Source organism: Oryza brachyantha, chromosome 2 (assembly GCF_000231095.2).
Source record: "Oryza brachyantha chromosome 2, ObraRS2, whole genome shotgun sequence".
NCBI lineage: Eukaryota > Viridiplantae > Streptophyta > Magnoliopsida > Poales > Poaceae > Oryza > Oryza brachyantha.
This window is the reverse complement of record NC_023164.2, coordinates 795,343-860,528: the sequence shown is the minus strand read 5'-3', so window position 1 is coordinate 860,528 and position 65,186 is coordinate 795,343. Positions and strand designations below refer to the sequence as shown.

The 65,186-nt window shown below is 41.9% G+C and overlaps 14 protein-coding genes across 18 annotated transcripts in view; 8 read left to right on the top strand and 6 right to left on the bottom strand.

Moving 5' to 3' along the window:
* Positions 1–3,703, bottom strand: part of LOC102712422 (cyclin-dependent kinase A-2-like) — a 5,770-nt gene extending 2,067 nt beyond the window's left edge. For all 3 annotated transcript variants that reach the window (XM_015833778.1, XM_015833777.1, XM_006648193.3), the window contains exons 1-6: positions 3,627–3,703; positions 3,326–3,510; positions 3,133–3,250; positions 2,804–2,977; positions 1,728–1,891; positions 1,536–1,623 (exon numbers count right to left, since the gene is read on the bottom strand). In XM_015833778.1, the coding sequence (XP_015689264.1) occupies positions 1,536–1,623; positions 1,728–1,891; positions 2,804–2,977; positions 3,133–3,250; positions 3,326–3,510; positions 3,627–3,635 (738 nt within the window). In that variant the 5' untranslated portion in view covers positions 3,636–3,703. The remainder of the gene's footprint in view (positions 1–1,535; positions 1,624–1,727; positions 1,892–2,803; positions 2,978–3,132; positions 3,251–3,325; positions 3,511–3,626) is intronic.
* A 1,073-nt stretch (positions 3,704–4,776) lies between these two features.
* On the top strand, positions 4,777–8,216 carry LOC102714258 (ribosomal RNA small subunit methyltransferase, chloroplastic). The gene is made up of 10 exons (XM_040521385.1): positions 4,777–5,029; positions 5,115–5,264; positions 5,387–5,443; positions 6,207–6,299; positions 6,416–6,511; positions 6,853–6,937; positions 7,523–7,575; positions 7,691–7,774; positions 7,861–7,971; positions 8,065–8,216. Exons 1-10 carry the CDS (start codon positions 4,799–4,801, stop codon positions 8,128–8,130), a joined length of 1,026 nt encoding a protein of 341 aa, XP_040377319.1. The 5' UTR covers positions 4,777–4,798; the 3' UTR covers positions 8,131–8,216.
* A 3,150-nt stretch (positions 8,217–11,366) lies between these two features.
* Positions 11,367–14,640, top strand: LOC102713596 (serine/arginine-rich splicing factor RS41). 3 transcript variants are annotated; one of them, XM_006646745.3, is made up of 6 exons: positions 11,367–11,490; positions 12,275–12,406; positions 13,307–13,419; positions 13,515–13,750; positions 13,879–14,238; positions 14,336–14,640. In XM_006646745.3, exons 2-6 carry the CDS (start codon positions 12,301–12,303, stop codon positions 14,364–14,366), a joined length of 846 nt encoding a protein of 281 aa, XP_006646808.1. In that variant the 5' UTR covers positions 11,367–11,490; positions 12,275–12,300; the 3' UTR covers positions 14,367–14,640. The 3 variants fall into 3 exon arrangements, with proteins under 3 accessions (XP_006646808.1, XP_015689550.1, XP_006646809.1); XM_015834064.1 differs by lacking the exon at positions 11,367–11,490 and adding an exon at positions 12,783–13,137; XM_006646746.2 differs by lacking the exon at positions 11,367–11,490 and having other exon boundaries at positions 12,783–13,419.
* Positions 14,641–15,365: 725 nt separating this feature from the next.
* Positions 15,366–17,251, bottom strand: LOC102712144 (histone-lysine N-methyltransferase ATXR6-like). Its single transcript, XM_040521346.1, has 4 exons — positions 16,975–17,251; positions 16,573–16,883; positions 16,174–16,487; positions 15,366–15,783 (listed from the first exon to the last, which is right to left on the bottom strand). The coding sequence occupies exons 1-4, from the start codon at positions 17,240–17,242 to the stop codon at positions 15,624–15,626; spliced, it is 1,053 nt and encodes a 350-aa protein (XP_040377280.1). The 5' UTR covers positions 17,243–17,251; the 3' UTR covers positions 15,366–15,623.
* Positions 17,252–20,629: 3,378 nt separating this feature from the next.
* LOC121053600 (calcium-binding protein KIC-like) lies at positions 20,630–21,406 on the top strand. Its single transcript, XM_040521190.1, has one exon. The coding sequence runs from the start codon at positions 20,799–20,801 to the stop codon at positions 21,219–21,221; it is 423 nt and encodes a 140-aa protein (XP_040377124.1). The 5' UTR covers positions 20,630–20,798; the 3' UTR covers positions 21,222–21,406.
* Positions 21,407–23,491: 2,085 nt separating this feature from the next.
* LOC107303494 lies at positions 23,492–24,765 on the top strand. Its single transcript, XM_015832950.2, has 2 exons — positions 23,492–24,127; positions 24,212–24,765. The coding sequence occupies exons 1-2, from the start codon at positions 23,609–23,611 to the stop codon at positions 24,548–24,550; spliced, it is 858 nt and encodes a 285-aa protein (XP_015688436.2). The 5' UTR covers positions 23,492–23,608; the 3' UTR covers positions 24,551–24,765.
* A 2,892-nt stretch (positions 24,766–27,657) lies between these two features.
* LOC102713324 (protein ACCUMULATION AND REPLICATION OF CHLOROPLASTS 6, chloroplastic) lies at positions 27,658–31,556 on the top strand. The gene is made up of 7 exons (XM_006646744.3): positions 27,658–28,009; positions 28,423–28,653; positions 28,751–28,975; positions 29,145–29,405; positions 29,501–30,374; positions 30,605–30,738; positions 31,032–31,556. The coding sequence occupies exons 1-7, from the start codon at positions 27,740–27,742 to the stop codon at positions 31,323–31,325; spliced, it is 2,289 nt and encodes a 762-aa protein (XP_006646807.2). The 5' UTR covers positions 27,658–27,739; the 3' UTR covers positions 31,326–31,556.
* Positions 31,557–32,872: 1,316 nt separating this feature from the next.
* Positions 32,873–36,001, top strand: LOC102713044 (eukaryotic translation initiation factor 3 subunit J-A-like). The gene is made up of 6 exons (XM_006646743.3): positions 32,873–33,121; positions 34,102–34,223; positions 34,712–34,863; positions 35,054–35,204; positions 35,295–35,454; positions 35,562–36,001. Exons 1-6 carry the CDS (start codon positions 33,109–33,111, stop codon positions 35,657–35,659), a joined length of 696 nt encoding a protein of 231 aa, XP_006646806.1. The 5' UTR covers positions 32,873–33,108; the 3' UTR covers positions 35,660–36,001.
* A 1,121-nt stretch (positions 36,002–37,122) lies between these two features.
* On the top strand, positions 37,123–43,838 carry LOC102711862 (protein DETOXIFICATION 46, chloroplastic). The gene is made up of 14 exons (XM_006648191.3): positions 37,123–37,507; positions 37,751–37,845; positions 38,286–38,394; positions 38,721–38,776; positions 39,338–39,393; positions 39,732–39,870; positions 40,358–40,495; positions 40,571–40,639; positions 40,743–40,853; positions 41,656–41,784; positions 42,499–42,576; positions 42,879–42,950; positions 43,199–43,261; positions 43,417–43,838. Exons 1-14 carry the CDS (start codon positions 37,150–37,152, stop codon positions 43,525–43,527), a joined length of 1,584 nt encoding a protein of 527 aa, XP_006648254.2. The 5' UTR covers positions 37,123–37,149; the 3' UTR covers positions 43,528–43,838.
* Positions 43,839–43,895: 57 nt separating this feature from the next.
* LOC102711595 (UTP:RNA uridylyltransferase 1) lies at positions 43,896–47,206 on the bottom strand. The gene is made up of 6 exons (XM_015832949.2): positions 46,508–47,206; positions 46,086–46,412; positions 45,616–45,839; positions 45,454–45,517; positions 44,706–44,902; positions 43,896–44,582 (listed from the first exon to the last, which is right to left on the bottom strand). Exons 1-6 carry the CDS (start codon positions 47,204–47,206, stop codon positions 44,363–44,365), a joined length of 1,731 nt encoding a protein of 576 aa, XP_015688435.2. The 3' UTR covers positions 43,896–44,362.
* Positions 47,207–47,451: 245 nt separating this feature from the next.
* Positions 47,452–49,772, top strand: LOC102712776 (histone deacetylase complex subunit SAP18). The gene is made up of 7 exons (XM_006646742.2): positions 47,452–47,518; positions 47,622–47,744; positions 47,877–47,909; positions 48,339–48,449; positions 48,656–48,751; positions 49,212–49,283; positions 49,367–49,772. Exons 2-7 carry the CDS (start codon positions 47,631–47,633, stop codon positions 49,397–49,399), a joined length of 459 nt encoding a protein of 152 aa, XP_006646805.1. The 5' UTR covers positions 47,452–47,518; positions 47,622–47,630; the 3' UTR covers positions 49,400–49,772.
* A 93-nt stretch (positions 49,773–49,865) lies between these two features.
* Positions 49,866–52,723, bottom strand: LOC102711323 (pentatricopeptide repeat-containing protein At1g02060, chloroplastic). The gene is made up of 2 exons (XM_040521280.1): positions 50,413–52,723; positions 49,866–50,192 (listed from the first exon to the last, which is right to left on the bottom strand). The coding sequence occupies exon 1, from the start codon at positions 52,706–52,708 to the stop codon at positions 50,834–50,836; it is 1,875 nt and encodes a 624-aa protein (XP_040377214.1). The 5' UTR covers positions 52,709–52,723; the 3' UTR covers positions 49,866–50,192; positions 50,413–50,833.
* Positions 52,724–53,319: 596 nt separating this feature from the next.
* Positions 53,320–55,783, bottom strand: LOC102712499 (succinate dehydrogenase subunit 3-1, mitochondrial). Its single transcript, XM_006646741.3, has 3 exons — positions 55,615–55,783; positions 54,468–54,533; positions 53,320–53,845 (listed from the first exon to the last, which is right to left on the bottom strand). The coding sequence occupies exons 2-3, from the start codon at positions 54,529–54,531 to the stop codon at positions 53,520–53,522; spliced, it is 390 nt and encodes a 129-aa protein (XP_006646804.1). The 5' UTR covers positions 54,532–54,533; positions 55,615–55,783; the 3' UTR covers positions 53,320–53,519.
* Positions 55,784–56,288: 505 nt separating this feature from the next.
* On the bottom strand, positions 56,289–60,551 carry LOC102711045 (S-(+)-linalool synthase, chloroplastic-like). Its single transcript, XM_006648188.2, is given in 8 exon segments — positions 56,289–56,748; positions 57,164–57,412; positions 57,515–57,653; positions 57,762–57,980; positions 58,131–58,506; positions 59,007–59,286; positions 60,352–60,399; positions 60,402–60,551. Coding segments are annotated over 8 exon segments (1,746 nt in total). The 3' UTR covers positions 56,289–56,463.
* Positions 60,552–65,186: the final 4,635 nt, after the last annotated feature.

The window sequence follows — 65,186 nt, the reverse complement described above, 5'->3', positions numbered from 1 at the left end:
ATAAAAATAAATGAATTCTATTAGAGGGAAATTTTACTGGGTTGGCATTAGTGAGAAAAGGAAGTATCATATGATCAAGTGGAGTGATCTGACTCTACCTAAAGAGTTTGGAGGCTTGGGTTTACTAACACTAGAAGTATGAATATTGCTTTGTTATCCAAATGGATTTTTGATATTATGTCTGAGGAGTCCTTGTCTGAACCTCCTAAGGAGGAAATATCTTATGGTTCTTGTTTCTTCCAAAGTGATGGATCTGGTGCTTCTCAATTTTGGAAAGGTTTGTTACAAATTAAGAGGTGATTTAAGATAGATAGCAAGTGGTCACTAGGATATGGAAACCAGGTCAATTTTTGGAATGATGTTTGGCTTTATGATGTATCACTAAAAGTAATGTATAGTAATATTTTTAACATTTGTAATCAACAAGAGGCAATGGTTGAAGAGGTGGTGGATGGTAATTTTCATAATCTAACTTTTAGAAGATCTTTTATTGATTTTGACTTTAAGATGTTGGCATGAGCTAGAAGCAAAAATTAGAGATGTTCAACTAGTAGGAGATGTTGACAAAATCTAATGGGAGCTAGAAAACACTAAGAGTTTTACTGTTAGATCTATGTACAGAACTCTAAGGCTTAGATGTGTAAAGGATGCTAGAATGGAGGATATCTGGAACACCTCTTGCCCTCTGAAATTTAAACATTTTCTTTGGCTAGCAGAAAAAGATAGAATACAATTGCCAGTGCAATCAAAAGAGAGAGGTTGGGGTGGCTCTGAATTCTGTTGCAGATGCAGCCTAATAGAGAATACTCAACATATTATTTTTGATTGCCCTACGGATGTTTTTGTGTGGTGCATTTGCAGAGATGCTTTGGGTTGGAGTATGATTCCTACTAATTTTGAACATTTTCATTGGTTAATGCTAGGGAGAGCTGGTAACAAACAAGTGCGAATTAGAGTTGCCTTGCTTGTGGCTGTTAGCTGGAATCTTTGGATTGTTAGAAATGATATGATCTTTAGAAAGAAACCGATTACTTCCCCTTTAACAATTATTTTTCATCTCATTTTGCTTCTTAGGCACTGGAAGACGTTGCTGAAGCAAAACGAAGAAGATGGCATGGAACAAATGATTCGGGAGATCCAGGGAGTGGCTAGTAATCTGAATCATATCAGATGGAGAACTGGAGTGGGATAGACTGTTTTCTTTCTTTTGGTCTTTGGAAGATATTTGGTGGGATGATTGTATTGTGAGTAAGGGTTTGTTTAGTGTTAGTCTGTTTTGGCTGTGGCTAGTTAAACTGAGTTTTAGTTTCTGTGTTCTGAACCTGGATTGTGAGCTGGTAACCCCAGCACCCGTAATTTGTTTATGATCTGCTTTCAGTAAAAGGCTTTAAACCAGGGCTCAAGGACTTTTATCTAAAAAAAGTGGTGCATTGATAAATTTTTGTCCTCTATCCACAAAATTCAAACTATGTTAATTATTCACTCCTTTTGTTTCGTGTTAAAATGTGAAAAAAAAAGGTAGTGCATGCTTTTACCACAGGTGGCCACTTTGGGAAAGCTGATTTGTAGTCAGGCAGTGAAGCAACACCTGGCCAAGTTTCTTCACTTGGAGTGCCCAAAATTCTTCATTGATATGAACATGAAAATGTATAGATCATGTTAGGACGCTTTGTTCAAAAGCAAGGAAGAACATGAAACAAGACTTAACAACATTTGAAAATTAAGACCTGAAAATCTTAAAGAGCTCATCAATCTCAGAATCTCCAGGAAATAGTGGCTTCTGATTCACCATTTCAGCAAAAATGCAACCAACTGACCACATGTCAACAGGGGTGGAATAATGCCTTGCACCAAGAAGAATTTCAGGTGCTCTGTACCACAATGTCACCACCTAACAAACAACAGTGGGTTATGTTAAGATGAAACAAAGTAAAAATGGAAGGGCAAAATGTGTACATCACAAGATCTTGCTAATACTGTGCCTGCTACAGTGCAAACTTGGCGCTAGGCTTGCCTCAATACAGAATGATTCTCATTGTGTTATCCATTATTCTAGATTAGGATAATTTAAGCTACAGGTGTGCAGCAATCCAGATTAAGAACATGTGGAAATTGCTCTATACCTATTCTGGGTAACTTTCAGTTTTTTTTTTTACAAAAGCCTATGTTCGATGTATGTCAGTATGCATGTACTTTAGCCCTTTCTGTGTTCACCATTCAAGTTTAGAAATTGTATTGTTCTTTTCCAGGAGTTGTCATAAAGTTTGAAATAGATGGCGCACACTAAAGAAAAAGGTCCAGGTATTTATGCTGGCTTTGTAAGTTTCACTAGATATTGCCACGAAGTAGAGTAAAATGCAATGTGAGGAAAAATGCACTACGAAAGCAGGGTAGCACAAGTGTCTACCATTGATTCTTCAAACAGTTGATAAAAGTGATGAGTGAAGGGAGACACAAGCAGCCTCAAGATGTACCACAAAAACAGTGAGCACTAATGAGTGATATCAATCTGCTGTTGGCAGTCATGACATAGTCCTTAATTTTCATATCTACATGACTACAGTCATTATATTCAATGAATCAGACAGTACAACACGTAGCAAAGGAGTACACATGTTGCCTACTTAATAGAACACCTCCCATCCGAATGCATTGTAGTGAAGGATGCAAAGTTATTTTTAGAGGAACTCATAAAAGGTAGCTCCACTTCTTCACCATTACACAATTTCCCTCTTCTGTAGTGTGATGCGCAAGGACTGTAAATCAAAAAAAAAAAAAAAACTTAGGCTGAAGAAAAATGTACCTCGTGAGTAAATGTCCGAACAGGAATGCCAAATGCCCTAGCCAATCCAAAGTCGGCAAGCTTCAATGAGTTGGTGCGCCGATCTATCAGTAGGTTCTGAGGCTTCAAATCTCGGTGGAGAACACCGTGCGAGTGGCAGTACGCAATGCCCCGGAGAATCTGGTAGAGGAAAGACTGCACGCGAAGCACGGGATAGCATCAGATTCCCCGTTTCAGTACATCCCCAACCAATGCATAACAATGTTAACGCATTCCACATTTTCAGTGGAACTGCTACTACTGACAGTGAGACAAACAAAGAAAAGAGGATGGTAGTGTCAACATTTTACTTTGACTATCCGGTGGTTCTTGAAATCCGGGGAGGAGTCCATGTGCTTCTTGAGGTCGAGGTCAAGGTACTCGAAGACTAGGTATATGCATTTCTCGTTGTGCACGACGTCCTGCAGCCTGCACGGCACAATCCAAAGCAGAAGCATTCACAACCCATTGACGCAACCAACCAGAGGGACATCGCCTGCTTACTTGACGATGTTCCGGTGCTGCATCTCCTTGAGCAGCGAGATCTCGCGGATGGCGGTGGAAGGGACGCCCTCGTCCTCCTGCTCGAGGCGGATCTTCTTGAGCGCGATCGTCTCGTTGGTCTGCCGGTCCTTCCCCTTGTACACCACGCCGTACGTCCCCTCCCCGATCTTCTCCACCTTCTCGTACTGCGCCGCCGGCCAAACCACACTCATCGTCAGCGCCATGGCCTCCCAGCTCCCACGCCATCCGGCGAGGATGGACTGGACACGACAGGAGTAGGGGAGCGGTCGGGTGGGCTCACCTGGTCCATTGTCGGGGCGATCCGGGAGGCGGCGGCGGCGTGGATGGGTGAGGGGAAGACGAGTGGACTTGTGAGGAGGGGGGGGGGGGGGGGGGGGGACTTGGTCGTGGCCGTCGTCGCTGTCCTAAATCGTATATACGGGGGTGTGCTTGTCGCGCGCGCGCACCTTAATAATTTCACACGAAATAATAGCGATGACATTGTGTGTTAATTAACTTGATTCTGTGGCTCTAGACTTGTGCACCATTTATTTTGACATATGCTATCAACTTTATATGCTATTTAATTCTTTGTTAGTTATTTAAAAATTATGGTGCATGTTAGTCTATAGATGTTTATAATATTATAAGATTGAGAGTTTTGTAGGCATTTAATGTCTGTTGACTTTTCTATCAGCATAACATATTTTATATGCCATATGTAATAGTTTTATGTATCTATAAATTATAGTCATAATAGTTTGTTTGAGAAACTCGTTCTCTTACAAAGTAATTAGAGTATTATGTTGCCTCGGACTCTGAATTGGGTAGAGTGTTATGGTTTATAAACACTCGTAAATCATGTCAAATTAAGGAGTATGTCAGGAAAGGACAATTCTAAGACTCTAGACTCGTTCACCTCTTTGCATAGTTTGAAGTTTATTGGTTTGAATATGATATGCCACTTTTTCGTTGGTGTGCATGGTGTGTTGAATACTCGTAAATCCTGTAGTTATAGCATGATGACGGAGCATATGTGTTATGTACGAAGCATAACGATGTTACAGACTTCTATAAAATTATTATAAAGAAGAGAGATACAATGTTTGGTAGGATACCAAGTTGAGCATTTCACCCAAATACACTGAAAGTACAATTCTGTGGGATACCTTTTATATCCTTTAACTTTTCAAATACAATGATTAGTTACGATGGAAAAAAAATTCATAACATAGCGCGGAGTGATATATATTATTAACTCGCAAAAATCAAGTATAAGCTCCATCTACGCAATTAGAAAATAACCATGCTTACACAAAATGGAGTTTTCTAAAATAATTATGAAAAAAAAAACACCTCTTGGTTTGGGCCTCGAGGCTAGCCTTTCAAGGCCCGGCCCGTTCGACTGAATGGGAAAAGAGGTGAAAAAGTGCAAAATAGGTAAAAAAAAAAGAAGCAAAAAAGATTTGGAAAATGGTGGCTCTCACTTCCTTATCCCCAGCCCCGCCGCGCCCTTCCCCGTCTCCGGCCACACCTCGCCGTCGGCCGCCGCCGCCGCCTCATGTTATCCCTTCACCGCACGTCCGAAGCCGGCCCGCCCCCACCGTCGTATCCGCCACCCCCGGTGCCACAGACGGCTACCACTCCACCATCCGCTCCCTCAACTCCCGCGGCCGCCACGTCCCTCGCAAGTCCCTCGGGCAGGTTGGTCCGGCCCTCCTCCGCCGCTCCTCCCGAAACTGCTGCTATACCCTCGTCTATGCCAACGCGACCCTTCGTGTCCGTGCAGAACTACATGCTGAACTCGAAGGTGAACGAGGAGCTGGTGGCGGCGGCGGGGGTCGAGGAGGGGGACGTCGTGCTTGAGATTGGCCCGGGGACTGGCTCTCTCACGGAAGCTCTCCTCGCTGCCGGCGCCACCGTCTTCGCCGTAGAGAAGGTCGGGGCCATTGGCTGTCATTGGTTTAATTGGGCTGAGAGCTGCTGATACCTTGTCATGGTTCCTTTCACTATTTTGGTCCATAATCTGCAATATCATATAGTATTTCTGCTTGGTGACAGGATAAGCATATGGCCACACTTGTGAACGATAGGTTTGGATCCACAGAACAATTGAAGGTAATTTCCTGTTCTTAGATGAGCATGTTGGATTGTTTCATCGATGCATTGACTACAGATGTTGCTAGAATTGGTTACAGGGGATTCCATGATGTTGTTTCTACATTCCTCTTAGTAACAACCATTAATCTATAACTCTGTTTTTTTCCCCAACTCCAAGTGCAGCACCACTCTTAATCGTGTTGTGCTCAGGTAAAAATGACTCGTATCTACCCATGCTGCATTATGGAACAGCTATGTAGCCTGAATTCCTCTATTTTCAATAATGTCACATCCATCATTTGCTGTACACAGTTTCCTTCTCCATGGCATAACGCGGTAGCGTTCTCTGTTCTCATTAGTTATGACTTAATTCTGAACATGGTTAATTGGTGATAAGATGCACATATCGTGGCTTATTGTGATTTACGGACAAAATAAACTTAAAGCGGGTCTTACTGCATGGTCTAGTTGTGTGTCAGGACTTGAGTATCTAAGTATATGTTGTAACATATGGCTGTAGTAAGACATAAAGTCTTAAGAAGTTTTTGTTGTGGTCAAGCATCCTTTATGTTTCTCTGTTTCTATAGTTCCTCTTCTCAACATCCAATATGATCAACGCTGCCATTCAAATTATTACCTTTCTAGCCACTGAAGATTGATAGTGTGGATAATCCTATTACATATCTTATGAAACCATAAATGTGAATATGGTATGGACAAATATGCTGTTGCTTTTACCAAAATCTAGTATCCGTGTACTGATTTTAAGAATACAATGCAGATCATCGAAGAAGATATCACAAAATTTAACGTCCGCTCCCATTTTGTTCCTTTCCTGGAGGAAAAATCCCATCATTCGAAAAAATATGCCAAGGTTACTATCTATGTTTAGAGTTGGTGCTTTTTCATTGAACTGTTTTCAGAATTGGGTAACCGTTGGACATAATGAACCTAGGTTTATGGTGAATATGACACTTTTGTACTTTGCAGGTGGTGTCAAATTTACCATTTAATATAAGCACTGACGTCGTCAAACTGCTTCTCCCAACGGGTGATGTCTTTTCTGATATGGTGCTTTTGCTTCAGGTGTGAACCTCTTATTTGCACATGTATTAGCAAACTGCCGTTCCCAATTAATTCTAGGTCAATGTTCGTTTCAAAGTTTTTTTGTAAAAAAAAAACTGGATCCTTGCTCTAGTATCAAGTGTTTAGGTATGGTTTGGTACCTTACAAGCACCATCAATTTATTCCATCTGTCATTCTGTTTCGGTACACGACTGTCTTTATTTATCTTCTGTGCCTTCTTCTATCACTTGTGATTTATTATTTTATTGGATGTATTATTCTTTAATCTTTAACATGGTCCGCAATTCACTAAACTATATGTGTACCACGAAAACTTACATCCATATAATTTTTATTTTCAGGATGAAACAGCATTGCGCCTTGCAGATGCTTCAATACAAACACCAGAGTACCGACCTATCAACGTGTTTGTGAATTTCTACTCAGGTAATCTGGCTATGATGTGCTCTGTGAAACTCAGTTGGCCAACTTCATATCACCCAAGAGACCAAGTCGGAGCTGCTTGCCCATTGTGATGAGCTTAGCAACAATGAATTGTGTGGAGTCTCACTAGTGGTACCGCCACAGGTTTTCTGTTTTATGCTCTCTGTTTGGGTTTTGCCGGCTTTCCTTTTAAGTTAGCCGTGCAGTGGTATGGTTTTAGGGTCTGGTTTCTCTTATAAACTGGGCCAATTCCTCCTTAATTTTAAAACAGAAACTCCCTGTCCGCTTTCTTGAGGTTTACCTTGAAAAAACTTGTAGAAGCGCATATGCATAGAAGTGGTTGTTAAATGATAAAAGCCATTATCTTATGATTCTATTAAAGGAGTATTATTGAAGTCTTTTTGGAATGTTTAATTAATATCCTTTGTACCATTGCAATTTTTGTAAGTCTATGCATCCATGCCATAGACAATCAAGACTGACCTTCAAAGTTCTGCTTATTTTCAGTAAATGTACCTAGTTAGTTGGACAGATCGTATTCCTAGCCATTATTTTACATCTAATCACTTGTGCACTTTTTATTTATAGAACCAGAGTACAAGTTCAAAGTTGAGAGAACAAATTTTTTCCCTCAACCAAAGGTAACCAGCTATGAGTTATCTGTAATCTGTTACACTCATGCTTAGCATCTGAACAAGCCATTGTCTTGGGTTCTGTAAACATTACGTGTGATCTCATAGTTGTTTTTATCTTCAGGTTGATGGTGCTGTTATAAGCTTTAAGCTAAAGAATGCAGGGGATTACCCACCAGTTGGTTCTCAAAAAAGCTTCTTTTCAATGGTAAGTCACATTGCCTATAAAAGTTGCTATATTTTTGCCTTCTAGGCTGGTGGATGCCCTGATGTGATACTGTCCTTCAATTTCAGGTGAACTCCGCTTTCAATGGAAAGCGCAAGATGCTTCGTAAATCACTCCAGCATCTGTGTTCTTCCTCTGAGATCGAGGCTGCTCTGACCAGCATTGGTCTTCCAGTTACAGTAATCTCTCTCTCTCTCTCTCTCTCTCTCTCTCACACACATACACACACACACACGAAGAAAAAAGTTGCGCCTAATTCTCCATCCTGGCAGGCTAGACCTTCCGATCTGGTGTTAGATGATTTCGTGAGGTTGCACAATCATTTGGCGAAAACATGAATATCCGGTGCCTTATAACTGCCTGTGGAACTGTGTTGGTTTGGCCGCTGCACTGAGCATATCGCTGAAGAAATTTTGTCCCCACAGTTATACCCTGCCTGCTGCAGGTAAACCATATCCTAAGAGATTGAAAGTTGATCGGCTGAAGAAATTTTGTCCCCACAGTTATACCCTACCTGTTTTTATCTTGCTGTCTTGCAGGGTTTTCAGGCTTCAGTCGCAACAAATAGTGCTGATGATACGGTACCTATCTGAAGTGCCCTTGCATGGATGACCTTGATGATTGTATTCCAACTTCAAAGCAAAATAGCAGACCTGCATGCCACGATTCAATCCATTTTTGCATGAGCATCATACTATATGGTATAGCATCGTTGGAAAAATGAAGACTCTGTAGCTGGCCGTATAATGACTGTATATACAAAATTTCCTGATATCCTCTTCTGATATCTTCACAAACTGTAGCCTGCAATCCGGGCAATGGAGATTGCAAAGACCACAGATGTTGGAAGGAACGGTGCGAAGACCGAACAAGTCAGCCAATCATAATAAATCGCAGATAGTATCTATCTAGATAATAGATAGAGGCATCGATGTTGTATTATATAGGTTTTGGTCTTGAACTTCGATCATAAACTTTAGTGAAGTTTTAAAATTGTAAATTTTACTCATTCAAACATGTATGTGCCTCACACACCGTAGCACGGGGATAAAGACATATAGCTATGTTTAGGGCCTCGTCGGTTTGGTGGAATTTCACGGGAAATTTATAGGAACTGAACTGTTTTTTTATGAAAATCTTGTAAAGTTTGTGCAATCCTAAACATTGTTTTGGTAGTGTTTTATTTTGCTGGTCACACCACAACAGTTCTGGTTCAAATTGGATGTATATGATTGGGCGATTACTTAAATGGAAATATTTGGCATCCATCTTCTTGGTCACTCAAATTTCATGTCACTAAAGTGTGTTGCTAAGGCCTTGGTTAGTTTGCAAAAAAATTTTAAAACATAACATAAAGTTTTTAGACACATATTTGAAGTATTAAACGTAGTCTAATTACAAAATAAATTTCAGATTCCGTCTAAAATTGCGAGACGAATCTTTTGAGTCTAATTAATCCGACATTAGCACATACCACTTATGGCTAATCACGTCATAATTAGGCTTAAAAGATTTGTCTCACGATTTTCCTCATTACGTTCACGTATATTTAATGCTTCATTTAGGCGTCCAAAGATTCGATGTGAAGTTTTTAGGAAAAGTTTTTAGAACTAAACATAGCCTAACTCTGTTCCGGATACAGCCCAAAACCGTTTGTCTGCTATACACTACAGTGGGATTCACAAAAGTACAAAACCGTTTGCTAATCGAATACTGCTCTTGAGCGGTTTTGTCGTTTTTCTAAAGAAAATGTTCAAAACAGATAAAGTTGGATACATTTGTCAAAAAAATAAAACCAAGTTTAAGTTTTTTTTAAAAAAAAAACGGCTGATTGAAAGAGTCAGTGGCGTAGCCAGAAAATTTTTACTGGGTAGTTCTGTCCGTCCGAACTTTAACGTTGTATGTTGACGCGATATAAAAAAATTTGAACACCACAATCACATGTATGGGTAAAAAGTTAGTTAAATATGATATAATATAGAATTAGCATCTTAGACATCAATAATCTATGATATCTCCTCTTCTCTTCATGTTTTACCCCAATAAAACTAGCAAATATAAATCCTATAATAACAATTAACAAGTAAACAAGGAGATGTTGTAATTTGTAAGTTTATAACAAGTAAATAATATACATTTATGCATTGTAGAACCATAATTTTCATTCTAACGACAGATTGAAATTTAATTAGTGACCTTATTACAAAGTAGTGCAGGCTACAGAGTAGTGAGTATTAGTTAGTGCTAACTACCGAGAGCTTGGTTAGATTTTTAGACACTAACTAGTAATCTAGCATACATACAGACTGAGAAAGAGAATCAGAGAGACAACGCTCATCCACTCACGATCACATGCTCACCACTCACAGCAAGCAGCGAGAGGTTGGCTGGCCGGGGCAGCGGCGGCGAGCGAGCAGGCTGGCCTGGGCGGGGCGCGGCTGACCGCAGCCGCAGGAGCAGGCGGGGCGGCGGAGACGGCGGGCATCAACGGGACAAGCGCAGGCATCACCGCATCGGCTGGCGGGGGCCAGGCTCGTAGACGCGAGCGCCGAGCGCTGGGCGGCTGTCCGCACTCCGCAGTCGCAGGCGACGGGGCAGGCGGAGTCGCGGGTGGCCGCCGCTCGGCGGTGGGCGGCACGGCGCAGATGGGCGAGGTAGGGAGCGGAGTGAGGGAGAGTTGGAGAGGCGCCGCAACTGAGCCGCTGCTTGCCTCGCTCGGTGGCTCCTCGCCTCCTCGCATGCGCACCGCCGAACCCTAGCTGGCTAGCTCTCTTCTGTTGGGCTGGGCTGTGGGCTGGGCTGTGGATCCTTGATCCTGGGCCGATTTCGGGTGTAGTTATAGGCCCACCTGGACTACCCCTAGCTACGCCCGTGTGTCAGCTCCATCCAGAGCAATACAACTGAAACCCCCCAAAAAATAAGGGCATATTTGGTTTAGAGAAAATTTCGTGAAAATATTTGGGAAATTGAGGAATCGTTTGGAACAAAGGAAATTTTAGGGATTTTTTGAGTGATTAGATTCCTATGAAAAAAATCCTATATAACCTTTTGGAACCAAGGAATACCTCTTCTAAATTCATATTAAATTTAAAATTTTAAAGTATTTTCAATATGAGGTCCAACCTCGATTCCCTGTGTATATCTTTCTTTTGATTTATGTGTTTTTTCATGCGTTTGATCCAAATGGTTATTCTTGTATTTTTTTTATCTTTTCAATCCTTAGAATGTGAGTTGATATGGCATTTCGAGCCTATATTGTTCTCATCCCTGTATTTTGAGAATTTTGTATTTAAAAAATAAATATTGAACTGTTATTTTTACAAAGGGTTTAGTGGGATTTTGAAGCTGCACAGTATCAAATCCAATCCGTGGCGAGAAGACGGTCCTTGTCAGAGTAACCATCACACGTCACCACCTATCACACACTAGGTTCCCCCATCCGTCACTGCAAGTGGGCCCTCACCATCCAACGGCAGGGACGGAAATATCTACTCCATCCACCTCATCCATCCCCCCTCTGTCCACGTCGTCGCCTATAAAATGCCCCCCTTGCGCCGCTCGGACCAATCCCCTTCTCCCTCCCTCCCTCCCTCTCTCTCTCCTTCTCCCCGACCTCTTCTCGCTCGCCTTCGCACGCACGGAGGAGGGCTAGGGTTTCGTCGCGCGCCTCCTCCTCGCTGCTCCATCTGCCTCCGGAGGTACGCGGGCGTATGCTACGGCGTTGGGGGTGGGGTGGGGGGGTGCGGTGCTGTGGGGGGTTGTGTTGTTTTGGATGGTGGTGGTGGGGAGGGGGGGAGGTAGATCTGGTGGTGCTGGGTGTGCGGTTAGGTCTCCCAGATCTGTCGCGCTCTGGGTTTTATAGGGTTCTAGCTGGGACGCTGGGGGTCGCTGAGGCTCTGCTGGTTGCTGGTTGGACGGGGTTTGGTTCTTGGTCGCGTGGATGCTGAAAGTTGTTGAGGGGAAATGGGAGCTGTTTTAGATTGGGTTTTTTATTTTAATTCCGAAACCTTTGTGCCATGGGAAGAGGGGGCGAGAGCGAACAAGCATAGAACTCGTATGCAACCCAAGTGTTAATATGGAGTGTATAAATGCTGGTTTCAATCTGATTTTGGCCGACTTAATGTTTGTCTATGTAATTACTGACCTAATGTTAGGATGAACTAACCGTAATAATTTGAGTTATTAATTTTAATTTTTAGGGAAAGAAGTAGGGTTTTTAGGATCGACTCTTGCCCCCTGTTATACTTAAAAGTTCTAAAGTACGGACTCTACTGAACTCACTTCATAGCCTTTTGGGGGAAAGTCGAACTAGCATTGGCTGTGTCCTATATGAACAAAAAAAAAACTGTGTTTATCTTTTACCAATCTACTAGTGTTGCCTACTTTACTTAACTTTTGTCCACCATTTTATGTTAGAATATTGACTTGATATCAATTTTACTCTTGTCTCTCTATAAGTTAACAGTTTGTTTTTGGGGATAGGTTTTAGACGAGTTACTTGTCCTAAAATGAGGCCAGTTTTCTGTGGGAACCTCGACTATGATGCTCGCAATTCTGAGATCGAGCGCCTTTTCGGCAAATATGGAAGGGTGGAACGTGTTGACATGAAGTCAGGTAAGGCTGCTGCTCTCGATTGTGTTCTTAAATTTAAGCTGCATTGTTTGCAAATTTGTCTGTCCATATCGCACCTATCTGTGTTTTGTCATCAAAAGAACTCGAGCCCGCAGTTCCTTAGGCACCAGAAGCTTCAAAATAGACTGTGACTTGTTTCGTTCAAGACCCTTCCTGGAGCATGGGCCAGGAGCTTGTTGTAAGATGTGATATGCATGAAGCTATTTTTGCATTCGCTGTGAAGAAAAAGAAGTTTCAGCAGGACCAGATTATCTTTATGTTATTTGTCAAGTCATTGGACAAGTGCACATCAGGGTACATTTAGAAAAGATTATTTCTTAAAGTTTAGGTCCAGTACTCAATTATTTCTTTGCCGCAGGATATCATGGAGCATCTCTGCTCTTCCTGGTTGATGGACTGGACTCTACCTTTCCTGCCTGAGCCCCGTTCATCTCCTGTCCATCTCCAGGAGCTCAGAGTCCATCCTGGCATCTTTTCACTTGGAAACAACCACCTTGTGAATGATGCCTTACTTTTACGATCAGCATTGCACCCTCCTCTGCGTTGCACTCTCCTCCCCCGTCCGATTACGATTTCCCCCGCCAATCCAACCATGCCGACCACACGGGCGGCTGGAGAAGAGTGGAGGTTGCCACCACCACCTCCACCTCTTTGATGTACCACGAACGTTTGGATTACTGTGCACTGACATCATTTAGTTCGGCATATGCAAGGTCTGTTCCTGTTTATTCTGGCGTATTAGTTTGTAGCTAGTGAGGTGATCTTAAAATCTTTTCTGTGCAGACATTTTTAATCATGGTTCCCGGTTCACAGTTTATCCGAGGGTTTGTACCATGAGATCCTTTTAACAAGCCAGCTGCTTTACCATGCTCGACATTGCAGGGTTTGCCTTTGTCTACATGGAAGATGAACATGATGCTGATGAAGCTATCCATAGGCTTGACAGAGTTGAATTTGGCAGAAAAGGGAGGAGACTTAGGGTTGAATGGACAAAGGTATGAGCCTGTATATGACATGTTTCCAGTATCCTAACAGTGACATATGACCTATTAATTATCAATTCTCATCTATTGTTCATTTGTTTGTGCAGGAGGATCGCAGTGGTGGTAGAAGAGGGAACTCAAAGAGATCTCCGAACAATACAAGGCCAACCAAAACCTTGTTCGTGATCAATTTTGATCCAATCAACACAAGAACAAGAGATCTGGAGAGGCACTTTGACCAATATGGCAAGATCTCAAATGTCAGAATCAGAAGGAACTTTGCTTTTGTCCAGTATGAATTACAGGAAGATGCAACTAAAGCACTGGAGGGTACAAATGGAAGGTAAATGCACTTGCTTCTTGTGACTTGCTTACTGGGAGTATTTAGTTGTGGCATTTTATTCACAACAAATTTGGTAACTATATGTGACTGTGTTACTCCTTTAACTGATTTCATCATTCTTGCGGCAGCACTCTTATGGACAGGGTTATCTCTGTTGAATATGCACTTCGTGATGATGATGAGAAAAGGAATGGGTACAGCCCAGACAGAAGAGGTCGTGATAGATCTCCGGACAGGAGGGACTATCGTGGGCGGTCTGTGAGTCCTTATGGCAGAGGGCGTGAGAGGGGCAGCCCTGACTACGGAAGAGGCAGGGAGAGGGGCAGCCCGGACTATGGCAGGGGTGGTGACAGAGGTAGCCCTGATTATGGCCGTGGCACAAGCCTGCAGAGGGGTAACAAAGGTGATGAGAGGGGCAGCCCTAACTATGACCGTGAACGCCGTCCTGCCTATCCCACGTCCAGCCCTGTCTATGATGGGCCGCGCAGGTTAGTATGCTGAAATTCCATGGCGCTATCTCATATTATTTCTATGAAACTGTGTAGAAACCTCATGCTGAAAACTTGTTTGCAACTCACCGTGCAGCCGTTCACCTGCGAGGGACGATAGGGAATGAAGGTGATCCATGCCTGCACTGCACCTGCCTGCTTCAGAAGTTCTGATCAATGTCACTATGTACTGATGTTGTCCCTCTAAAAGTTGTATTAGTTAATAGGCAGCAAAAAACTCGTGTACTAGTTAGCTCTAGAACAATGTTGTGGATCTCAACTTGTGTTGTTAGGTTAAAATCATTTTTTTCCCGCTTTGCTATGAAGTGCTTCTAGTATTGAGTATGTAGCTAACAATATGGTGCTAGATTGTTGTACCAATGAAATTTGCTCGTTCTGTCATTTCTGTTTCTTCAGCTTTGTTCCATGTGCTACCTGCTCTCTTCTTACACATCAACGATGGTGCTCTTACAGTGGCGGCGCCATCAATCAAAAGATTTCAAGGGCTCGGCGATCTCTCCTGCTCGACACTGTCGCCGGCGATGATGCGCTGCTGCTGCTGCTGCTGCTGCTGTAAACTGAAAGCAAGCTGCGCTGTGCACCACAATGGCGATTGCAACTGAGGGCTTGTTTGGTTTAGAGTAAACAAAATATTTGGATTCTGGATTAGATTCAAGTGTGATTCAAATTGTAGGAACGAACCGAAAAAAACAGAATTTTTTTCTTGACTACAAGAGAAAATACAGGAAATTCTATGTTCTCTCAATCATCTCAAAAAAAATCATATAGATTCATTTCTATTCATATGGATTAAAATTCCTGACCCGAAAATGCGGACTGTTGTCAACGCTTCCAAGTATTTGGAATTTCTGCAATCTTCATATTTGTACCCCCACCTCTCAGCACATGATGATGCGCCATGGAAGAAAAGGTAGACATCAGGTAACAATCCCAGACGAAATTAATTCTCCAGTCCTTTCTTATTGCTCACTGAGAAAATTGGTTGATAAAAAACAATTAAGAGATGAACAATAACACATTTGCCATTGCTTTCATCAGATTTTTAAAACAATTAAGGAAGATGATTCACATCTCCTAATCTAAAAATTGCTTTCCTCAGATACTGCTCCATTTAATGCACATTTCATTTCAACAACAGAAACAATACAATTCTAAATTATCTTTCTCCCCAGGTCAACATTCTGATTTCACAAACTAGATCACTAACTCTAGGAACATGTATCATGGATCTCCTCAATGCATTCCTTTTCCCTTTGTAACTACAAACATAAATAATCTGCAAAGCTAGACTGTTCTAGCTGCCTAATTAATCCCTTTCTTCCAACCAAAATAATACTCCGTGCCAATCAAAGAATTTTTAGTGCTCATACAAAATGGTGGGTTGGGTACTCATGCTCCGAGCCATTGTAATCGTAGTACAGCCTCTCCCCCTTGGAGATGTCCCTGTTCGCCACCAGGAGCACCCGGCACTCGCCGTCGACGTCGTAGCGCACGCACTTGAGATTCTGCTTCTTCCGGCCATCCCTGTGATCACAACCACAATAATCTCAATGCCAATGCTCGCTAAATTTGTCTAGAAAGTACTATTACAATGTATCTAGATACTAACGAATACAAATTATATATATTTATCAATGGGTGAATCTTCTCTTAATGCAATCGGTCAACCCGGTCTGGGTTTCCCGGCAAAAAAATCAATAGGTGAATCTAGATAAGATTAAAAAGTTTTACAATATGAAATCATTCCATATTATAAGACTTTTTTAACTTTAGATTCATACATATGTTAATGTATATATGTGTATGTGTTAGATTCATTCGCTCACTGATAAATTTAGATAAGAATAAAAATTTTATAATATGGAACAAAAATGTGGCAATTCTGTTACAGAAAGGAGCAAGAAAGATGCGTACGGCGTGTGGTTGTTGATGCCATTGATGAAGCGGGCGATGTTGCTCCGCTTGTCGGGGCAGATGACGAGGCTCCTCGACGGGGCGGCCGCCGACAGCAGCGTCATCATGCTGTCGCCGTCGTCGTGCTCCCGGCTGGCCAGGTAGTCGACGTCGCCGACGTACTCGGTGATGATCGTCAGGTCCTTGATGAACCTGTCCGCCTCGACGGTGAACCCCTCGACGGGGTCGTAGACGACGAGGAGAGGAGGCCACTCGCCTCTCTCCATCATCCTCTTGCACAGATTCAGCGTCTCCACGTCCTCCTTCGGTAGCAGCTGGTGGAAATGGCGGCGAGGTTTTAGCGGCGAGGCGAGGCGACCGACGAGATGGGTGATGAGATGGGGGGAAGAGGATGGTGACCTGCATTCCGCCGGACTCGAGGGCGGCGCGGTTGGCGGAGCGGGGCGCCATGCCGGGGACGTAGGTGAGCTCGTTGCTGAAGACGGCGCCGGTGGCCGTGAGCGCCGTGGCGAGCGACGCCATCTGACGGAGGCGCGTGGCCTGGTCGTCGCTGGGGTTGAAGGGCAGCAGCTTCCGCTTCTTCTTGGACGCCAGGCGGATGCCCCCCGGCTTCCGCTTCCTCTTCTTCCCCTCCGACAACTCCGCCGCCGCCGCCGGAACCCTCTGGATCTTGAAGAAATCCACGATCTTCGTCTGGACCAGCGGGAACTCTGCATGAAATTGAGAGAGGAGCCCCAAATTCAACGGAAATTCTTCCGAATCCGGCGAGAGGAAAACGGATCGAATGCATTGGCTACTCACGCTTGGGCGTCTTGGCCACCTGGGATTTCTTGGAGTGCGACGACGGCGAGGCGCAGGAGGGGCAGAACCAGTCGCCGGCGGGGACGCGCGGGAGGATGGGGCGGAGGCAGAAGATGTGCAGGCCACGGTCGCAGCCGTCGCACAGCAGCAGCTCCGCCGCCGACTCACCGGACCCGCACGCCTCGCAGCGGACGTCGTCGTCGTCGCCGTCGTCCACCCTGGCCGGCCGCGCCCGCGTCCGGCGGCGCAGCGGCGTGGCGGGCCCCATCAGAAGCTCCTTCTCGGCGGCACGCGTGGCAGCTAGAGGGTCAGAGAGACGGCGAAGGCGAGGAGGCGAAGCCACCGTGGAGGAGGAGGAGATGGTGGTGGCGCACTGGCGCGTGTAGAGACTAAAAAACCAGGAGGCGGCGGCGGGAGAGGGGCGGGGATTTGGCGCGAACAGCGATTTCGGCTTCGCGGGAAGCCGCTCCGAGCCGGACGCAGCGGCGCGCCAAGTTTTCGATTTTTTTTTTCCTTTTCTAGGTTCTAAATGGGAGTGTATTATGGGCCAAGACCAGATGGGCCTTTTTTTCGGGTTGAGTGGGCTGGGCTGTATACTTTCGTGGGCCTCTTTGCACCGTAGGAGTAGAATAGCAAAGGTAGGTACATGCCATCCTATGGAATGGAATCCATAGCCTTTTTTTAATCTTGAGGTTTGCACTAGCTTTAAACCATCGTTCAATCGTACTTAATCTTGAGGCCCTGAAAAATTGACTATCCGTCTTACTTAAAAGTTTTAAGAAATTTTTAAAAAATAGTTACATATAAAGCATTATTCAAGTTTTATCATCTAATAAAAATAAAAATATTAATCGTAAATTTTTAATAAGACGAAGAGTCAAACATTGTATCTAAAAACTAAAAAGTTGATTTGTTTTGGGACAGAGTGAGTAATTTTTTGTGCAGTCAAGTTGCTTTTTATCTACTCCACCGGCTAGAAAAAAGAAAATCGAATCCATGTTTTATTGAATCCCGCACAAGTGTTTACAAAGCTAAAATATAACTATTACTTTATTATCTGTCAACTTATGATTCCGAATATTTTAAAGCCAACCAGGTGTTCATAAAGAAATCCAACCTATTTAAAATTTAAAAATCACTTGTAGGACTAAAATTTAATTTTTCGATATAACATATATATTTACTACCGTCGTTCCATAATATAAAGAATAAAAGCATTTATAGTTTGTTTAATGTCAAGTTGCACACACCAGCCAGTTGCACCTAAAAGTTTAAGCTCACGCGAGACCATCTCAAGTGTGGAATATTGGAGTGGGCTGAGTCTCAAGTGTGGAATATGATACCATGTCAAGCTGCATGCGCCGATCAGTTGCACCTAAAAATCTAAGTTGATAGAGAAAACAAATAATTCGTTTTATACGCTTCAATATTTAACATAGATTTTGGTTGTAAGGAAAATACTATCATGCATATTAATAAGTAGATAATGAATGGGGTGAGAGCGTGGTGATATTGAGGACTTTAATTGAGAAGTGAGTGGTGATATTGATAGGCGTTACCTTGAGTAGTATAAAAAATTCTTATATTTTGATATAGGATGCAAATATCATGAATAATTATATTATAAAATACTAAATAGCTCAGAACTAGTTAGGTTGAGCTAATGCAGAGAAGACCATCTGTGCAAGTAGACAAAGGAATACTCCAACTCAGGATAAAACTGGCCGGTTGTGCCACTGTACACCGACCAAACCTAGCTACTCCAAAAAGGGCCAGAGGAATACTGTGAGCTACTCCTGCCATTGCCGGCTACCTTCTGGGAAGCTTCCTTTGACAAGGAGATCGACGGATGATGCCACAAATCGATCCATCACTGTTCGCCACTCGCCGGGCAAACCACCGTACTTCATTCATCCCAAACAAATTAATTTTCAGCTCTTGATATAATATTTGACTCTTCGTATTATTTTAAACAATTATGATTAATATTTTATTTTTACTAAATGATAAAACATGAATGATACTTTATATGTAACTTATTTTTTAAAATTTGTTTGAACATTTTTAAATAAGACGGATAATCAAACATTTAATACGAAAACAAAAAATTCAGGGACACAGAGAGTAGTACACATCTTCCCTTGTACAGTACTACCTGCAACACGCGAAAAATCTCTCTCTCTTGTTTTTCAGGTGTGAATATGACCACGTTTGGTTTACGGTAAGATATCTGAAGCAACAAATATAGTAATATATTAGTATATGATTAATTAATTATTAATTATAAAAATTATAAAATAGATTAATATAATTTTTAAAGTAACTTTTTTAGGAAAAAATCGTTAAAAACATCGTTTTGCAATTTGGAAGCCTCCGTGTAAAAAAGAGAATCTGGGTTAGGAGGAGCGGTAATGAACAAGCCTACATCTCGCTATGAAGAGAGGGGGGATTGAATTTGAATTTGACTTAATTTCAGTGTTAAAAATGTTTCATTGACTCAATTCTCCGTGTGCATGCGTGTGTGCTTAAAAAGAGAAAGCTCTTAAGTGGGGTTAGTACCATATTATTATTTTTACTTACGTCGTGATTCACAAGGTACACTTCTTTTGAAAATTAAACTATTTCTCTCCTTATTTGAACCAAACACTACTATTCTTTATTTAATTTATATACATATATAAATTTTTTTCAACCAATTATAACATATTTCTAATCATTTCGTTCTGTTTTGTCAAATACATGTGGTCACCTCAAGAAATGCTTGTAGCTTGGGGAGGGGCCGGCCGGCCGGTGGCGATCAGGATAGGGACGTGAGCTGCCATGCAGATATCGCCAGTCAGCTCAGCTGAAGCTTCCTGGAAGCTCTCCTTTGATGCGATCGTCCTAACGACGCTTCCACTGACCCCTCACGAGCACCCTCATCTCGTTAACCTGCTCTATCGAGATCGTCTTCTGTTCAATTAACCTTAATTTTCATGCATTGGGGACTCTTTGATTTGTCGGGAAAATATAAAACTTTTAAGGATTTCAATCGCATAGAAAAAGTTCTTACAAATGTTTTTTGAAAAAAATATCGAATATTTTTTCTTTCAAATTCCTATGGAATGGTCCTATAGAAATTTTTGAGAAAAGTCTGTAAGAATTACAACCTCATGGAATATTTCTTCTGAGTCTATCTCGCTCATTCAATTTATGAGTTTTTATTGTAATATATTCAAACAATTATTCATGCATTTTGTGTTCTACTATCATTACATTCTTTTTGCAGACGCAATCATTCAAAATCCAGTATTATTATATAATTTAATTTAGTCATCATTATTGTTGTATTATCCATCCTAGTGTATAGCTTACTGGGTTAGGCTTCTTCGTGGTGGAACCTGCTCAAAAGACCAAGATTAGATATATGTGCTCCTATCTACCACTATTTATTGTTTTAGAAGTAGGTGATGTATCCATTAATAACAAAACGACCATACTAAGATAGTAAGATATACATATGTGTATGTCCAAATATAATTGTAACATAGGGACGAGTGTGGACGCATTATGACCAAGTTGTGCTGGTACGTACCTGTGCTGCAAAAATAATACTACTACTGTAGTAGTGATAATTACTTAATTAGTGTTACTGTTAGGGGTGATGGTCCACTGAAAATGCGTGGGTGCAGCACACCACTGCCGCATTATCCCCGTGCCGTCCAAACGCTCCTTCCTCCGTTTTATACAAAGCTCAGCAGCAGCGGCAGCAGAAAATGTCAACAACCACACGAACAAATTAATTAAACCACTCGATCGTCTCCCTCGCCGCCGGCGACGACGACATGGACCACCACCACCACCAGCAGCAGCAGCAACAGATGCGGCGCCCGACGACGGCGGAGCAGCAGCAGCAGGAGGACGAGTACGAGGACCTGATGCCGGTGATGGCCGGGCGGCTGGGCACGGAGGGCCTGCTGTCGGAGCTCCGCGCGGGGTTCCGCCTCCTGGCCGACCCGGTGCGGGGCGCCATCACCGCCGAGAGCCTGCGGCGGAGCGCGGCGGGCGTGCTGGGCGGCGCCGGGATGACGGCGGAGGAGGCGGCGGCCATGGTGCGGGAGGGCGACCACGACGGCGACGGCGCGCTGAGCGAGGCGGAGTTCTGCGTGCTGATGGTGCGGCTCAGCCCCGGCATGATGGGCGACGCCGAGGGGTGGCTGGAGGAGGCCATCGCCGAGGAGCTCCTCCGCCGCTCGCCGCCGGCCTAGGCCGGCGGCCATCTCTTCCTTGCATATATACGTAGTGGGTACAAATTAATTAATCCTGCGCCGCGAGGTTAATTACGGTGTGATTAATTGCCGTGGCGATCGACGTATATGTATGTGCCCAGCAATACTGATGATGATCGCAGTGCATCGATGCATGTATTTGTAACGTTGTTTCGTTGGTAAAATAACTCTCCATGTCCAAACATATACTCTCTCCGATTTTTTTAACACCATTGACTTTTTAATCTATATTTAATCATTTATCTTATTTAAAAAATATAATTATTGAGTATTTTATTATAATTTAATTAATTACTAAAATAATTTTAAGTATGATTTATAATTTTATATATTTGAACGAAAATTTTAAATAAGACGAATGTTCAAACGTAAATTAAAAAATTAACGGTGTCAAGAGAAAAAACCAAAGGGAGTAGTATATATGAAGTTGGACAAATACTTCCATTTCCTAAGAATTCATGGATACGAATCTGGACAAGTATGATTTTCAGTAAACACACATGTCCATATTCATACCTGCTATGTTTTTATATTGTTTCAGGGAGAGAGTAACATGCGGCCCAACAATTACCAGCCTTCTGGGGAAAATTGCACTTTTGATCCCTTAACTACTATTATCCAAGTCTAACTTTGGTTCCTCAACGACCATAGCACACATTTTTGCTTCCCCGATTATTAAATCTAGTCCAAAGTTACTCCCTCGATGGTTTGATCGATTTTTTTCTGCTTACATGGCGGTTTGTCCTGGTCAAGATTGTTGAATCGGCATGGTTTGTGTGATGTGGATTTGTGTACTATAGCCCACATGGGCCAACGTCAACACCGAGCGCATTGAAAAATTATTATTTTTTAGTTAAAATTTATTTAAAAGATTTATATTCATTGTTAAGCCCTAGGGTTAATAAATTTTTGGTTTCGCCGAGCCATGAGCAGGCGGCGTTGCAGAGCATCTACGCCGTGAGGCCACCTCTAATAATAGAGATAGCATACTATCTCTAAGCTATCTAAAAGACAACTTGTTCTTTTAGCAACTAACTCATAGCACAAGTGACCCCACAATTTATTCTCACTTGACATTAAAATATATGCAAGAGACTATCTCTTAATTAAAAGATAGCTTTTATCTCTCTTCTATTAAAAAATTATATAGTGTACTAAATAGCTTATAAATACTCATTGGAGTAGGCCTGAGGAAGGCACGGATGAGGGTGTCGTCGGAGTTCCACCTCGACGATCAGACCGGCCGTCACCGCCGTGCAGGGCCACGCCATGGTCGGTGCCCTCTTGCAGTCGGGTCTCCTCGGTCTCCTCCACGACAAGCTGCCCGAGCACTTCAACCACACGCTCGACAGAATGCCTTTGCACGATGATGTGGGAGGCTCGTCGACATGCAGTTCCGATGGCTCGATTTCCTCGTCGACTTTGATGCCTTCGTTGCCATCCACGGCCCAGCGCCGCCCCATCGCCAGCGCCGTCCCTCTAGATGCAAGGGAAGAAAGAGAAAAGAGAGAGGAGAAATGGAGAGAAAAGAAGAAAAAAGAAAAAAAAAAGAAAAATCTAACATACGTGGCTTATTATACGTCTAGTTAGCAAAACCAGATAAATAATAAGTCAATACCGATAAAGGATTTTTTAACAGTTTTTATAAGTTTAGAGATATACATTTCTGGTTTTGGATTTAAAAGATTTTGGACAAACTTGACGTTAAGTTAAAGAACCTATAATAAACTTATAACTACATTTTGTACGGGTGAAAAAAAAACCCAGCCCGATAAAAGCCCATGAACAGCACAACGTGGCGCTGCGCCGAGAACCACCGAAGGAAGACAGTGGGACACCGCCAAAAACATGGCCGTCCTTTCGGCCGGGGAAAAAGCGCCATCCGCCCACGCGAAAAGGGAAACTTGGCGCCGCGCGTAACCGCCACGTCCACCGCCACGTCCTCTCGCTCGGCGGAGTGGATTTAAAAATGTTTTCTCACGTATTATATGCTATTTAAGCAGTTATAAAAAATTTATGAAGATAAATTAATATGAGCATACACAAACATGCAACTTAAAATATAACTTCTATAGTCCATAACAAAATTTTAATTTATTATTTTTATTATGGATCGTAAAGATTATATTTTAACTTGTATATTGGTGTAATGCTATATCTTATATTAATCTATTTTTTAAAAAAATAAATTTATTTATTTAAATAATATACAATATACAAGAAATAATATGTTCGAGAGTTTATAATATTTTTCCCCTCTCCCTCCCTCCACCACTCCGCTCTCTCCCGCCTCCTTATCCCGTCCCTCCTCACCAACCACACGTCCACACCTCGACCGATTGCGCGCGCGCGCACCGCAGCCAACCATGATGGCCGCGCCGCCGCTCACGGCCGTCCGCGCCACCCTCCACCCCGTCGTCGCCTGCTCCGCCTCCGCCTCCAAGAACCACCCCAGGCAGCAGCAGCAGCAGCAGACGCCACAGGCGGTGCTCGTCGTGCCACCGCAGCCGCCTGCTGCTGCTTCTGCTGCTGCTCTGCGGTCGCTGAGGACGACGGCGACCGTGGCGGTGGCGGCGGCGCTGGCGCTGCCGCCGGACGCGCTGGCCGTGGGCGGCGAGTTCGGCATCCTCGAGGGCCGGAGCGCGGCGCTGCTGCACCCGCTCGTCATGGGCGGCCTCTTCGCCTACACGCTCTGGGCGGGCTACCTCGGCTGGCAGTGGCGCAGGGTGCGCACCATCCAGGACGAGATCAACGAGCTCAAGAAGCAGCTCAAGCCGGCCGCCGCCGCCACGCCCGCCGCCGTCGGCGCCGGGGACTCCTCCTCCCCGCCTCCCCCTCCCGCCGCCAAGTCGCCCGTCGAGATCAAGATCGACGAGCTCACAGAGGTAACATAACAACTCCCTCTTTACAAATCAAGCTCGAGCTTGGCCATGGAGGAGCGGTGATCAGCTGATCAAATCTGCGTGCAGGAGAGGAAGAAGCTGATCAAGGGGTCGTTCCGGGACCGGCATTTCAACGCCGGCTCGATCCTGCTCGGCCTCGGCGTCCTCGAGTCCGTCGGCGGCGCGCTCAACACCTGGTTCCGCACCGGCAAGCTCTTCCCGGGGCCGCACCTCTTCGCCGGCGCGGCCATCACCGTGCTCTGGGCGGCCGCGGCGGCGCTGGTGCCGGCGATGCAGAAGGGCGACGACACGGCCCGGAGCCTGCACATCGCGCTCAACGCCATCAACGTCCTCCTCTTCATCTGGCAGATCCCCACCGGCCTCGAGATCGTCGGCAAGGTCTTCGAGTTCACGACATGGCCATGATCACCGTGCAAACCGACACGACTCGACGCGACACCGCCATTCTTCTAGCTCGATCGTCTCCTTCTTCATTAGGTTCTTCTTGACTCCATAGCCGATCTTGAATGTGTTCATCTGCGTCGCCTTCCATGCACAGTGTTCTTTGCTAATTCGTCTCACTGTTCAAATATACTCCCTGCGTACGAGAAGAAATGAATGCCATGGAAAAAGAGATGAGATGTGATTCGGCTGCGTTCGCAGCTGTCTATTGCAAAAGCTGATTAGCTGCACGAAAAACGATAAATATAATTAGTATATGATTAATTAAGTATTACTTATTAAAAATTTGAAAAATGAATTTATTTGATCTTCTAAAATAATTTTATATAGAAAATGTTCGCACGAAATATATCATTTAGTGGTTTGAAAAGCGTGCTAACAGAAAATGATGAGCAGTTCATTCTCAGTTTGAATTATCGATTGTTTGTACACTGCATTCCTCGTACTTGTGCCAAATTTTAAATAACAGAAATGGTCAAATGTGTGCAAAACAAATAACAATATCTCAACTATTAAAGTACAGGTAAAATATAGATGGAGCACTACATAACTCTATATTTATTATATAAATAATTTAGTGAGCCTAATTAGCATGGTTCTGCTGAAACAATGCATTGGTATAATATTGCTACGAGGTGGTCAACAATGTACTGCATAATGTTTTAACTTTGAACAAAACAACGTGTATCCTATGTTAATTTTGTTGCCCGGAACGCTATAGCTGCTAGGGCTTACAAAATAATAATTTGACAAAATTAGCTAGGAAATATTGAGATGCCTTCATCTAGCCGTAGAAAATAGTGAAGGGCAGAGATTATGCCAAATTCACCCGGTGGAGTTGCAGTCAACTCTAGGAGATCTGTACCCATCAATGCAATATCAAATTGTCATACATACTTAGGGATGGCAATGGGTAAATACCAATCGGGTATTGCTATCCCATACTCATACCTACTAGTAAAATTTTGTATCATTAAAATACACATGCCCGTCACGGGTAAGAAAATCTCCTCATACCCATACCCACTTGGGTAAACCTTACCCGTCGGGTCATCCATATACCCGCAAAAGTTCAAAACAATCTAAATATCACAGTTTTCATATAGTATATTGCATAGATGCTAGATACTTAGGACATCACACGTGGAAAATGTATAGATGGTTTAAATACCTATGGTTTTGATTAACTAGGCTATACTAATTTGATATTAGGCCATGACATACATTTAAACTTTGCAGGTATTTATTACCCATGGGTAAACGGATATGGGGATCATAAGAACATTTTCATACCCGCGTACCCATCGGGTGAAAATATTTGTCCAATTACTTATCCACGGGTAACATATATAGCTCATACTTATACCCTAATGGAGTAAATACCCACCGGGTCTCGGGTCGCGGTCCCGTTGCCATCTCTATACATGCCAGCGGACTGTACATTGATTCCTACCGGCATTTTGCAAGTTTTTAAACTGCGCGAAGCTCCAAATCCAAATTATAATGTTTTTCCAGCGGCATTTTATTTTTGTACGAGATGACCGTTCATGTAGCTGGTGTGGATCGTTTTAAATCAAATGCGTTACGTAAAGTCTATTGAATCATGTACGCAATAATATAATTTAACTATGGTCTCAAGGAGCAGAGGGATGAAATCATCGCTCCACCTACAGAGTACCTCCAGAAAGAAGAATTATCAAATGATTATTTATACCAAATTTTAGCAACTATATAAACAGTGATTTATAAGAGATTACTCGTATAACTTATCATATCATATGAATGGCTAAATTTATCTACTCAATGATCGAATCTGGCAAATCTCTCTTTCTATCTAGTTGAATAGCTATTTGTGGGTACTACGAGGATGAGCTCATATTTTTTAAGAGAAATATAGAGGGTAAGTACATCGAGTAGGTGTTAAGTTTCTAAATTTTAGACAGTGATAACTGTCCTTTAGGATTTGAATAGCGAGGACAAAAAAATCTATTGGAGTCCACATTATTTTGGAAATGCAATCTTTTTATATAATAGTTAAATTAAGATTTGGAGAGGCAAAATTTAGCCATGTTATTGAAAATGCTATTACGATTTAAATCTTAGCATTGGCATTATTTTAAATATTATTTTTTGTGATACCATAAATTTATTGATATGTTCATCCGTTGAGTAGGTTAAAAGTGGATGTTGGGCTACAGTATACATTTATAAGTACGGCAAACGTATACTTGTTTAGCGAATATAGTAGTTAAATAATGTAATACCCACGTCCTGTAATAAAAAATTATTTACAAGTACATAGCCAACATTATTTACATTGTAGGATAGAGATAGTACAAATTAAAAGAAACACCATCATTTCAACCAACTAATTTGATTAAAACTTATACCTCTCGAAAGTAGAGAGTGAGTTATCACCTCGTCCGAAGTGGCTTGTGTATGTCATCAGGGCTTAATCCGACCCTCCATTAGTTCACCTTCAATATCCTCGTCATCGTGCCATCCGATAAGTTTATAGGTATTTTTTTAATAGAACCTTTAAAGTTTTTATATAGTTGAGGGTTTGTCTTTTTACTTTTTCTATGTTTTTTAATTAAATCATCAAGATATAGGAACATCCATTGGTCTAATTTGCCAACAATCAAATTAACAAACTTAAGGGTTCATGCTCCAATTTTATGGGTATCCGGACTATAACAATTCGGATGAAAATCCACTTAATGCTATCGACTTATTCAAGGTCACTATTTGCTCCACTGTCAATAAAGATGATATTCGAATTTCATCTATATCTGCTTTTGCAGTTAATATCTATAGTTGCATATTTTTGTTGCCATCTCTTAATACACTCAAGGCGTGAAGACCGTTTGTTTCTCTTTATTGTAACGACATGGTTATTACCACTCTAATGATTTAAAATAATTTATTATATCCGGTGAATAAATGGCTATAGATCGAATGAAAATTTTCATATAACCCGTTAAATAATCTAAATCAAACATTAAAAGCCAGTAGTGAAAGAAACGAAGCAATCCCAATCATGCACCCAAATCACCCAACAAGAAGCCAAGAAGAAAACAAAGGAAGCCAGCTCCCTTCCTCCTAAAACCTCACTCCTCCGCGGCTGCGCCACCGCCGCCGCCGCCGCCGCCAATGGAGGGCTTCCACAACCTCCTCGCCCGCCCCAACTCCGCTCCATTCGCATTCTCCCTCCCGCGCCCGCGCCGCAGGTCGCCGCCCGACCCCTTCGCCTGCCGCGCCGCGAGCCGCTGGGCCGACCGCCTCTTCGCCGACTTCCACCTCCTCCCCACCGCCGCCGCGCCCTCCGACCTGCCGGCCGCGGGGCCCTCCGCCTCCCTCTTCGTCCCGCTCTTCCCCGACGCCGCCGAACGTTCCCTCCCGCTCCAGGTCGACTTCTACAAGGTTAGGTTTTCTGGCCGTGAATCTGCTGCGGTTTATTACGTTATTTTGGTCCTAGGAAATATCATCCTAGGTTAAAAGCGAATAATTATTGGTAGGTGATGATACATTGATACTGCTAAACCATAGAGATTGTAGCTTTGAGTAATGAGAGTATTATGCTCGTAGATTACACTCACGAGCCTTTCACTAGGTTATTGACCTCCCAATCGGATAAAATCCAATTTATTTTTCTGTTCCGTATGGTTTATTTCACTAGGTTATTAACTGAACACAATGTTGAATCCGTCGATTTCCCAATCCATTGCACGCCTTAAGATACAGTATGTTGTACATCCAGTGTGTGTTTATGGCTGGTGGGAGATCATGCCTTTGATTGTTTTCGGAAATGTTTTGTTCGACCTGGCTTTGCTCAGGTTCTAGGTGCAGAGCCACATTTCCTTGGCGACGGCATCAGGAGGGCATTTGAGGCACGGATAGCCAAACCACCACTGTATGGCTACAGCACAGATGCTCTTGTTGGCCGTCGACAAATGCTGCAGATTGCCCATGACACTCTCATGAACCAGAACTCCCGCACTCAGTATGATCGTGCGCTTTCTGAGAACCGTCAAGAAACTCTCACCATGGATGTTGCTTGGGACAAGGTGAGTTTTAGGGACAGCAAAAGGGTGTCCTTGGATCTTGTCTAATAGCACTAGTGTATAACTTGTCACTGCTTATATTGCGCGTCTTGCAAAGCAGGTTCCAGGTGTGTTATGTGCTCTTCAGGAGGCTGGGGAGGCACTTGCTGTGCTTGCAACAGGAGAACAGTTGCTGCTGGATAGGCCACCCAAGCACTTCAAGCAGGACGTGGTGCTAGCGATGGCTCTGGCTTATGTGGATTTATCCAGGGATGCAATGGCTTCAAACCCTCCAGATGTAATTAGCTGCTGCGAGGTTCTTGAGAGGGCTCTCAAGCTCTTGGAGGTGAACTATTTTCTTTTTAACGCCCAGCCTTTTCACTGGATTGATATTCGAATAAGATAAGATTAAATAAATTTGTTAAGATTGGTTTGAGAGACATGGAGTCATGGACTATAACTTTTATAAGAACGGTGATTCCTTGAAGCAACGTTAATAGAACTTCATTGTGTAGGAGGATGGAGCAAGCAATCTCGCACCTGAGCTGCTTTCACAGATTGATGAAACTCTCGAGGAGATAACACCTCGTTGCGTATTGGAGCTTCTTTCCCTTCCTATTGACGAAGAGCATCATAAGAAGCGCCAAGAAGGGATTCAAGGTGCAAAAAATATTTTGTGGAACGTTGGGAGAGGAGGTATTGCTACCGTTGGAGGAGGATTTTCTCGTGAAGCCTTCATGAACGAGGCTTTTTTGCGGATGACATCAGCTGAGCAGGTTCGTACATGTTTGTTTTTATGAATCTGCAGCCTATTCATGTTGCAGGAGCACAATTTTCAAAATGTGTTAACTCACTTTGTTACACCTTCCAGATGGATTTCTTTTCAAAAACACCGAATAGCATACCTCCTGAATGGTTTGAAATTTATAATGTAGCACTTGCACATGTTGCTCAAGCAATTATAAGTAAAAGGCCGCAATTCATTATGATGGCAGATGACCTTTTTGAACAACTCCAGAAGTTCAACATAGGTTCTCAGTATGCTTATGATAATGAGATGGACCTTGCACTGGAAAGGGCACTCTGCTCATTGCTAGTTGGAGATATTAGCAAGTGCAGAATGTGGCTTGGAATTGATAATGAGTCTTCACCATACAGAGACCCCAAAATTCTAGAGTTCATTGTGACCAACGCTAGCATCGACGAAGAGAATGATCTTCTTCCAGGGCTGTGCAAGCTTTTGGAGACTTGGCTTGTCCTAGAGGTTTTCCCTAGGAGCAGAGATACTCGGGGTATGCAGTTTAGTCTTGGAGACTACTATGATGATCTAAAAGTTTTGAGCTACCTAGAAAGGATGGAGGGTGGTGGCGCTTCTCATTTGGCTGCCGCTGCTGCTATAGCAAAACTTGGTGCTCAAGCTACCGCTGCACTTGGTACCGTGAAATCAAATGCTATCCAAGCATTCAACAAGGTTTTTCCATTGATAGAACAGTTAGACAAGTCAGCCATGGAAAATCCTAAAGATGGGCCTGAGGGATCTCTTCAAAATTTTGACCAGGAAAATGCCCTTGGACCTGTCACTCATGATTCGAGAAATGCTGCCTTGAAGATTCTCTCTGCTGGCGCACTGTTTGCACTGTTTGTAGTAATTGGGGCCAAATACTTACCTCGTAAGAGGCCCCTTCCTGCTATTAAGAGCGAGTATGGATCTGTGGCAGCTGCTAATAGTGTCGACTCTATTGATGGTGAGCAACTGCTTTCCATTTACCAAATTAGTCAAACAATCCTAATTTGCTGCTTGTGTTTTTACTTGGTATCCTTCTTGGCTAATAACATTATGTTCTTGATCTTGTACCTTTCCATTAACGTTTTAACAAAGTTATGCACCAAATGGTTTTGTCTCATACATACATAATACTACTAATTCTGTAATTTATATCATAGCGAATTAACTTTTGCATGATGAATGTTGAAGATCCTGCACTAGATGAAGATCCAGTTCATATTCCTAGAATGGATGTGAAGTTAGCACAAGATATTGTTCGCAAGTGGCAGAGTATCAAATCTAAGGCCTTGGGACCAGAACATTCAGTTGCATCCTTGCAAGAGGTGATGTTCAAAACTCACTTTTCGTGCTGCATTGCTGGCTACTGCCCTTACTCATACCTACACTTGCCACACGGCAAGAGATAATTCAGATTTAGTTATCCTATAGGATATGTTGGTCATGCTGTGTTCCTTTACAAATTTTGTTACAGTAATCTTTCTTGTTTGACTCGTAGACATTCTTCAATTGGAACTGAACAATTTCTCAATAACTATTGTTACTGCATGATATCTGGTCCCCATGATGCTGACAGAGTGGCAGTCAAATTCTGGTACTAATTTTCATGTTTCTGTAGGTTCTTGATGGCAACATGCTAAAGGTATGGGCCGGCCGAGCAGCGGAGATCGAGCGCCATGGGTGGTTCTGGGAGTATACCCTATCTGATGTGACGATTGACAGCATCACGGTCTCACTGGATGGTCGACGTGCGACTGTGGAAGCTACGATTGAGGAGGCAGGCCAACTTACTGATGTTACTGAACCAGAAAACAATGATTCCTATGACACAAAATACACTACCCGGTATGAGATGGCCTTCTCCAAGTTAGGAGGTTGGAAGATAACGGAAGGAGCAGTCCTCAGATCATAATAGAACAGTGTGTAGCAGGTTAGATTCCTTTCAGATTGATCATGTAAATAAACAGTGTAGATGTGTTCATTCTTTCTGAGAGTTTGGTTAGATGAGTGCTGAGATGCCTGAGATCCTCCAGTGTTCTTCATTTTCGCAAAGAATGTAAGGGTGTGTTTAGCTGTACAACTATATTACTGCTAGTTCATAACTATTGGAGATAAAGATATGAGGAAACCTCTGCAGATATGATATCACACCGCTGCTTCTGTAGTTTCGGAAAAAGAAAAGGGAAAGCATTGAAAGGACTAATGCTGACATGCACGAATAGATTGGGTTCTTTTGATTTAAGTACCTGCTCGGACAACGGTGAATATATCATCGTTCAACTTGGAACTTTTGAATTGTTTAACCAAATTCCCTTTCTAGCTGTAGATCCTGTGATTTGTAAAGCCGTACGTATAATTTTGAAAGGGGCCTATTGTCAAAACGACAGCAAACAAACTAGTATGAATATATCTAATTTAAACAATTTAATAGATAATTTGCTATTAAACAATAAGTGTTGAGCATTTATTTTTTTTTTCTCACGTTTGAATAACATGTAATAGTTTAATGTGCAATTTACTTCTGGAGCTAGAAGCAAACCAAACTGTTTCAGCTCCATGCAAAATAAGGATAGAGCAAGCTAAAGTGAATTGAGAAAATAAACTAAAAAAATGGAGCTAGATTCGATTAGCTTTACAGCTCCACGACAGACTCCGCTTCTAGGGGAGTTTGGAGCCCTATCAAATAGGGGCTTAATTTATCCAGCTAAATTAGAGTCTCAACACCCACCCATAAGAACCTACATCCAAACCGTCCCAATTTCTGCAGCCAAAACAATACTTCATGACGCAATGACCAAAGACAACTCAATGACCTGCTTGGTTCATCAGTGACCACATGCCGTTGATCAGCCTCTGCTTCTTACGCGTAGTTGTGCCCACACCCTACTGATTGCTTGCATGCACATGTTGCATAGAACTAGATGCGTTAAACTAGAGTTAAGGTGACGACGTCTTTTACACCGGGACTAACTAAAAATATATGTGCACCATGTATAACGAGTTAGAGTGAGAGAGAGACTACATAATAACATACTGTTTCAAAACAGAATGCACTCGATATCTAGGTATTATATCTAATACATATGTGTATCAAGTTTGATACCTAGATATCAATGATTGTACGACACGTAATACCTGTTTTGCTCCATGAACATCTCGACTATAACGTGCCTATACTCCGTGTTACGTCATAGTATTCTTCTTTGCTGTTTGATTGTAGTGAAATCATAAAAAAAATCTTATACGTATCAATTTTAATTCATGAAACAATAATACGTTGAAAACCGTCTTGCCACTGGTGAACTTGTTAGCTGGCTGCCTACGAGTCGGCCGCCGTGATACCAGAACCGTCCCGTTTTCACGTGGCCTTATGTCCGCCGTCCGATCAGAAACCAACGGCGCGATCGCCACCGCAGCAGCCACTACAAGAGGAGAAATGGGAAGAAATCACGCGAAACCAAAAAAGGCCAGCGAAGCCGAGGCGAATCAGCCCAACTCATCGTCTCCCCCAACCCTCCAGAACCTTCCGCCTCCGCCGCCGCCGCCTCCCCCCGCCGCCGACTCGGCCGCGGAAACCCTAGCGCCCCGCTCCCCGCGGCCTCACCCTCCTCCGGGCTCCGCCACCTCCTCGTCTCCGGCCTCTCCGCCTCCCGCGCTGCCGTCAGCCGGCCAGATCTCGACGCCGTCAAACCGCCATGGAGGACTGGGGTGAGCGCCCCTCTCGATCTCTCCCTCCCGATCTGTTCCTCTCGTTTCGACGTGGTCTACGCGGATGTGCTAGCCGCGCGGGGCTTACCATCCGATGCGTACGGTTCGCGCGGAACGCTAGGTTGGAGTTAGCTTCGCTGATTATAGGTCGCCATATTTTTTTTCGCTTCCGGATTACGGTTATTGATGATAAGATGATGGGAATACGTACCCTGAATCCATGAGCTGCTGCATCATAGTGTACTTGCGAGTCGTGGGTCGTGATTGCGTTGATGGGATTGTAGTTCAAGGTGTTGGCACTTGGCAGGACTACGGTTGCTCGACTACCTGGCCTACAGCTAGGGTTTTGTGTTAGTGGTATTGTAGTATTATTTACTGGTGATTAATTTCAGGCACAAAATAGTTTACGGGTACTCGATGTGTTCTATTGTATCTTAGTGTGAACATATGGAAGTCTCTAGTTATATCAAATACGTTTGTACCTGTCAGTAAAAAGACTTTGAAAAATACTGTGAACCTGTACGGCTGTACCTAGATGTATGAACTGAAAATGATTGGGACCGATTACAAACTGTGTGGCTGCATAATTTTCTTATGCAAGGGAGAACATATAGTATGCAAATTCACCTGCTTGCCGTTCTGTTAGGCCGCTTGTTTGTTGGCTTTCAATGTTCTTATTATTATTTACTTGAAAATTGTTCTGAGAGAGTTCGAATGTATGTAATGACTGCACTGTCTGTGCACAAATACTCTTTTACCTCAGAATCTTTGGAGAGTAAACTTTTGTTAACATAGCAAGGTTATTGTAGTAAAGGAGACATTACCTAGTTCTATTATGAGAACTTGAACGCATCAAAAGTTTCTGCAGGCTGCACTAGAACTTTGAATTTATCAGTTTACTGAATTTCGTTATGAGTTCTGATGTTGGTCTGTTATGATACTTACAATTACCTGTTGGCATGTTTGGAACAAATAAACAGATTCTGAAGACTTTCAGCCTGCAGCACCTGGTGCAAAAGCTGAGACACTTAAAAGTAAGTGGGATGATGAAGATGTGGAAGAAGAGGATGTAAAAGAATCATGGGAAGAGGAGGAGGAGGAGGTACGGTGAAGTATTCAGTAGTTTCTTAATAGTCATATTTTTGTTTCCCTTCATGGCATTTCCTTTATTATTCATTTATCCTTCATTTCTGAACTAGGAAACCTCCTAATTTGTCTGATTGGTATGTGAGTTCAATTTCTGTAATCATTTCATCTTAATTTAAGTGAAATAGAGTTCAGAATGTTGAAGAGTTGTATATTGGGATACAACCGCTCATGTGCTTTGAGCCTGCGTTTGTTATTTAGTTATTGACGTAATCTATTGTATATTGAAAAAAAAATCAGATTTTTGTGAGTGTTAAAGGTGGCAGTATGCTGTAGTAATTTCTTTCATTGTTATGATTTTCTTTTATAAAGTACTAACTGTCAGTTGTAAGCATATTTCTCCCCCAAGTAAAAAAAATATTTGACGTCGAGAGACCTTATTTTTTAAAAAAGTAGTGCAATACTGATCCAGCACTGGTGCTTGAATGCTTTATTGCAATGCAGAAACCTAAACCACCGCCTGTAGAAAAGACTGCACCAAAACCTAGCGGGAAAGGTGCTGTGAAGAAAGGAAAACAACAAGCATCAACTAGCACTGAAGTAGTTCAAGACGAAGCTCTGGATGATCCTGCTCTAGAGAAACTTCGCCAACAAAGGTATATGCTGTTTTTAGGTCTGCTGAAGAGTTTTGTAGAATTGTGGGTGCTGCTTGCTCACTTGCTTTCCCCAACCATGTTTCCTGATTCTAGTCTATACCACTGTCCAATTTTGAGCTTTCTGCAGCAACCTGCCCTTTAAATTCCTGTCTATGTAGTTTGCTTACCAGATGATTATTAAATATTACAGGCTAGTGGAAGAAGCTGATTTCAAATCAACTACAGAACTTTTCGGAAAGAAGGATGGCAGTGAAAAGTCCCTAGAGACATTCATACCAAAGTCCGAGAGTGATTTTGCAGAATATGCTGAGCTTATCGCAAATAAACTGCGCCCCTATGAGGTTTTATGAACAATTTGAAGGCTTTATATCCGTGTTTATTGGGTTTGCCTCCGCAGGATCTGACCTTCCTCCCTGTCTTCTTGTATACAGAAAAGCTTTCACTACATGGCTCTACTCAAGAATGTCATGAGACTATCGATGACATCATTGAAAGGTGCGGATGCGAAAGATATATCCTCCTCCATCACAGCAATTGCTAATGAAAAGATCAAAGCTGAAAAAGAAGCTGCAGCAGGCAAAAAGAAACAAGGTGAGGATTCTTTAACACATGTGCTCTATGTTTACATTTGGTGCTGATGTCCAGCCTTAAGTATTTTTACATGCTTTTGGCACTGATGTTTTCAACAAAATCTTCAGGGACAAAAAAGAAGCAACTACAGATGGAGAATAAAGACGACGATTTCATCCCTGGAAGGGGTAATTTTGATGATCCTGATGAGTACGACTTCATGTGATCGGCTGGCTGTGAGGGAATCATATTCTTCGATGTATACCTTGGCAAGCAGAGATTAGAGTTTGCGGCATAGTTGGTATTTCATTCAGAGGCATCTGAACACTTGAAACGATTGCATGGGAACATGCCCATGCTGTGTTCGACGTTGATTTTGACTCTTCTTGAGATAGGAAGAGCGCCTGTGTGCTCGACACACGAGGCGTCTTTTCCTTGTTCTTAGTCCACATTGTGTTTTTGTCTGTTGATGGGTTTGGATCTATTTTTTGTCAACTGTAGTATAACGTGTATCTGGTTAATATTGGAGTCATGCAAGTGAATCTTGGTGGGTGCCTCGTTTGTTTTCCGAGCGATTTCTTATCGTAATAGCTTGGTCATCACTGACGACCAAGCTTTGGCAGGTACCTGTGTCTCCGACTTCTATGAGCGGAGAGCGCATGATCTATTCCGAAGCTAACAGAGTTACAGGGACGTCCATTGCTCCGTGATATTTTTGGTGATATTGAGTTATTGACGTTTGAGACTCACGTAATGTCACGAGCAATATTACCGAATCCGTGTCCGAGTCACAGTGCTCATAGAAAGTTATTAACTCGTAACTGGATGGTTGTAGCGAAAAGAAAATGTGTTTATCTGCAATGTTGGATTTTTCTATTTATGTTCACCTGCAATCTTGGAATTTTAGAGCTTATTCAAAATGCATGATTGCGAAAACGGATGGATCGGAAAAACACACAAGGAATAGAAAAACAACCTTATTTTGATAAAAATGCAAGTGCAAAACTTGCAAAACTTGAATAGTACATCAATCTTTAAATATATGTGCATGAGCCACTCATTAGGAATTTCTATAGGATTTGAGAAACTCAAATCCTTTGTTTGAATTTCATAAGATTTGGAAAGCCCCAATCATTCGTTTCAAAGGGTCATATAGAAAAAAATCTTATAGAATTTGAATCCTACACGATTTCTTCATAAATCCTTTAACCCAAATATAACCTTATAAAACTTTATGTAAAAATTTATTAGGAAATCTTTCATTAGGAAACTCAAATCCTTTGTTTGAATTTCACCAAGGAAGATGAATGGATGGGCGTGAATCCCATGCAGCTCCACGTGCTTTTAGCCCATATGTAGTACAATTGAATCTGTAGGGGATATAGATCTAAATTGATACACCTCATTTTTTGGTTTATGTTTATACTTATAAGATAAATTTAAATTTAAAATCTTAAATTTAAAATATTTTTATCAAAATTTATTTTTAGCTTAACTTTTATATTGCTAGGAATAATTGTTCGTTTATAAATATATCGCTTGATTTTTTTAATAAAAAACAAAGTGGGTAGAATAGTAGAAATGGAGCAAAAGCTTGGATACTGGAATACTGGTGACGTATATACCTCTAGGAAATCCAGGATCTCACGTCTTTTTTTTGCTCTCGTGTCACTCGCGTTGTGCGCGCGCGACGGAAGGCTCCCCGCCATCGCCGCCATGTCCGCTCACCTCCGCCTCCTCTCCGCCGCGCCCCTCCCCCTCCCCCTCCCCCGCCCCTTCCGGTCTCCTCTCCGCCGCCTGCCTACCGCCCCCGCTCCTCTCGCTCTCGTCACCGCCGCCCGCTCGCCGCCGCCGCGGCTCTCACTCTCACGGGGCGCCGCCCTCCGCTGCCGCGCCGTGGCCGTCTCCTCGGGTGCGGATGGGGACGAGGCGGCGGCGGGGCTGTGGGAGCAGGTGCGGGACATCGCCGTGTTCGCCGGGCCGGCGCTGGGGCTCTGGATCTGCGGGCCCCTCATGAGCCTCATCGACACCATGGTCATCGGCCAGACCTCCTCCCTCCAGCTCGCTGCCCTAGGTAGCTACTACCAGCAACTGAGTTGCTCCATCTTAGCTGCCTTTGCATCCTCCTGCTAATCTCCTGAATGAATGAAACTACGATGCTAATGTGGAAGACTTCGCAACTTCGCATATATCATCTGGGCCATTTTGCTAGCTGAGTTTGATGCATTGCAGCCTACGAATATTGCGTGCAAGGCTATCTGTATGCAACTTGATATTATGTGATGGGATTAATCAATTATTGTTCCTTTGATCTCAGGGCCTGGAACGGTGTTCTGCGATTACCTCTGCTACATTTTCATGTTCCTTTCAATTGCAACCTCCAACATGGTGGCCACTTCCTTGGCTAAAAAGGTGCAGCTTCCTCTTTGTTTCATTAAATATTGTAGGCCTGTGTTTGGGCAATAATCAAAGACGTGTATCATTAGCTTATTTTCTGTAGAATGATTACATTGTTTTAGCTGTTGGAATTTTGGTGGAACAGAAAACTATCGAAGTTCATGTTTTGAGTTCTTTTGAAAGTTGAGATAATTTGGTGTTCTTTCATGACCATACATTTTGTATCACTGCAATTAAGAACATGTAGGGGGCAATACATACATATTATTGGCAATTTGCAGAGCAGTCTGAAATTTAGAAGCTAGAACATTTTTTAACTATGAGACTACTGGTCTCACAAGCAAAAGTGTTGGTGCTTGCACATTCCTACGGTCCTACCCTATGGGCATTTTGTGGTTATAATTATCTTCACACTCCATTTATAAGCTTTATCTGATGGAAGTTACTATTTGTAGGATGAAGAACTTGCGCAGCATCAAGTGTCTATGTTACTATTTGTTGCTCTTACTTGTGGTATTGGAATGTTTTTGTTCACTAAGCTTTTTGGCACTCAAGTGTTGACTGGTAAGTCTTTGAAATAAAATTGTGCTAATGATATGAAACTGTCATCTTGTTTATCATAATTTGAGTAACCAGGCAGTTTGTACCCTGATGGTGAAAGCCCTGTGGATTATTTCTTTTGCCACTTTGATTCCCCCACCCCCCCCCCCCCCCCCCCCCCCCCCCCGGTTTTTCCTCCTAATTTGTTTCTCTGATTGAACGCCCTTGTATCTATTGTTGTACCTGTATAGAGTTTCACATGACACATGTCTGATGATTCCACCAATTACATTCTTGTTGGACACGATATGATTTTACTGCAACAGTGCAACCGCTTTTTTACTTTGCAGCGTTTACTGGATCGGGGAACTATGATATTATTTCTGCTGCCAATACATATGCACAGGTTTGTATAGGTCAACAATCTTCTTATTAATTTCACTATTTATGCTTTGTTTCCTGAGTTGAATGAATGAATAAAGGCTGTGCTTCTCTGACATTTTTTGGCAGCATTCTATCTATCTTCAGTATAATTGTATAAGCAATCAAGATGTTTTGAGGATAAATGGATATGGCTCGAAATTCATTCTATGCTATCTATGAAATAGAAACATCGTAGAGCGGAAAATTTAACTTTTTGCCACTCTTACAAGCAAGTGACATCAAATTTGCCACTCCCCTCTTGTGAGAGAGATTAAACTCTTCATGTAAAGAGTGGCAAAAAGTTAAATGTCCTGGCACGGTTACATTTCCTGCATTCAAGTGCAAATACAAGGATAACCCTTAATGATCTCAGAAACCTAAGCAAATCCACGCATGCTTCTGAGTTCTGATTGCTGACATATTGCAATATCCTTTTTTGTATAATTTTAGGATAATTATATACACTATGCTGTAGATGTATATTTTTGACTCTCCTGTTTCATATTAAGTACATAAACCAATACATGTACTCATTCACTTTCAGATAAGAGGCTTCGCATGGCCTGCAGTTCTTGTTGGCTTAGTTGCTCAAAGTGCTAGGTACAACCTATGCCTATTCGTTTCTTCTCTTCTGTTGCATTGGATACATTTTGTTCTGGAAAGTTCTATTCCCTTTGTCTGCAAATCTGTCATCTCTCCTTTCTTTGACCTTTTATTTTGCAAAACTACAGGCACATCTGTTTTGAGTCGCCTTAATGTCTACTTGTCATTGAAATATTTATATTGCCATTTTAACCAATCTCACATGGTCTACATATTTACATAGTTGTGATATTTCAGATATTAATAAACACTTTGAGCTCCTCTATTTGATTTCATATTACAACCACCTTGACAGGATGCTTTTCATATCATAGTATATGTTTGCTTTAACTCAGTCTAGGCATGAAAGATTCTTGGGGTCCTCTGAAGGCATTAGCAGCTGCTAGTGTTATAAATGGTGTTGGGGATGTATTTCTTTGTTCTGTATGTGGATATGGAATTGCTGGGGCTGCCTGGGCAACTATGGTTTCACAGGTAGACATGCTTTCCAATCACCTCAGTATATCTCCTTGCTTGCGCATCTTTACTTGATCGATTCTCCAAAAATTGGCAAGATTTGGATCGCACAATCTTAGCCTTAATAAACACACACTCATATTTTGCTTTGTAACTTGAATAAAAACGAAACACCCCATTGCTAACAAAACAAATGTTTCTTGACCTTCTAGAAAGGACTACTACCTGGTTAATATATAAAACAACCACATATAATGTAAAATGTTCTATTTCCTGATGGAACCACATGCTCATAAATTTAGATATTGTTGTCCATGTCCAAGGGGTTCCCAGGATTTCCTTGTCTACTGCTTTTATGATTTTTCTACTCAACTTTTGTGCCAGACAGTTGTCCTCTACATCTAGCTACTTGTTATGCTAAACATAAGACCAATTTTATTTACACAATTGGGTCTTCTGAAACATATTATTTATCATAAACAGCTATTTTTTGACACACACTCAGATCGTTGCAGCTTTTATGATGATGCAAAATCTAAACAAGAGAGGATTTCGAGCTTTTTCGTTCACAATCCCATCAGCAAGTGAGCTTATGCAAATTTTTGAAATTGCAGCTCCTGTTTTTGTGACAATGACTTCCAAGGTATGTTTCTGTTGGTCCATAGTTCCTTCTCTTCTCCTCAACTTCAATATAACTAATGATTTCAAAACCCTTCAGGTAGCATTTTATGCATTGCTTACATATTCTGCAACTTCTATGGGAGCAATAACACTTGCAGCACACCAGGTTTGTACTTCTTAACTTTTACTATGCTTACTATGACTAAAACACAGTTCCACTATGCGCCTTATTCTGTGAATGATGTAAGAAAAAAATCTATGTGGTGAAGGTTATGGTTAATGTCCTATGCATGTGCACTGTTTGGGGTGAGCCCCTGTCACAAACTGCACAGTCATTCATGCCAGAGTTGATATATGGGGCTAAGTGCAATTTGATGAAGGTACCTATCTAAAGCTCTCAATTCCCTGTGAATATCAGTATTGCATTAAAATTGTCCTTTGTGATGTATTAATCCAAAGGAATCATGTGTAAAGTTGTGTTTGATGATGTATGCTTGCACGCTTTATATGTTTCCATGCTTTTCGCTGGTTAAGAACTTAGGATAAACTGAACTGATGTGCAAAGTCTCCTTCAACGGTGTAATTTTCAGTAGACACTCCTCAGATTTGTCCTACATAAAATGCTGAAAATGATTCATAAGCTAGACTTATTAAACCATTTACGATCTTGCTTTACATCTGCTACAAAACTATCCACAAATAAATATCAATTTTGTTGGGGTCAAGGGAGGCCGAATTTAAAATTTACATCTTTAATACACAACGATTTAAGGCTGAAGGCAAAAGCAGGAGGTCAACCGATATTGTTGTATTATTCTTGTTCGCTGAAATTACAAGAAGCTTGATCCCATCACTTATTTGCTGCCTCTTCAGACATGAGGCATCTTTTCGGTTACAGCTACAGAGCTGCCATTGAATTAAAAGAAATATTTGAATCCAGACTTGTGCATTTGCCATGAAGGATCTGTATACATTTCATTGGCATATGTATACCTCCTTTTCATGTAGCAGAGTAACATCTGTTTGTGCGCCCAATGTCATTACAGATACTTGATGCAAACTATGTTGCACTGATGATGCTTTGATTGACTAGTGTAGTGCATGCCTTTTTACTTCTATTCTGTTGTATATTAAGCTGTATTTGTAGTAAGTCCGTTACTGCAAATGGTACCTTTTATCCAGGCAAGGATGCTATTGAAGTCACTAGTCATGATTGGAGCAATAACTGGATCGACTGTAGGGGCAGTGGGAACACTCGTTCCATGGCTTTTTCCTAGTCTCTTTACCAATGATCTAATGGTTGTCCAACAGGTTTGCTCTATTATTTTAAAATTTTGTGCATACTGTTCTGTAGGTGCATTCAATTTGGATTGCTTCTCACTATGCCAGAAACTATCAGTACCAACATCTCTTATCTATCAGAAGTACCATTTATCTGTCTAAAAATCAAAATAAGCTGCATTGTTAAGAAAAGAAAAATCAGTGGTCCTATATCTGATCTGATGTTAGTTATCTTATTTGGCATATCTGCTCTATATGATTGGTTGGTTGTATCACCTGTGTACTCTATGGGTTTGTAAATGCTTGAAGAAACTAATCTGCTTTGCTGAATTATTGCTAATTCTGATGATGATTGTAAAAGGTCGATTCTGACTCATTAGTCCAGTTAGGGTGGTACTTATGATCTTAAACAACTACTCCCTTCGTTCCATATTATATGACTTTCTGGATGTGCCTAAATTCATCCATGTATCGATGTATATATTCTGTATATGTGTCTAGATTCATTAGCACACAAATAAATCTAGCTAAGGCAAGGAAGTCTTATAATGTGGAACGGAGGTAATATTTAACCTTTTGTATACATCTAGTTTCCTGCGCCCTATGGAGAAACAGAAATTTACTTGCATATTATTGTGCATATCTTGTATGATGTGGCCTTGGCATAACTCAGCCTATCTGCAGAAATTTTTGTGCTTTCAATTTTGTCTAGAACTTACTGATTATCCATTACCCTGTTAACAGATGCATAAAGTGCTGATTCCATATTTCTGTGCATTATTGGTGACACCTTCAGTGCATTGTCTCGAAGGAACATTATTGGTAAGCTGATATATTTCATTTAGCTGACTCTAGAGCAATTATCCTGGAAAGTACACTTGAAAATTGGAATCTGGGATAACCTTGTCCAAATGAATTTACTTGTTCCAAGTGCCATTGCTTCCGTGATAAGCATGATTCGAGGCGCTAGGTTTCTAGCAGTTGAACAAAGGGAACCATCTTTCACATATTATTGAACCCTAGCGTTAATGTAAGATAGATAAAGGGTATATTAATGCAGTCAAATATGCCACTTCTGCTGGAAAATGCGGTGACGGCCCTGGTATTTTTCTCCATACTCTCAGGCTGGAAGGGATCTCAGGTTTTTGAGTCAATCAATGGGAGCGTGCTTTGGCGTTGGAGCCTTTCTACTAATGGTATGACTGTTTCCATACTTTCTTGCTTTGCGAGTCACTGATAGTAGATAGTTTTTGCCCCTACCTTAATTAATGTGGAAGGAGGTTGAGGAAAGAAAAATGAGTGCTTCCTTTTGCATGCTCTGTGATAGCAAGTAAAAGAACTTAAGTCCAAAATGTGAAAATCCCTTAATATTCTTTGTAGTTCTAACAAGGATAATCACCTTCTGATGATCAACTTTTCTTTTCTTGTTTCTTCTTAAAAACAGGTCATCCGCAACAAATTTGGTAGTTTGCCTGGATGCTGGTGGATGCTTGTCTTGTTTCAGTGGGTATGTCCATCTCTATATCTCAAGTTGTTTTTGCCATACATGTATCCTAAGTTACATTAACAAAGATAACAGACTATCGTTTCGAGCCTTGTTTTCGGCATTATCTTAGATTTGCTACAAATCTGGCCGCCTTGTAACCCTTTCTTCCATTCCAGGGTCGGTTTGGAAGTGCTTTACAACGGCTTCTTTCTCCAACGGGCATGTTATATAACGAAAACTTCAACCAGCGTGATGATGATGAGTATGTCAAGGTGAAGGCTACATAATGACAATTAGGACGCACCATCGGTTTTTCTCAGGCGGCAACAAAGATGCAAAGATTTGCGTATAAAGCCCGGTAAAGACATATTCTGCGATCTCTGCTCATCAACGGCACCTATCATGCAGAAGCTGCACTTCGTATCATCTTTGGAAGGGAGGTCAACAAGACGTGATGGCCCAGAAAATTAAGACCAGGAAAATACAGAAAGTTATAGGCTAGAATTCATCCTCCTTCCATGGCACGTTATATAGTTTAGCCCTATACTTGTAACATTACTGCTACGATAATTCGATTAAACGCAAGTTCTACGTTAAAGAGCAGTTTTTTTTTGAAGCGTGAAACAGCAGTTAATTGAGAATACGCAGCAGAAATAACAGACATCTGATAAGAACAACAAAAATTTCAGTACCTTTGTCCGCTAAAAAGAAGCCAATATCTTATAAGCTCTACGTCACAAAATGAAAAAAAACAACTGTTGATGCTGCAGAAATTCTGAAAAATACCATTATGGTAGTGGTTATATATTATGGCAGTGACATTACCGTAACTGGCATATAGACCTCATCCTCTCATGGGCAGGGGATCTCGGTCCCGCAACAGGATGCAACCGATTCTTTGGGTCTCTTGAAAATATCTTATCTTCAGGGCAATTCTTTGATGATATTTTTTAGTTGGTTTAGCAACTTCATTTGTGTGAGGAACTCCTGTGCACCAAATGTTTTAACCAGCCTCCTGCTATCTAGAATTCTGAATCCTCACTATTACATGGAATTAGAATAGCTACTGTTCTCTGGATTTTCCAGGCCAGCTAATTACTTAAGCGTGCTTTGTGCTAATAATCAAGATTCACAACTGTAGTTGTAGGGCTCAAAAAGAGCTACACAGGGGTCATCATCGTATTGCAGTATGCTGGCAGCTCGCTCAAACTCCTCTCTGAGAATCCTGATCGTCTGCCTGTCGACCACACGGCCAAGGTCATGGCTGGTCTCAAAAGGATCCTCAATGCATATCAGATGGCGGTCGTTTCCAACGCGAGTCGTCCAGTTCTTCTCCTGCTTGCTATCAGCCAGAAATTGAACCAAGTAAAAAGATGCAAAGTTCTTTGAAACATATGTGATATTAGTTCAAATCGACACTGGAAGTTTAGTCGGTTTTCGAGAAGTGCTCACTGGCTATTCTCACCTGATTGTGTTCCCCGTGCGGACGGAGATGACATCGTTCCTGTAGTCGTGATCGAATGCCCAGTAGTGGAAGAATGCCCATAGTAACTCCGCGATGCTCTCCTTGTTTTCAGCACCAAAATCTTGAAGCTGGTGAACTTCGTCGAAGTATGCGCATTCAGTGCCATCGACAACCATGATATATGTTGGCTCCATCGCCTAGAATTGGGTTGAGTTGAGAAGATAAAAGACGTCAGGGTAACATTGACCGAAGTAATTATATAAGATGAAGTTGAAATTTATAACTTTGTTGCTCCTTCTGATTTCATCCGGGACAATTCTAGACGTGATAGACTTTGAACGACATCAATAAAAGGGAACACAAAAAATGGACGCTACATTAATTTGTGGAAAGAAAAAGAAAAGAAAGAAAAGAAAATTGATCAACCATAGCTGAATGATGAGCCATCCAAAATGCATGAGGGGAGAATGCGAAATTGTGGAAATCAGGACCAGCAAATAGAAAAAAAATACAAAGGTTAAGTTTTTGAAAGATATATAAAGATATAGTTGAAAATGAAAAGAAAAATATTAAGTGCAAACCGTCGGTTTCACCTGTATCAACATCATGAATCTAAATGCAGAAGCAAGGTGCGAAGGGACCTTGTCCTATACTGTACATCCAAAGTATCACTAGTTGAGTTGCTCTTGTAATTAAAAAAGATGCTTCATATGAAACAAGTTGATGGGATAAAGGTAAGTAATACAACCTGCAAACATGGCAGAATCTTGGGCTCTCTTTGCTGCAAGAAGCTAATACACATAAGCACGTATCTGCAAATTAATATGAACAAGATCAGACTCCAGGTTTTTCAACAAGCCACATTGCTGTAAAAAGGGTGAAATTAAGAATGCATAGTAATTTAACTCACGCATAGCTTGAAAGGGTTCCACGGAATGTTTCGTTAACACCCCTCAGTTTGGCCCAGTGCTTTACAATTAAAGCCAGCTGAAGCAATCTCTCGTCTATCTGCGCATAATCCTTGAGAAGCTTTGTGTTAGCAACGGCAAAGAATTTGTTGATGCAGATATCACATGAAAAACCACTCCCTGGATCTGTCATCCTCACGATTTGAACCCGAGCACTGGTAATAGGCTGCATGAATTTGACAGACATTAGAGGATGAACAGCCTCAGCCTGCATCGATCAGGAAGTTTTTTCGTTCTCTCTCTCTCTCTCTCTTTTTTCAAATACTACATCAAACTAGAAAGAATTTCAGAAGAAGGCTAATTGTTCAGATTATGCATTAATTATGCAGCTAATATTAAATTTCCAAGTGATGATGAAATCATGCAAATTATGCCAAAGCAAGACTGGTCACTTTGGAGCAGAATTAATTACCTCAACATTGTGGAAACCATCCTTGTGCAATGTCCCGGCTAATGTGAGAACAACCTGAGCCGTGTCCTCTGAAGCAATGTCGATTTCGAAACAAACATCTACATCGCTATGGGAAGTCCCGAAGGAGTTGGCACACGATCCATAGAGATGCAGCTGGGCGTTGGGCCACTCTTTGATCACAGATTTGGTAAGCGACTCGATGAGCTGCCTCTGCTTGGCCTTGTGCTCCTCTGATGGCTTGAGGGATTCGTAGAGGGAGAGCAATCCGGGCGTGAAGGCGTCGATGTCATGGCGGCGTTCCACCCACCGCCGCCGCGTTCCGAGCTGCTGCAGGGGAGAGGAAGGTGAAGAGTCAGTTCGTGATGAATCAGTTCATAGCGGCGTGAACCGGTGGAGTCGGAGTCGACTCGAGTTTGCACTACCTCCTCTATTGGTTTCTCGCCGCCGCCGCCGCCGGCGAGCTCGCGATCGGCGGGAATGTCGAAATGGTCGTCGGTGTCGCCGTCGCCTGGTTCGTCGTCCACGTCCGCCAGTTCGTCCCTCTCATCTCCACCCGCATAGCCCGCACCCATCGCCGCTGCCTGGTCCTCATCGCCCTTGTTCTTCTTCTTCACGGCGACCCACACCTTCTTCTCCCTCTTAACCGCCACCGCCCGCCTCTCGACGCCGGCCTCGCCAGCATTCGCAGTTCCGAGGAAGCCTCCTCCGACCCTCCTCCCGAAACCAGCACGTCCACCACTCCCGACGAAACCTCCAAACCTCCGGCCCACCGGACCACTCCGACCGCCAAAGCAACCACCAGCATTGCGCGCCCTAGTCTCGGCGTCGCCGACCCGCCGCGCAGGGTAACGAGTGGGCGGCGGGGGCGGGGGCGGCGACGGCGGACGCGGAGACGGAGGTGGGAGCCAGTAAGGGCGCGTGGGTGGCACGATGAAGAGCCGCTCGTCGGGGCGGGGGCGGGGCAGCGGCACGGGAGGCGCGATGAGGCGGTGGGGCGGGACGAGGAGCGCGGAAGGGGAGGAGGCGGCCGGCTCAGAGCCGGCGGGCTTCGGCGCGGGGAGGAGGAACCGGAATAACCCGCTGTAGGCGATCGGCCGCCGCATGGGCTCGCCGCCGGCCATGGCGCCGCCGCGGTGGTTCGCGGCGACGGCGAGGAAGGCGTGAGTGGCCGCGTCAAGTGAGGAGGAGCCACGCAGGTTGCCTTTTTCAAAGCGACTTCGTGCTGACGTGGAATAGTCAACGAGTCAACATTTTTTTTGAGAGGTGGACTGAATTGCAAAAATGTATTTTCGTTTGAACCGAGGGTGCAAACTGCAAAAGCTTATTTATTAGGGTTTGTGCTGCGCTGCTTGTCTTCCTCCACATCCGCACCCCCCTTCTCTCTCCTCTCCGTGAAGTGATCGGCGGCGGCGGCGGCGGCGCGGGAGCAGCAGGTGAGCGAGGCTCGTGGCTTGCTTGTTGTTGATTCCGGGTGGGTGGAAAGATGGGGGGCGGTGGATTGATTCGTCGTGGCTTTCTTCTTTCTCGGGAGAGCAGGAGGGAGGGATGGCAGGAAGGGGGGAGATGCCGATGAGGCCTGCGCGGCCAGGGCCGCCGATGCAGTACCGGGGGCCGCCCCCCATGGCGCGCGCGCGCGTGGAGCCCATCGATCGCGAGAAGGTCAGGCCTCCGCGCCCCTATCGATGCGCTGTAACAGTAGTAGAAGCATACTGGCATGCGATTCAACAGCATTGTGTGAATTCAGATGGTTGATTCGTTTACTTACCATTCGGCTATTGGATTCTTATGCAGACCTGTCCTCTCCTGCTCCGGGTTTTCACCAAGGTGAACGAACTAGCTGCTATGTCTTATTCATACTGTTATTACTGCTAATTTTTGTTCTGCTTTATACCTGTATGATATGTTCACATTTTTTTTAATTTAAGCTTGTGTTTACTGCTGAGAATATATGTTCTTTTTTGTTCTTTCGATCACATTCAGCTTGAAGAATTAGATATTTTAACTCACCAGCTTACTTGTACTGTGCAATCTTATCGAATCGTAGGTTCTAGTGCCTTAGTGGAGCTATGAATTTCATATGGCATATTTAGTTGAACTGCACTTCAATACAGTATAACTCGACCAACTAATTCACAGTAGTGTGGTAGAGAATTCAAATCCTAGACCATTTATTTATGATGGACTATTGATTCTTGAAAAAAAAACACTAAGTTACACAGAGAGCTGACTTTGGTACTGGTTATTTATTTGCAGGTTGGTGGCCATCACCAAAATGAAGAGTTTGCTGTGAGAGGAAAGGAGCCGAAAGATGAAGTTCAGATATACACATGGAAGGATGCCACACTCCGCGAGCTCACTGATCTCGTAAAATTTCTAAAGCTTGTGCTTTCTTGTCAATCTTTCGGAAAAATGAAATTTGATTTATGGTTTTATACAACATAGCAAAGTGAAAATCAACAAAATTTGACTAGGCTTATGATGATAACTGGTGTTTGGCCCTACATGTCAATGCCATGCTACATTTTGTTTTTAGATTGATATCTGATAAAGCAGTTATGAATATGTTTCAGGTGAAAGAGGTGGCTCTTGCAGCAAGAAAAAGAAATGCAAGGCTTTCTTTTGCTTTTGTGTACCCTGATAAGCATGGCCGTTTTGTTGTCAAAGAGGTAAGAGCTAATCCCTAATTCCCAATTGACCATTGTGACTCTTCTTCTGCTGGTCCTGTTTTTCAAGTTCAAATTCCAAGCAGTCTTAGTCCTGAATAGGGAATATGATTGTTACTATCGTTAATGAGTTCGGTTTTGTATGACTGCTGCTATACACTGTCTTATTAGTTTTATTACTATGTTGTGAGCATGTATTCATGACATGCTTCCAATTACATCAAAATCTCTTTTCATAAACAATTGTTTTGTCGGTTATGTATGCCTAACACTTGGCCCTGTTTAGTTAGCAGTAACCACGTCATTCACATAGTGATAATTATCAATCTCATACTAAAACATCACTTGTTGTTCTATCTAATGTAGTTAACTGTTTCCCTTGTACAACTCATGGTCCTTTTGTATTCATAACCAAGTAACTGTTCAATCTGTGATAACTTGTATAATTGGGTATTGATTGAAGGTGGGTTCAACCTTCTCTTATGGTCATGGAAGAGGAGATGATGCTAAAAGTCTTGCAGAGCTGGGCTTCCAGGTATTCATCAGAGCTGTATTATGCTATTACAAAGTTTTTTCTTCTGACACAAATCAATTGATGCATGCCATGTTGTTTTGCAGATAGGGGATTACTTGAGTGTTGCAATCTATTGAGTTACACTACTTTGCAATACTGCGTGTTTCTGCTGCCTACTGCGCTGAATGGTCCGGCTTTCCTGTGGTGATATCTTACGCTCAGGGGGCAAGTGATGACCAATATCTCTGTAGTACTAGGGAATTGAAACCAGAACTGTCTGTGATGTTAGTAACCTTGGAGTTCATTCAGTATTTTGAGTGTTTTTAACACTCACGTTTAATGCGCTTGTGTTTATATGTGTGTTTGTGGCCCCCTTGGAGCTGAGACATGAACAATATCGTGCATTTCCGTAGAATCTTTACGCTGGGTAGGATTAAATGTGTTATGGTGTGCTGAATAACTTGGCGAAGTAACATACTGTTCTCATGAAGAGCCCCTAGTTCTCAGGATCCAGTTTACAACTGAGCTGTCAAGCTACTCTGTACTGTCCCCCAAATGATCTGATTACTGAGTTGTGCATACCAGTCATTCATGAAACAACGCAACGACGATCTGGATTGTTAATTTTGTTTGGTTTTCTTCACAGTGCAACAATTGTCGGACAATTCTTCACTGATAAAAATATGGTGGCAATTGGTAAGAAAACAAATGTGGCAGCGGTTTTAGATTTGCTAGTATTCTCATCTCAAGCCCAGGTTCCACCTGCGAAGAAATTTTAGTTCAGCCACGGTTTCCTCTCTAAGGTCCATTATGCCATATGGTAAAGCATTAGGAGCCTATCTTCCAAAAGAATAATGTCTAGAAATCGACATCACATTTCCAGGTTAAGCTCCGTACTTTGGGTGAGGATATGAGCGACGGCTGAACTTTCTGCGAGATGAAAGGTTATGCATGAGCAATTTGCACACTAATGCTAAGATAATCAATATTTCCTACAATAGTGGCCTGTAAATAGTATATTGAAAACAATTATCGTTCTTAACACTTTGATATGGCAAGTGAAGGTCGTATGTTTTCATATTTTCTTCTTTCTTTCTGGCAAGAAGGACAGGGGCTCTGCCTTATGTATTAAAGGAGGGGAAAACATTACCTTTTTCATTATATGTTTATTTCAGTGGAAACTTTGATCTCCTGCAGTTACTGCTCTTCAAAGTCCAGGGGCAATGTACTCTTGTGATCTTGTCTTCCCAACACTTCCTTTCCTCCTAAAGATATCAATCCTTGAGAACAAATGCTCCAGATCGTGATGCTATAAACCGTAGTGACAGAGAGTTGGCCTGGCTGTTTAGCTATACAAAGTCTCGATTGAAATTTGGAACCATTTTAAGGATATCCGCTGATACTTTGCATTCTAACACCATCGCACAATCCTTGATGATCCATTTCTTATTGGGCAGTGGATCAGGTAGAGTTTCAACACCCTGCTCTTTCTTTAAATTCACACTTAGACAAAATAATGTACTTGGAGAAGCATAGGGCTTGCAATTAAAATGCTCCTTGTGACAGTGCTCCTAGGTTCTTTCCCTAATTCTGGCACTTGCACGTCTCATCTGTTTAGCGACAAAATCAGCTTCCTTCATTTTACCAGATTCCTCCAGTGCATGATGAAGTGCAACTAAACTACGAGGTGCAGCAGCAGAAGAAGAAGAAGAACTTCTGTTCTCGATGAGTTCATAGAACAGCCAGAACGCTTCTGAAGCTCTACCAGTGATGCAAAGACCATCCATAACCATACTTGGAAAGGCTACACCCAAATTCTGACACTTCTTGAAGCTAAATAAAGTAAGATCTGCAGCTTCCATGAACTTCTTTTCCTTGCAAAGGCTTGCAATTAGTTTTTCCATCTTGATGTAATATCCATGGTCATATAGAGATGTAACAATCTTGTAAGCACGGTCATTAAGGCAGTTCCTGAACAATGTATCTATCAAATTTGTAGAAAGATCAACATTCTGGCGGATCTTCCTCTCTAGCATTATCTCAATCAAATCAGCTGCTTCTTTTGCACAACCATCTTTGTTCAAAAGCCCTAAAAGAACTGAGTGAAAAGTGCTTGTACTAGGCCGAAGGCCGCTGTTCAACATCCTGTGTAAGGCTTCCCATGCAAACTTCATCCTTCCCTTCTGTGAGAACCCGTCAATCACGCCTATGTAGCATTCATTATCAGGGACAAGATCTCGCTTCAACATTGAGAGAACTAACTCATACCCCTGTTCGAAATCGCCCTCTCTACAATGCCCAAGGATCAACGTCTTGAATGCAGGAACATCGACCTTGCTCCTCCGGTCCAGAAGCAGCCCAAACAGCATCCTTGCTTTCTTTGTCTTCCCATGCTCACACAAGTACACAAAAACTGGGTTGTATGCTGCAATGAGTGGCGTGCAACCCCCTCTCTTCTTGAGCACCTCCTTCTCCAAGAGCTCATCCACAAGCTCCTCAGCCTGCGCAAATTCCTCATTCTCGCACAACGCCCGGATGACCATGCTATAGCTTGCAGAATCACGTCTCACACGGAGCTCCACCATCTGATTAAACACCTTCATAGCATCCTCGATCCGTCCTTCCCTACAATGTGCGGCCACCAGGATGTTGAATGTGCAAGTGTCTGGCTTAAACGAATCCATATCCAACACCTCCTTCACTAGCTCCATCCTGCCAGCATCACAGAAACCCTGCACCATCGTGTTGTATGTGATCCTGTTCGGCTCCACACCATCAGCAACCATTATCTTGAAGATCGCGAGAGCCTCGCTCACAAGTCTCTTCCCACAGTACGCCTTGATCATGGTCGTATAGGTGATAACATTAGGAAAGACATCTCCTCTGCCTTCTTCTCCGACGCGCATTCCGTCGAACAGCTTGCGCGCGGTGACCAGGTCGCCGGCGCGGCAGAGAGCGGAGAGCAACGAGTTGTACGAGATGGCGTCCGGCGCGAAGGCGTAGGTCTCTGGCAAGAAATGGAAGAGCCTGAGGAGCGCGGGAGGGGACGGCTGCGGCGAGGCGGTGGAGAGGCCGTGGAGGAGGGTGTTGAGGGTGGCGGCGTCGGGGGAGGCGGAGGGGGAGCGGAGGAAGGCGGCAAAGAGCGCGGAGGCCGCGCGCGCGCGGCCGCGGCGGAGGAGGGCGGCGAGGAGGGAGTTGTAGGAGTGCGGGGTGGGGGAGGGGATGCGGCGGAAGAGGGACGCGGCGGCGCGGACGCGGCCGGCGGCGGCGAGCGCGCGGAGCAGGGCGTTGAGGGCGTGGTTGGGGAGGAGGGTGAGCGGCGAGGGGAGGGCGCGGAGGTAGGCGAGCGCCGGGTGGAGGTCACGGGAGCGGAGGAGGAGGTGCAGCTTCCGCGCCGCCGCCACCGACGCGTCCTCCGGCGAGCTCAACCTTGCCGCGCGATTCATTACACCCAACTTTTGCTTTCCCACTCCTCGCTTACTACTAAAGGCCCGCGAAAACTCGTATACTCTGCGTTTCGCGAAAATATACACACACACACATATAAGTTCCTAATCTTGTCTTTTGAAAGCAAAATTTTAACTTTGTAGTAGCTAAATAATTTGTTTATATCAACAGATAATTTTTTGATAAAAGCTATCTCAACCGGCGCCTACGCAAAAAAAAAAAAAATCGAAATATATGGGGCAAGTAGTATTAGTTCTTAATAAAGATCTTAAAATCGATCACGTCAAAAAAAATGCTATGCAAATACTGTTAAAGATTTTAGCAATGACCATCAAAAAATATTATGCAAATAGTTTTTCCAAAGTTTTAGCATTGATCGTGTACACCAAATAATACAGCCGCAAATTGGTTATGAAAATTTTCGGCGATGATCATAGGGCAAGGTTTCAATTGTCTCCACCCACCCCTTCCTTGGCAAAAGAATTGTTCGACTGAAGGATTACAAACAATGCAAACTCCACAGCATTTAATGAATAAATTGCACGGGTGTCAAGCACTTTAAACACCGGATAGACGAATCATGGAAATTCACAAAGGAGCAGGACAATAATGGGTAAAACTTAACATAAAACATCATCTCTCACAGGGAGAAAAGGATCATTGCATGTTTGATTTATTATTCACAAGTCCACAAGAATGGCAACATGTTATTCCAACTGCACCTACAGTTGCGATGCAAGGCAATCCGGTCATCCAGATGCTGAGAAAGTCACAGGAATGACTTACCAAATGCAGGTTGCATCTCAAATCTCAAACATCAAACATGAGGCTGAACTTGGTGGCGAGAGGAATGGACACAATGGCAGCACCCAATGCAGCACCAACAATGCGGTGCGAGATAGATAATGTAGCGCTCATCTGCGGCTTCTTCAAAGGAAGGTGGGGTGACAGGGGGCGATTAGCAACAGGAGCCGACAGAGGACGGCTTGTGTGCAGGGTTCGGCATCCAGATGGGAGCATTTTTGGTCGCAGAGCTCCTAGGGGACCAGATGTGAAGCCCCTAGTTTGCTCAAGACTTGAGGGATGCCTGAAGCCATCGATGCTGATGAACGATGAGCCTGAGCTACCAAGGGCACCTGAAAATGAAATGAAATGTAAACATCCATTGAGCAGAGCACCCGAAAAAAATTGAGATATCAGATTGCATTTTACCAAATCTGATTGAAGATATTGTTGATATACAAGTATACATAGAATATATCAATTGCTTGCAAAAGACTCACTAGATATGGTCATTTCTCAGAAACACTACACATCAATTATGCACCTATATCCAACAGGGAAATGATCAAAACCATGGGAGACACGCATGAACTCTTGCCCCCTAAAATAGTTCATGTATGAAGCAGCCTTTTGCGTCCAAATAATAGCTTAAGTGACCAGTGCTACACGGTTGTGCCTGATTTTCTCTTGAGCTATGCAGACAACCTATACATAGTGATAAATTGGCACAACACTAGACTTGGCTCAACTGAACCACTAGCTCACAGAACTGTAATGTGTTTTCCAGCCTTGTAGTACCTCAACTGACAGTACATTGCACGCCCTATATAACAAGGATATATGTACTTACAAAGATGTATGCATGTATCCAATATATACCATTTCAGTGCATCTGTGGTGTAATTGTTTGACATCTTGTAAGTAAGTCAGAAGGACAGATAACATCACAAATCACCAAAAGGCATCACAAATTACCACGGAGAGCGAATGGAGCATCTCTGAAGGGAGCAAATCGAGTGTTGTTGTGAGACTTCTCCATTACTGCACAGAAAGAACCAAACGAACATACATCAGCATCAACACTGTTTGTCGAAAGATGGTTGGTTATCTTTTGTCAACTGAGTGTCATAAGAAAAGATTAATGTAAATGCGTCTTGGAGATATCAAAGATTCAAAATCAACCGAAACTACTAAGCTTGATCTTGTAGATAATAGATCAATTGAAGCATTCCAGGAAATTCCGAGTAAAATTGAAAGATAAGCACAAAATGAAATATAGAAATGCAGAAAAGAGGACAACAAATGGGTATGGTTCACAAACCCATGAAATGCATGATGTAAAACTGGCGAGTCAGAGTTACAAACATCTTATCTTTTTCAGTATGTGTTATACTGCTTGTCAGTGTAGAAAAATATATACTAGAAGCCGATGATGACACAGACAGCATTAACCTATGAATTACACATCCAGAACTTCTAGCCACTTCACCCTAACCAGCCTAGGCATACTAGTCACGCGGTGTCACGGTCTACAATTGCAGCTAACTACATCATGCCTATTTTTTCACTATATCACTATCACTAACAATGAAAATGCCATGCATTTTCATGATTTACATCTTAGGGTGAACTATGCAACAGAGAGTCTGAACTAGTACTTTTGATGTTTGATGTTCACCATAGATAAAACATCGAAGAGCACAAATAAAAAAAATCCACTTGTAACCAAATTCACAACACGAAAGCTTTACCAGTCTGGATCTGCAAACTATAATTAAAGAAACACTTCAATCCAAAATCATCGCAGGAAACTATAAACAGAACTTATAAAAAACATACAATCTACTTCCGGATTCCCAACCTCTTGTAGAAAGTTCATCCTTTCGCCGCATGAACAAGAGACAGGGCGTGGACTAAACAGGGGATTGGGGAAATGGAAATACATCCGCGAATATCAGTCCAGCAGTTCAAACCAAAATACATTGGCCGAGGTCCGGTTTTGGATTCGAGGGTTCATGTCACAGATCAAAAGGAACGAACACTCATCCAAGCAAGGTAGCCCCCCCCCCCCCCACCCTACCCCACAAAAAGGAGAGCGCGCGAAAGAGGGATAGATGGTCACCTAGTACGGGTAGACGAGGAAGGCGCCGGCGAGGAAGAAGAGGCGGGCTTGTTGCGGCGGTGCGTGCGGGTAGCCGACCGCCGCCGACGTGGGTCGCCGCCTGAATTTTCACAGCACGCGGTGACGGCGTGAGGGGAACAAAACTTGACGAGGCCACAAGGCCGGCCCGTGACCAGCTTGAGGAAGATGGGTATTACACTGACACATGGGTCCCACTTGTCGTACTTCCATTAGATCTTTTTTCTCATTTTTTTTCAGTTTTCACATTTCAGAGGTGTTACGAAGTAATAATTATCATTTATTTGATTCTAATTGATCTATTACTAACTATATGTTAATTTTTTTCACATATTTTCAGAAAACTTTTGAATAAGACGAATGATCAAACATGTGTCAAAAAATTAACGATGTTATCTCGGAGAAGCAAATTTTATCTTTGACGCTCAGAATTTGAGACCAACATTATCTCTTAATTCTTTGTTATTGATTAAAAATAATTTATAGATATTTTTCATTATGGGTCTTAAGAGTTTATTAACAAAAATTGGAAATCAAATTATGATGAAATCAATTTCAAGATTAAGTTCTGAAATTTATCAGTTTTCGGTTCATGGTACGTTTCTGGGATTTCAACCGACAAATTATATAAACTTTCAGTTTATTGCGGCAAAATCTGCCATATGAGTAATATTATCCTCACTGAACTAACCAATCCTATTTACAAGACCTAATCCACAATATCCATGCATGGTGCATAGATGGTTCAGGTTGAATTCAGAATAAGGGATGCAAGTTAAGGCTGGCTCTTGTGCAGGATAGCAGGCAACACGCTTGTGTTGTGTTCCCTAGCTAGAAAAGCAGCATCCTGACGTAGTCGTCGAGGACGGGGAGCCGCTGCTCGCCGTCGTAGCCGTACATGACGCCGACCATCCTGGCACCGTTGAGCGCCGCCCGGGTGAAGCCGGCGGGGAAGGCCGGCCTCCGGGAGCTGGAGAAGCACTCCCGGTTGAGCTCCTCCCACTCGCTCGCGATCAGTCGCTGCACGTGCTCCTCCGCCTCTACGGCGGCGAGCCCTGGGTTCTCCTTGAGGTACAGCTCCTTGTATGATCCGTCCAACCCTTCCTGTGCCTCGTCCTACATTTTTCAAATATTTCTTACATTTTACATTTTCAGTTCATGGTAGTACTAACATTAGAGGATGGTTAATCACAATTTTTTACATATAATAATAGTTTTAGATAGATCTCCTGTGGAGTTTCTTACGAGAGTGTTTTTACCATCCTTAAGCAAATACATGGAGATGCCATAACACTTTCTCAAGGACAACGAACACACTCTTGGTTCTATATGCATAGAACTCAGATATTTTTATGATATTTTATATGTTCTAATTATGTGAAAATTAATAAAAGTTCGACGAGAGGTGAAGAAAAAAGGTTTATTGTGATATTTTTGTGATATTTTCTAGGTTCTAATTATAATTATATGGCAATTAATAGAAGTTTGACAAGAGGTGAAGAGAAAAAAGGTTTATTGTGGCTATCCTGACCTTGGCACTGCCCAGGTCATCCCAGAGTCTCAAGATTTTTGCTGGGCAGGAGATGACAGAAGGAATGCGATCGATAAACTGCGCTGCATCTTTCCCCAAATCATGGCCTAGCATGAATAACAGGTGTACAAACACAAGTGGAACTCCTGAGGTGACAACACCGTTTCTTAGGTAATCATCCGAGGCAGGAACCTGGCCAGAAGACAGCCATTTTGTCTCTGTCATGAATCCATCGAACAGCATTGCCCACTGCAGAAGATAATATACATGGTAGAATGTTTCAGTCTTGCATGGTCAGTTACTGCGAATTCATTGTGAATGTGAATTCTGACGCAAAGGAAAATCACATACAGATTTCTTCAGATGATTGATAGGGTTTACTCCATGCTCTCTCTCGACCATATCTGCGATGTCATTTGTAATAGTGTGCAGAGCCCTGTAGCACGATCTCATGCAGCTAGGCAACGAATCAGCAGCTGCAAGGTCCCACCTGTAAAAAAAAAATGCAATATTACTTAGGTCTAATAATCATATAACAATTCAAATTAAATCAAGTATATATTGGTTACAGTTATCTGTCTCTTAAATTCAGACTTACATTTTGATTGCCTGAGTGAAGCAGTAAAGCTCCTCATGTGTGCCGACAAGATCAAAGATGTCATCCACGACATATACAAAGGAGACGATCTTTGTGAGCTCAATTCTGCATCTTGACAAGGAGGCACCCTGGATGGCTGTCATCATCCACACGTACCATTTCTGAACCTGATCTCTTGCAACCGGTATTTCTTGAGCCAATCCCAGGTCCATCCACCATCTGCATCATAAGCATCATCATCATGCATGTCATTTTCAGACACTGAAGTTTAATACAACAAATTGATAACGAATCAGCACTGTTGTTTCAATAATACAGCAAATTATAAGATTCTGTGAGTAGCTAGCTAGTGTCTGTCAATTTCTGTACCTTTTGATCTCCTGCATTTCCATCTGATGCAGCATCTTGTTGAGCTGGAAGTCTGCAAGTGCAAGCTCCTCCATTGCAGTGCACCTTGTGGGCAGTGTCTGGAGGTAGCTGAGATGGTGCCTGGCCTTGTACTGCATCAGGCTGACATGGTAGGGATGATCCAGTGAGTGCCTCACATATCTTGCAAGGTTTGGCTCAAGGTAGTTCATGGCAGACTCAAGGTGCCTGGTTGAGAACTCCTTTGCCTTGCAGAGTGAGGCTTCTTCTCCCATGCTCATGTGTGATATGTCTTGCAGACTCAGTAGCCCTCTGATGTCCTTGCTATAATCGAGTCTGAAATCGCCATTGTCGTCCGTGAATCTTCCAAGAACCTCGTCTACAGTGAATAATCAACCATAATTGTTATGTCTGAGAGTATTTTTCTTATCCTTGAGGAGATACCACTGTTTTTTATATAAAATTTGATACCTTCTAGTATTTATGGTAGCAAGAGGTACCAAATTTTACTTAGAAAACAGTAGTACATCCTGATACAAGGATGGTAAAATTGCTTTATTTCTGAACATACACATGTTTGTGATGTGATACTCATTCCAGTCAAAAATATTTATAGTTGAAAACAAGATTTGGTTAAAATTCTAAAATTTTGACATACAATTATGTCTTACAATAAATTTATAAAATATAATAATTTTATTATATTATGATAGTATTTTTCGAGGATAATCTATATGCATCATTTGTTTTTTATTTAAATTTAAGTATTTAAAAAATCATCGAGGGTCAGAATTTTATAAATTTGATCAAATATTATTCAAACCATAAATATTATTTATGACCGGAGGGAGTAAGCAGGTATATAACGTGTGAGATCACCTGCAGAGACATGGCGGCCTGCTTCTCTCATGAGGCGGAAGGCGAGGGTGGCGTCGAGCAGGTCGCCGCCATGGGCGAGCTCCTCGAGCAGACACGAGGCGTCGTCCATGGCGCTGTCGACCTCGTCTTGGAAGTAGTGATCGATGCAGAGGCGCCTGAGGTGATCGACGGTGGCCAACCTCTCCCGGCCGCCGGCCGCCTTCTTCTGGTGACGCCGGCGTTGATGCTGCAGCATCTCCTTCACGTCATTCGTCAGGCCTTCGTGCCGCTTCACGAGGACCTGCAAATGAAATACAAGCTAGATTAGCAATTAGAGAATCCAAAGCGATTGGACTACGCAAATTAATCAACAGTATTAATTAATTAGTAGTATCATGCATAGTGTTATCTAAGTTATATTATTAGATAATAACTACTAAGATACTTCATCCATCCCAAAATATTTATATAAATCAGTATACTCTTACGTAAATCCCAAAATATAATTATTATTATCTTTGTAGTTTATATGCATTAGTATATTAATTGTAATATTATTCGATAACAGCGGCTACATCCATGCCAAAATACTATCTTTATAGTTTATATACATTAGAATATTGTTATGTTCATCCCAAAATACTATTATTACCATCTTTATAGTTTATATAAATCAGTATACTCTTACGTAGATCCCAAAATACAATTATTATTATCTTTGTAGTTTATATGCATTAGGATATTAATTGTAATATTATTAGATAACAACGACTGCATCCATCCCAAAATACATATCAGAATATTGTTACGTTCATCCCAAAATACTATTATTACCATCTTTACAGTTTATGTTCATCCCAAAATACTATTATTACCATCTTTACAGTTTATATACGTCAGTATACTCTTACGTAAATCCCAAAATATAATTATTATTGTCTTTGTAGTTTATATGCATCAGTATATTAATTGTAATATTATTAGATAACAACGACTACATCCATCCCAAAATACTATCTTTACAGTTTATATACATCAAAATATTGTTACATTCATTCCAAAATACTATTATTACCATCTTTATAGTTTATATACATCAGTATACTCTTACGTAAATCCCAAAATACAATTATTATTATCTTTGTAGTTTATATGCATTAGTATATTAATTGTAATATTATTAGATAACAATGACTACATCCATCCCAAAATACTATCTTCATAGTTTATATACATCAGAATATTGTTATGTTCATCACAAAATACTATTATATACATGTTACGTCCATTCCAAAACACTATTATTATCATCTTTATAGTTATATGTATCAGTATATTGTATCGTAGAAGTTATATCAAAGATTACCTGAACGTCGAAGTCGGCGGGCAGCATCGACGATGAGTGTGAGGAGAGCGCTCTCGGCGGCCGGGGTGTATCGCCGGCGAAGGGCGGACGTGGGCTGCACGGCGGCGGCCTCGGCTCCGGCTCGTCGGCGGCGATGCCGAGGCAGCAGGAAGGAGCAAATGCAGCAGATGAATGGAGGAGGACGAGGAGCAGAAAACCATCGAAATATATGGTCGATTGTAGGTTAAGCTGGATTAACTATCTATCTTAGCTTTGACAAATGTGATATATGTCAAAGCGAGTTTAATTAGATGGGATGGAAGTGACACCCAATTTATAGGAAGCGGAGAGAGAGAGAGAGCTAATCTGTGTGGGCTCACACTCACACGTGTTGCTGACAGTGTGACATAGGTTGAGTGATGCATGCATGACGCATGCATGTCTGAACTTGGAGTATCACCGGTCATCTGTCATTAAAAAGTTTTACCCAAAGCTCGATTTACATATTAGTCCCCAAAATTTTCGTCCAAAACCATCCCAACAAATATTTAGACACCTAAATAGAGTACTAGATATAGATAAAACGAAAAACTAATTGCACAGTTATGTGAGAAATCGTGAGACGAATCTTTTGAACCTAATTAGTACGTGATTAGCCATAAATGCTAAGTAACACACATGCGCTAATGGCAGATTAATTAGGCACAAAAGATTCACCTCGTAGTTTATAGGCTAGCCGTGAAATTCGTTTTTTCATTTGTATCCAAAAACCCCTTCTGACATTCGGTCAAATATCTGATGTGACATCCAAAAATTTTTATTTTACCAGCTAAACACCCTATAAGAAAAAGAGCAGATTCAACTTGTATGCATCAAATTTAAACTTATACTTAGGAAGTGGTGTATTACTCCATGGTAACATATAACGCTATGACATGTGGTTTTCTCACAATTTTTTTTTGAAAAAAACATCACTAATGGATGAACTCTGTGATCACGTTTTTCATAAAAGGGGCCATTGTTTGATGAAATGACTTCCCCACCTCGGACTGGGAATTTGGGAGGGGTTATTTGGTTGAACACATCAATTTATCAAACATTTTGAGCTAAGATAGACTTTTCCATAATTTTTGTGGCTAAAGAAATCCTTAGACACAAGTTAGACAAATTTTGTAATGTACGGAAATGTTTGATAAATTGTGGCTAAAGAAATTTTTGTGGCTAATAATCTGTGTTTATAATAACTGGAGATACTCAACTATATTTTGTAATGTACGGAAAGTTTGCTGATAAACCAAACGCTGCAGTAGACTGTCAAGATTTTGTAAACTTTGGGTTTGGAGGAATTTTGTACAAATTTAGGAGGAATTGTACTGTTACATATAAAAGTCCTATAAAATAGGAGCCTCTGATGTGGCTATGAACTAAACATCCCTAGAATTCTCATGCATTGATATCACCAATTCCCTCCGTTCCACATTACGACACTTGTTGGTTTTGTTTAGATTCATATGCATGCTAATGAATATATATATAAAACATATACATTGATATATGGATAAATCTGAACAAATCTAAATCTTATAATATAAAACAAAGAGAGTAGTATATTAGATTCAAAGTTTGTTTAAAAAAGACCCTTCAATCGCTTTTCATCTAAAAATTTCATATCATCTTATCATCAATCACCATCCCACTTTAAACCACACCTTATTTATTAAAGGGTGCTATTATTTTTTCTTCTGAAATCTTGATCTTAGCAAATAGTACTAACGTGAAAGGAGTATCTATTCTGGAATAAATTAATCGTATTTTGGAAGAAAAACACCCATATACAACCTTAATTTTTACTTATACATCTAGAGGAAAAAACCCCCACTTAAATATAAACTAGTAGTAATTAATCCCACTGGGTTTAATTTCTGCGTCGTGAACACGTGAAAAATGGTCGCAGGTAGAGAGAGGAGCGCACCCTGTGTCACATCATCACATGGGAGTGATGGAGAGTGGACTCCCATCATTTCGCTTAGTAGAGAAATAAGCGAAATAATGTTTTTCAAACGAAAAATAATTTATAAATAAAGCTTTTATATACATGTTTATAGCGACTCAAAAGCTAAATATGTAAAATAACCCACGATAAAAAAACTATAAAATTAAGTTCAAAATTAAGTTCTAAAATTTAAATTTTAACTCGTTGCATCTGCGAAAAGATAGGCCCCTTGTCTTGTCGGAGAGAGCTTGGCTGACATGCCAAAATAGGCCCACTGGTTAGGAAATTGTCGGATATTTTTAAACTTGGAGATGTGAAAGCACTTCCTGATCTTGTGTCAAAGGCTAGCTCAAAGCCGGCCGGCTGCTATTCCAGATATCGCATGGTTAATTTAGTACTTACTTTGTTTTAAAATAATATTATCTTTATCCTTTTTATTTACTATTTCAATTTTTAAAATAAGTTTATTTTAAACAATTATTGTATTAGAGTCTGTGCAAGTATGGGATAAAATGAGTGCATTGGAAATAGATAAAGCGGAGAAAAACTATAATGCAATTTGATAAGGTGAAGAGTACTGTAGATGTAGCCTTTTATTGTTATATGTCTGGGATGAATGAAAAATAAAGTAATTTTTTAATAATTGAAATAGGGCACTATCAATTGTAATGCGTTATACAAGGTGGTACACATGCTTGCTCATATATATACAAAATACAGTGGAGTGGAGTACCAAATGAATTCCCTGATAATCGAAGGAAAGAAATACCATGGAACGTGCCTGCATATCACAGTCTTGCACCCTGCAGCACAAAATCCACACAAGTAGTACGTCTCACGACGACAAGCAGATTTTTCACATGGTCATCGTCAAGCAACAGACAACATCGAAAAAGTCGCATCCCTTTATAGACCTATGGACAACTTGTAGTTGGCAACAGTCTTTTCACATTTTAAATATGGTTAAGGAGGGGCATAGAATCATTGCCATTTCGATCGGACAATGGCCATGGTCATTTTATTTTATACATGTAGACATGTACTTGTAATGATGCACGGCCTCTGTTCAGGAATGGCGTATTGGAGTTTAGTAAAATAGAGGATAAATGCATGCATTGGGATTTTAAAAGTAAGGGATAAATGTATTGGGGTTTAAGGAAGTGTATGCCATTTTAATCTTTGTGTGTATGTAAAGTGGGCTAAAAATTAAGTCATTTTTGATAGTTGGAGCATTACTACCCAGCTAAAAAGTAATATCATTTTTCTAATTTAAATTTAAAATTAAAAGATAAATCCATTTTAGAATGAAGAGATATATACATATAGTTTTATTTTTTTTATTCTCTAGCAGACTCACGTGTATGAATGCCATTATATACATAAGAGACGCTAGTGGCACATCCTAACCTATGTCTCCCTCAGTTTGCAAAAATTTTTTATAAAAATATCGCATCGAATTTTTGGACACATATTTAAAGTATTAAACGTAGTCTAATTACGAAACAAATTTCAGATTCCGCCTGGAAACTGCGAGACGAATCTTTTGAGTCTAATTAATCCGTCATTAGCACATGTTGGTTACTCTAGCATTTATAGCTAATCACGTCCTAATTAGGCTCAAAAGATTCGTCTCACGATTTTTCCTATAACTGTGTAATTAGTTTTAATGTTCATGTTTAATGCTTTATTTAGGTGTCCAAAGATTCGATGTGATATTTTTGGAAAAAGCTTTTGGAACTAAACATGGCCTAATTTAAAAATATATTCAAAGCTCACCTACCTACCGACATAAAAATTTAAGCCTTTATAAGGTCCTGTGTAGTTCCAAAAATTTCACCAAAAACATCACATTAAATCTTTGATACCTAAATAGAGTATTAAATATAGATAAAACAAAAAACTAATTGCGCAGTTATGTGAGAAACCGTGAGATGAATCTTTTGAGCCTAATTAGTATGTGATTAGTCATAGGTACTACAGCAACCCACATGCGCTAATGATAGATTAATTAGACTCAAAAGATTCGTCTCGCGGTTTCCAGGTCAGCCATGAAATTCGTTTTCTTCGTTCGTGTCCGAAAACCCCTTCCGATATCCAGTCAAATATCTAATGTGACATCTAAAAATTTTCGTTTCACCAACTAAATACCCCTAAATGAGAAAAAAAAAACTTAAGTTAGAGGTCATGCATCTAACCATAGGTGCTTCCCAATTTGGCCAATATTCAAGTGTGTGTTAAACATGGGGCGTATACCGGTCAAGTCAACAGTGGCCCATTTTATGAAGTTGACCGTGTGCGTCCATTTGTTAAACACTAGCTAGCGTACAAGTTTATTCAACCAAAGAAAATTGAATTTTTGAGTAGAACTATGAACCTGTTACTTTCCCACGCTACGTTGTATTACTTTTTTGTCGACAGATGAACTCTTGTCCTTGCCATTGAAGACAGGTTTATCACTGACACAGACGTAATCCTCTAAAACTTTTACTAACTTCGTTCCATATTGTAAAGACTTTTTAGTCTCGTCTAGATTTATTCATTAATAAATATATATACTTTGTATATATGTCTAGATTTATTGACAACTATATAAATCTAAACAAAGCTAAAAATTCTTACTATGAAACGAAAGAAGTAAGTCTTAGCCATTCTCGTATTTTTATTCTCCAAATGGACTCTCTGGAAAATTTATTCTAAAATTCAATCATTACACCATCGACCTTGATGTTTAAGCAAAGATATAATATTCCATTTGTTGTAAAATATAATTATTTATTGTATTCAAAATTTGTCTTAAAATATAATTACTTCTGAATTTGTATTGCATTTTCATAAACTTTTATCACCGCACTTTCTTACTGTT

Bases quoted from the DNA above. Each gene is read 5' to 3' on its own strand.
- LOC102714258 (XM_040521385.1), top strand. From the start codon at position 4,799: ATGGTGGCTCTCACTTCCTTATCCCCAGCCCCGCCGCGCCCTTCCCCG. The intron at 6,300-6,415 runs GTTACTATCTAT...TGTACTTTGCAG, and splicing joins ATTCGAAAAAATATGCCAAG to GTGGTGTCAAATTTACCATT. The intron at 7,576-7,690 runs GTAACCAGCTAT...TTTTATCTTCAG, and splicing joins ATTTTTTCCCTCAACCAAAG to GTTGATGGTGCTGTTATAAG.
- LOC102713596 (XM_006646745.3), top strand. From the start codon at position 12,301: ATGAGGCCAGTTTTCTGTGGGAACCTCGACTATGATGCTCGCAATTCT. The intron at 13,420-13,514 runs GTATGAGCCTGT...TTGTTTGTGCAG, and splicing joins TTAGGGTTGAATGGACAAAG to GAGGATCGCAGTGGTGGTAG. The intron at 13,751-13,878 runs GTAAATGCACTT...TTCTTGCGGCAG, and splicing joins CTGGAGGGTACAAATGGAAG to CACTCTTATGGACAGGGTTA.
- LOC102712144 (XM_040521346.1), bottom strand. From the start codon at position 17,242: ATGGGGCCCGCCACGCCGCTGCGCCGCCGGACGCGGGCGCGGCCGGCC. The intron at 16,884-16,974 runs GTGAGTAGCCAA...AATTTCATGCAG, and splicing joins GGTGGCCAAGACGCCCAAGC to AGTTCCCGCTGGTCCAGACG. The intron at 15,784-16,173 runs GTACGCATCTTT...TTGTGATCACAG, and splicing joins GGCATCAACAACCACACGCC to GGATGGCCGGAAGAAGCAGA.
- LOC121053600 (XM_040521190.1), top strand. From the start codon at position 20,799: ATGGACCACCACCACCACCAGCAGCAGCAGCAACAGATGCGGCGCCCG.
- LOC107303494 (XM_015832950.2), top strand. From the start codon at position 23,609: ATGATGGCCGCGCCGCCGCTCACGGCCGTCCGCGCCACCCTCCACCCC. The intron at 24,128-24,211 runs GTAACATAACAA...ATCTGCGTGCAG, and splicing joins AGATCGACGAGCTCACAGAG to GAGAGGAAGAAGCTGATCAA.
- LOC102713324 (XM_006646744.3), top strand. From the start codon at position 27,740: ATGGAGGGCTTCCACAACCTCCTCGCCCGCCCCAACTCCGCTCCATTC. The intron at 28,976-29,144 runs GTGAACTATTTT...TTCATTGTGTAG, and splicing joins GGGCTCTCAAGCTCTTGGAG to GAGGATGGAGCAAGCAATCT. The intron at 30,739-31,031 runs GTGATGTTCAAA...ATGTTTCTGTAG, and splicing joins CAGTTGCATCCTTGCAAGAG to GTTCTTGATGGCAACATGCT.
- LOC102713044 (XM_006646743.3), top strand. The intron at 34,224-34,711 runs GTACGGTGAAGT...ATTGCAATGCAG, and splicing joins GGGAAGAGGAGGAGGAGGAG to AAACCTAAACCACCGCCTGT. The intron at 35,455-35,561 runs GTGAGGATTCTT...CAAAATCTTCAG, and splicing joins AGCAGGCAAAAAGAAACAAG to GGACAAAAAAGAAGCAACTA.
- LOC102711862 (XM_006648191.3), top strand. From the start codon at position 37,150: ATGTCCGCTCACCTCCGCCTCCTCTCCGCCGCGCCCCTCCCCCTCCCC. The intron at 37,846-38,285 runs GTGCAGCTTCCT...TACTATTTGTAG, and splicing joins CCACTTCCTTGGCTAAAAAG to GATGAAGAACTTGCGCAGCA. The intron at 38,395-38,720 runs GTAAGTCTTTGA...TTTACTTTGCAG, and splicing joins TGGCACTCAAGTGTTGACTG to CGTTTACTGGATCGGGGAAC.
- LOC102711595 (XM_015832949.2), bottom strand. From the start codon at position 47,206: ATGGCCGGCGGCGAGCCCATGCGGCGGCCGATCGCCTACAGCGGGTTA. The intron at 45,518-45,615 runs GTGAGTTAAATT...ATTAATTTGCAG, and splicing joins GGAACCCTTTCAAGCTATGC to ATACGTGCTTATGTGTATTA. The intron at 44,583-44,705 runs GTGAGAATAGCC...TCTGGCTGATAG, and splicing joins CGCACGGGGAACACAATCAG to CAAGCAGGAGAAGAACTGGA.
- LOC102712776 (XM_006646742.2), top strand. From the start codon at position 47,631: ATGGCAGGAAGGGGGGAGATGCCGATGAGGCCTGCGCGGCCAGGGCCG. The intron at 47,745-47,876 runs GTCAGGCCTCCG...ATTCTTATGCAG, and splicing joins AGCCCATCGATCGCGAGAAG to ACCTGTCCTCTCCTGCTCCG. The intron at 48,752-49,211 runs GTAAGAGCTAAT...TATTGATTGAAG, and splicing joins GCCGTTTTGTTGTCAAAGAG to GTGGGTTCAACCTTCTCTTA.
- LOC102711323 (XM_040521280.1), bottom strand. From the start codon at position 52,708: ATGAATCGCGCGGCAAGGTTGAGCTCGCCGGAGGACGCGTCGGTGGCG.
- LOC102712499 (XM_006646741.3), bottom strand. From the start codon at position 54,531: ATGGAGAAGTCTCACAACAACACTCGATTTGCTCCCTTCAGAGATGCT. The intron at 53,846-54,467 runs GTAATTTGTGAT...TTTCATTTTCAG, and splicing joins TGCTCCATTCGCTCTCCGTG to GTGCCCTTGGTAGCTCAGGC.